Source organism: Petromyzon marinus, chromosome 40 (assembly GCF_048934315.1).
Source record: "Petromyzon marinus isolate PM22_M1 ecotype Great Lakes invasive population chromosome 40, UKy_Petmar_22M1.pri1.0, whole genome shotgun sequence".
NCBI lineage: Eukaryota > Metazoa > Chordata > Hyperoartia > Petromyzontiformes > Petromyzontidae > Petromyzon > Petromyzon marinus.
Genome location: NC_133706.1, coordinates 12,799,209 through 12,863,996, shown reverse-complemented (window position 1 = coordinate 12,863,996; position 64,788 = coordinate 12,799,209). Strand labels below are relative to the sequence as shown.

The following is a 64,788-nucleotide window of genomic DNA, read 5'->3' as shown; positions in this document are numbered from 1 at the left end:
CCAGTAATCTTCCACGCTGGCCGGCACGTCGCGGACGAGGTGGGCGAACCCAACACTTTACACCACCATAACGCGAGTGGCTGCCGATGGTGACCACCACTTCACTGGCTGTGGTCGCACCCGGACACTGCGGCTGTCACATGCCGCGCCGGGAGGTTACGCGCAGGGTGCTCACCGCGACCACCTCCGCCGTGGCAGCAGCAGCAGCAGCAGCTGCGTCTCGCCCAGAGGCGTGAAGGCAGCAGCAGCAGCAGCGAGGGTTGGTGGATCACACACAGATGAGTGTCGAGGAGGTGCCTGGCTCGCCAGCAGAAGGCGGTGCACAAGTGGACTACTCGCCATTTGTTCCAACTCACTTCCCCGTGGGGGGTGGGGGCGTGGTGCCCAGAGCCTGACATGCCAAGAGAAGGCAGTGCAGCAAGTCCAACAACCTCCATCTATTTCCATCTGTACGGGGGGAGGGGGGGATAGAGTGTTGTCCCCTCGCGCAAGGCGTGGTGGGTATTTCTCCGGGCGCTACGGTTTCCCTCCTCCCACGTGATAATAATCACGACTCGCCACTAATGGGGGCTGATGAACACAGCGTACGAAGAGACCGCCCCCCCCCCCCCCGAGTGTAGCGGCGGCAGCACCCTCCTGATCGCGAGCAGGGCCCAGCGTGGCTCTGGAAATGAACGCAACGACGACGGCGATCGACAGCCCCGCTCTGAAATGCACTGCTGAGTGAAGGCCTCTCCACGCTGCGTCGGGCGTGGGGAGGACCATACTTCACCACGGTGGTCAGTGCGGGTTTGGCGAAGGAAAGGGGGGGGGGGCGAGGTGCATGACCACTCCAGCCTCCACTCGCCACTGATGTTCGCCGTGGCCACGAGGAGGCGCAGGAGGCCATGGTGATGGCTCCGATTGGCTCGAGCGGATCTATAGAGGCAAGAGGCGTAAGGAAGAATGGGGGGGGGGGGGCTGGAGGACCCCCCCCCCTCCGAACTGGAATCGTTGTGGTTGCTCCGTCTTAATAGATTCTCATGCGTGAGGATTAAATGCAATATCGGAATGGTTAGAATCGATTTTATCCGTGGATCGAGTCATCGAATCGCAACATGCCGATCCGCGGGCTCTTCAACCGAAGGCTCAGCAGATGAGTCTCCGGCTTAGGGGACCGGGTCCCCTGGTGGCAGGGGCGGGGTCAGAAAGGTACCCCCTAGGACCCCCCGTTAGAATCCTTAGGAACCCCAATATAAACCCCGCGAGGGTCCCTTTGATCCCCGCTAGGACCAATCTAGGGACCTGCTTCGGATCCCGAGGGGACTCCTCTATAATCCCTGCTGGGAAGAGCACTAAGCGACCCCGCCAGGACCCCGCTTGGACCCCGACTCATCCCTCCTGTGGGTGTCGCCTGGCCGGGAGAGATGCGGTCCGCGCTCTGTCACTTTACCGGGCTCTCGGATATACCTCATGGGTGTGTACACGTGTGTGTGTATACACGTGTGTGTGTGTGTACACGTGTGTGTGCGTACACGTGTGTGTACACGTGTGTGTGTGTGTGCACGCGTGTGTGTGTGTATATGCGTGTGTGTACACGTGTGTGTGTACCCGTGTATGTATGCACGTGTGTGTACGGATGTATGTACACGTACGTGTGTACACGGGTTCATGTTAATACGTGTACCAATGTGTTTGTGTACACAGGTGTATATTTACACAGGTATGTGTGTGTACACCAATAAGTGTGTATACCGGTGTGTGTGTACACCTGTGTTTATGTAAACAGCTGTGTGTGTAAAGAGGTGTATGTAAAGAGGCGTGTGTACACCAATGTACGGGTCTGTGTGTGTGTGTACACAGGTTTGTGTATGTACGTACTGAATAGCGTTGTGTGTGTGAGCGTGTACACAAATGTGTGTATACAGGTGCGTGTAACGCATAGCTGTACAAGGGTCTGTGCACCGCAGTGTGCGTGTACACCCTGGCTGTGTGTACACACACATCGAAGTGTATGTGTGTGTGTAGACACACTACGCTGTGTTACACACACGTGCGAGTGTGTGTGTACATAGCTGGTCGCCGTGCTGTCCTGTAGAGCGCGTGCTGTGCGTAGCTGTGTTCGCGAATCGAGGCCCCGACCCCCGGGGTTGTGAGGACCCCCACAAAGGCGCCGCTCCTCGCACCTCGTGGTGGAGGGGGCACGAAGACCCCCAACTCCCCCTCCACCGCTCGGTGGGGAGGGGGAGGCGTCTCTGCACCTGTAACCAAAGAATCGCGGCGTCTTAAAAGAGCTTTCACTTTGAACTGATACTTGTTGAATTGATACTGGTACTTGTTGTTGTTGTGGAAGAGTTCATTATTTAAGAAGAGCGTTTTATACAAACGGGTCCACGTGTCCGTGTGCTGCTGGCAAGGCCAGCGAACCCGGCGTGACCCTGGAGCCCCGCGTGACCCTCGAGTCTCGCGCGACCCTGGATCCCCACGTGACCCTGGAGCTCCGCGTGACCCTAGAGCCCCGCGTGACCCTTGAGTCTCGCGTGACCCTTGAGTCTCGCGTGACTCTAGAGCCCCGCGTGACCCTTGAGTCTCGCGCGACCCTTGAGTCTCGCGTGACTCTAGAGCCCCGCGTGACCCTCGAGCCCCGCGTGACCCTCGAGCTCCGCGTGACCCTCGAGCCCCGCGTGACCCTCGAGCTCCGCGTGACCCTCGAGCCCTGCGTGACCCGAGAGTCCCACGTGATTCTCGAATCCCCCGCGACCCTCGAGTTTCACGTGACCCCGGAGCCCCACGTGACCCCAGAGCCCCGCATGACCCTCGAATCCCCCGTGATCCTCGAATCCCCCGTGATCCTCGAGTCCCACGTGACCCTGGAGTCCCGCGTGACCTACGCGACCCGCGCAGCACACGTTGTTGCCGTGCAGGCGAATAGGAGCGGCTGGACGGGGTCCGGAGGAATTCACTTGACACGGATCGGATTCACCAAACCAAAGAAACGGTAGAGCGTTGCATCCGTACGTAGGGACTTGCTGTGCTACCAAGGGTGAATTGTCGTCTTCCTCCACCCCTCCCCCGTTGATTTAAACTCAAAGTTGAACGCGCGGCGAGAAATCAAGACCCGAATTTGACTGTCCACGTGCAAAGTGAATCGCGAACTCGCTCCCTCCACTAGCCAATCACAGCCAAGCAATCACGTTACCCTTAACTCCAACCACCCGAGCCAACCAGACACCACCCCTACCCACCCGAGCCAACCAGACACTACCCCTACCCACCAGAGCCAACCAGACACTACCCCTACCCACCAGAGCCAACCAGACACCATCCCTACCCACCCGAGCCAACCAGACACTACCCCTACCCACCAGAGCCAACCAGACACCACCCCTATCCACCAGAGCCAACCAGACACCACCCCTACCCACCCGAGCCAACCAGACACCACCACTACCCACCCGAGCTAACCAGACACCTCCCCTACCCACCCGAGCCAACCAGACACCACCCCTACCCATCCGACCCAACCAGACACCACCCCTACCCACCCGACCCAACCAGACACCACCCCTACCCACCCGAGCCAACCAGACACCACCCCTACCCACCCGACCCAACCAGACACTACCCCTACCCACCCGAGCCAACCAGACACTTGTTCACCCCAGCGCCACAATGAGGCCGCACTGCGTAGAGACGTCGTGAACTGATGACGAAGCTGACGAACTTGACGATGACGATGTCCACACGAGGGCGGCGTTGTCTCTCTCCTTGTGGGGGGATGGGATCGCGTGCCCCCCCCCCCCCCCCCCACACTGCTCGCGGTCCCGGGGCTCGCTCCTTCCTCTCTCCACGTGCTTTGCCAAAGAAACTAAAAGCGATCAGGGGCGGTCTTCTTTATTTTCGTATTGGGGGGGGGTCGGTGTCGTTCAGCGCGGGTGGGGGCTAATGGGTGGGGGGGGGGGTTAGGGGCGGGGATGGGCGGGGAGGGCGTCGGAGGCGGGGGGGCTATGAAATGCGGTCAGCTCTGGCAGCACGTGGGTTGCAATTCGGGTGTTTTGTGGGTGCAGCACAATTTGCCTAATCAGACTATATAGCCCCTACCTCTGACCCTACCTCTGTATCTGACTCGCCACTCATCCACAAGCGCCAGCCTTAAACCCCATCAACCGTAACCGAATAGCGAGCCAGCTCTGGGTGCTCGTTCGACCCCGACCCCTAACCGCCCCTCTCCCACGCTGTCCGCATTTCCCTCGCGGGGCTCCACGCGCGATCGCGTCCCGTGGAGGCAGACAATCAGGGACGCGGTTCGTGGCGGGGCGGCGGTGGGTGCGGGAGAACGGAGCCCCCCCCCCATTCCCCCCCCCCCTCATATCCCGTCTCCCCCATCTCATCCGCCCCTCCCTCGCAGCCACCTCGCAGAGTTCATGACAATCGCAGCCTCGCGTCCACAGCTTCACTCGGGGGGAGGGGGGCGGTGGATAGGGGGGGGGCGCTGGACACGGGGGCATGAAGAACAAAAGGGAGGCAGCTACCCCCCCCCCCTAACCTTTGCATGGGTTTGGTGAGGGAAGGCAGCAAATCGTGTGCTATCCGCCCCTGGATTGACACAATGACTCGCCATCACGGCACCCCCCCCCCCTATTGCTACTACTTCCTTGTGGGGGGCGATGGGGGGGTTTTGGGGGGGGGCAGGGAAAGGCAGGGCCAGGGGTCTGGGTGTCGGCAGCTCTCAGCTCCGAGTGTCTGGGCTTCGTGTTATTTTAATGGCAACGAAAATGTTTGCAGAATGAAGTTAGCGATCATGAATGTGTCGTGGGTATTAGATGCGTTTCGTGTTTCCTATTTAAACTAAAACACGAGGAAGTGTTTATTTATTTATTTATCCTACAACCGCCCCCCGAGCGTTCCCTCCCATAGCCCCAGAGTCGTCCCCTCCTCCAACCCCAGAGTCGTCCCCTCCTCCAACCCCAGAGTCGTCCCCTCCTCCAACCCCAGAGTCGTCCCCTCCTCCAACCCCAGAGTCGTCCCCTCCTCCAACCCAGAGTCGTCCCCTGCGCCAACCCCAGAGTCGTCCCCTGCGCCAACCCCAGAGTCGTCCCCTGCCCGAACCCCAGAGTCGTCCCCTCCTCCAACCCCAGAGTCGTCCCCTGCGCCAACCCCAGAGTCGTCCCCTGCGCCAACCCCAGAGTCGCTCCCAGGCCTCGTCTTGGTAGCTTCTCGTGGCCTAGAGGCCCGCACCGCGTCGCGCTCCCTCCTCCTCCTCACTGCCTTGAGCAGGACCCAGACGACGACAGCTGCTTGGCCACCCCTCACCTCACCACACCTTCCCAGGAAAGCCGCACCGAGTCTCAGGACCCTTCTCCAGGAGGGTCCTGCCACGGTCTCGCAGTAGGGGGCGATGCCCTGCTGCTGTGTGTCCCCGAGTGAGTGATGTGCCGCTAATTCTCTATTGCAGCATTGGAATGTTTGGCCAATTCCAAGGACACTGCGCGTGCGTTTACGAGCTTGCTAGTAATCTTCGCGATTTTAGCAGCCAATATGATCCATAATAGTTTTTGTTTGGGTCCGGCCACGTAACGATGTGACAAGAAGTCTCTGTCCTAAGACAGAGAGGAGTGGCCAAGCACAGCCAAACAAATGTTCACGCGTCCACGCGTTGAGCGACGCGCAGAGATGGGAAACCAAAATCCTCTAGGGCCCGGATTCAATCACTGGCGAGGCGACGCTTGGAACTTGTGCCGGGAAACTCTCCACGCGCCGCCCGATTTCACGAGCATCGTGGCCCACGGAGGCTCGGCCCGCGATTGTGCGGCATCAGTCTCCGCGTGGCCGCTGTCGACGCTCGGAGGTTTGCCTGCCACGGCACCCCGACGCGTCGGCACGTGGAGCTCACCTCGATGTAAAAGCGCGTCCCCTGCGCCTCCTCCTCCCTCCTCCTTCTCCTTCCTCCTTCTCCCTCCTCCATGCACTCGCCGCAGGCACGAGGCACAGTCGAGGCCGTAGTCCCATCGGCGAGGGAACTGTCCTCACGACTCGCGTTCTCCGCCTCACAATCGCAGCAGCTTCACCCTGTGGTGATGTCCCGTCGCCCTCCGTCGCGCCCCCCACCCCTGCCCCCTCCCCACCTCCCCGTTCACCACGAGGTCTGGGTTCGTGCCCTGTTCACGAGTTCATTTCACCCGGCTCTCTGTGTTGACGAGCACTGCCCGAGATGCGACATTCGCGAGATTGCGACTCTGGCCCTGCCCCAGCTGTTCTGGCGCTCTGTGCGTGTGCCCTGCTGCGCCACGCCCCTCGTGCCCTGCTGCGCCACGCCCCTCGTGCCCTGCTGCCCCACGCCCCTCGTGCCCTGCTGCCCCACGCCCCTCGTGCCCTGCTGCCCCACGCCCCTCGTGCCCTGCTGCCCCACGCCCCTCGTGCCCTGCTGCCCCACGCCCCTCGTGCCCTGCCCCACGCCCCTCGTGCCCTGCTGCCCCACGCCCCTCGTGCCCTGCTGCCCCACGCCCCTCGTGCCCTGCTGCCCCACGCCCCTCGTGCCTCTGCCCCGTGTGGCCCCTGCCCTGTGCCCCCCACCCCCCCCCCCCCCCGAGTGTCGCTGAGAGGCGGCGATGCCGCGGCGCCCTGAGCGCGGAATCTTTCTGAAACGGGTCTCTTCACTATCTACTAAGAACGCGTTACCGCATGCGTATGTGACGGCGTATGTTTGCAGCAGATTACAAAAAAAATGTTTTGATGTTTATATTAAATACAAAAAGATGTCCCTTAAAATATAAAAAAGCGGCGACAAGAGGCTATTTATATTATATGTGTACCAATAAAGACGTCTCCAAAGATGACGCGGCGAGTGGCCCAGTAGGGTGGGGGCTGTGGGGGCCGTGTAGGGTGGGGGCTGTGGGGGCCGTGTAGGGTGGGGGCTGTGGGGGTTTGATGGCGGTGAGGGTCCGTGTGGTGTGAGCTGGGGGTCGTGCGAAGGTGCACGGCTGGGAGCGAGAGGGGCCCTGGTTGATGCAGGGTGAGGGATGGAGTCTGTCTTCTTGGTGCTTTCGGTAAAGTCACGTAGAATGAGAATAAAACAATAAAACAAAATAAGACAATACAATTTTCACGTTTCGGCCACAGCACAAATAGCCTTCTTCAGGTGAAGGAACAGAACTGTCGGGACGACAGCGCTTCAATGGTCTGGTTCAGAGTTATCGGAGTTCGGAGGTGGGTTATGGTTATTGCGTGGGTTACGTGTAGTTTGCGTTGGGGTTTCGGTTGTGGTCTGGGTGAGGCTTAACGTCTGGGTTACGTTTAGTCTGGATTAGGGTCTAGGTTATCGTAAAGACCACCACGGCTAACATCAGTGGCGAGTGATGTCTTAACCGGTCCTGGGCCCCCCTAGGCCATTTCAACTCAACTGTAACAAGTACGCGGTGCAATGTGTACACATCAGCGCTGGGGATACAAAGACGGTCGAGCGCAGCTCACACCACACGCTCGCGCGTCATAACGGCCTGAACAGAGGCTCGCTGAGCAGCGGCGTTGCCACCTGTCCGTGTTGGAGCGGGACAGTCCGCGAATTCGCGGCGTCTGTGTCCGGGCGGCACGGAGGTGACCTGTGAGAGGTCTGGCCCTGGCCGACTGTCCTGTTGTCCACTGCTCAGGGTTCATAACCCAGCCAGGCTGGATCTGGCCACCAGTGGTACAGGCGGCGAGCCCCTAGTGAGGGCGTTGTGTATAGGGCCCAGTCAGCAGCCAGGATTGGATTGGGTTTAACGTGAGCATCAACAGTACAGTACACCTTGTCTCGTCACAGTACAGTACACCTTGTCTCGTCCAAGATTAACCTGGGAGCGACCTCGGATCCTCTCTGGAATATTCCTCGCCACCACCACCACACAAACCACCCACTCCACCACCACCACTCTCCCCATCCTCCACACTCGTGACCTCACAGCGAGAAGCCCCTCGGCTCGATTCTCGACTCGGGCTCCTTACAAGTGTCAATGTTTGTGTATTCTCCAGTATTGAGCCAAAGCATCCCAAAGCTGATAAAAAAATAAATTACCCTGCGAACTCCTCATTTGGGGTCACAGAGCAGCAACAGCGGCAGCGACATCGCCCCCTCCCCCTACTGAGAAAACCTGGCACGACCCTGCCGAGAGAGGGAGAAAGTCTTGGGAAGTCCGTGGCCACTTCCCTGGGAGTCGTCCGTGGATTCCGTCCCCGGAGCCCCCCTCTCCTCGCGACCACGAGAGGGCGACTGTGACACGAGAATGAGCATTAAGAACCGCGGGTGCATAAAGTCACTTTATTTAGAATCTGACTTGTAAACTGCTTGAATAAATTAATAAAGGTGTCCAGTTTGGGAGGAGCGTTACCCACCCCCGTGCCCCCCAACGACTGTGGGCCACCCTCATTTCTCCCGATTCGCTTTTACTGAAATAGCTACGGATCTTTTTCACTCTCTACACAATAATAATGTCGGCAATAATTATTCTATGTATTATTTTAGTTGCACGGTGTATTGGGTTTAGAGGAAGACAATCTCACAGTGACAGTATTCATATTCTTGTTTCTTTCGGTAAAGTCACGTAGAAGGGAAACAATAAAATAATAAAAATATAAAACAATAAAATTCTCACGACGTTTCGACTGCAACACAAGCAATCATCATCAGGTGTGAAAACCACAGCAAGAAAATTTGAAAAAAGTGGCGGTTATTTTTAACGTTAGCACCACGGAGAGCGATTTGACAGTTTGTTAAGATGGACGAGTCCATCTATGTGCGGAAAAGAGGAGGGGGGAGATGAAAATAATGTATGCGGTCTGAAAGCCACCGTAAGCGTGAACAATCAATTAAGACCCGAAATGCTTTATCAAATTCTTCCAATGATTGCTAAGCCAGAATCCATCTTCTCGGTTGAAATTGTCTCTGTGTTTGTATATGTGGATAGCTTCATGAACGAATCTCTCATGGTAGCCAGATGGCTTGCAAAGAACCTTCTCCAAGACAGAGGTTCTTTGCAAGCCATCTGGCTACCATGGAAGATTCGTTCATGAGGCTATCCACATATACAAACACAGAGACAATTTCAACCGAGAAGATGGATTCTGGCTTAGTAATCATTGGAAAGATTTGATAAAGCATTTCGGGTCTTAATTGATTGTTCACGCTTATGGTGGCTTTCAGACCGCATCCATTATTTTCGTCTCCCCCCTACTCTTTTCCGAGCATAGATGGACTCTTTGATTTAAAGCTTTCGTGACTGCAGGGATTTATATTCTTGGTTCTTTCGGTAAAGTCACGTAGAATGGAAACACATAGCCAGTGAACTCAAGCACGTACACCAAGCTCTTAAAGCTAATGGTTATTCCGACCACACAATCCGCAAAGCTATCACTCCAACCATGATGAAGGACACTTTTTTCGATTTAAAGCTTTCGTGACTGCAAGGATTCATCTTCTTTGGTTCTTTCGGTAATATCACGTAGAATGAGAATAAAATAATAAATTGATAAAATAAAATAACACAATAATATTATCACGACGTTTCAGGCCACAACACAAGCGGCCTTCATCAGGTGAAGGGACTTGTCCCTTCACCTGATGTGGCCGAAACGTCGTGAGAATATTATTGTGTTATTTTATTTTATCAATTTATTATTTTATTCTCATTCTACGTGACTTTACCGAAAGAACCAAAGAAGATGAAGGACACTCTTGAGGAGCCTTTCAAAACCATCACTTTACCCTACATTGCGGGGATCACAAAAAATATCTCCATAATCTTGAATAAACACAAGATCCAGGTCCGATTCAACACATTACATAAAATCCGTGATCTGGTTCCGTCTGTAAAAGATGTGATTCCGGACATAGAGTACCCTGGCGTCTACAAACTAAGTTGCCTCTGTGGTAGTAGTTACATTGGAGAAACCAAACGACATGTCTCGGACCGCATCCGTGAACACAAAGCAGACCTGAAACACGGTAAGACCAACACCTCGGCCGTGGCAGATCACTGTTATAATTCAGTAGGTTCACATAACATTGACTTCTCCAAGACAGAGGTTCTTTGAAAGCCATCTGGCTACCATGAGAGATTCGTTCATGAGGCTATCCACATATACAAACACAGACAATTTCAACCGAGAAGATGGATTCTGGATTAGCAATCATTGGAAGGATTTGATAAACCATTTCGGGTCTTAATTGATTGATCACGCTTAAGGTGGCTTTCAGACCGCATACATTATTTTTCGTCTCGCCCCTCCTCTTTTCCGAACATTGATGGACTCGTCCATCTGAACATACTGTCATATCGCTATCCGTGGTGCTAACGTTAAAAAACCGCCACTTTTTCAAATTTTCTTGTTGTGGTTTTCACACCTGATGATGATTGATTGTGTTGCAGTCGAAATGTCGTGAGAATTTTATTGTTTTATATTTTTATTGTTTCCCTTCTACGTGACTTTACCGAAAGAACCAAAAATATAGATGGACTCATCTATCTGAACAAACTTTCAAATCGCTATCCGTGGTGCTAACGTTAAAAAAACGCCACTTTTTTCAAATTTTCTTGCTGTGGTTTTCACACCTGATGATGATTGCTTGTGTTGCGGACCGAAACGTCGTGAGATTTTTATTGTTTTATGTTTTTATTATTTTATTGTTTCCCTTCTACGTGACTTTACCGAAAGAACCAAGAATATGAATCCCTGCAGTCACGAAAGCTTTAAATCAAAAGTGACAGTATTATTACACGTATTTAAATGTAACAATACTCACAATTAGGTTACCGTGAGTCTTGCTTTCATGCGCATATCAGTTAGCAAAGAGGCCGAGTGGTGTTCAGTTACAAACACCAGCAGTAGCGCTACTAGATTTCACGCTGTGTATTTCATAAATATTATTTTTCAAATGCAACAATGTTGCTTGGCGTTTATAGTTAATTGTTTGAATTTTTTTGGGGGGGGGGATTTTCGGAAAATGCTTTTTACTTGAAAAATCATAGGTTTTACCCTCTCTGGCAATAAAGCAGGAGGTGTTCAGATTATTTAACATCAAATAGACACCAATTTGCAAGGATTCAAGTCTGCATTAAACACACATGGTACTTTTATTTTATTACTACACATGGTACTTGTGAACATGCAAACAAACATGTTCTGATATCAGATGGCGTTGTCTTTGATTGGCCCAGATCAGAGACAGCAGTCTTCTCCATGGCCTCGTCTCACCACAAGTGTCAGGCCAGAGAATGCCAAAAGACGAACAGTCCAGAGACAATTCACGTATACACATTTAAACGACAATGCATCATATTATCAGAGCATGTTTGTTTGCATGTTCAACACAAGTACGGGTGGTTAATGCAAACTTTATTCCTTGCCAATTATTTGGTCTTTCGGTAAAGTCACGTAGATAGGTTAACAAAATAATAAAATAAATCTATCTACGTGACTTACCGAAATACCCAAAGAATATGAATTCCCGCAGTCACGAAAGCTTTAAGTCAAGATTCCTTGCCAATTAGTATCTATTTGTTGTTTAAACATCTTACCACCTCGTGTTTTATTGCCAGAAAGGGTAAAACCTATTCTTATTTTTCATACTTTGACACTGGCAAAAAGGTGCCACGATGTCTCTGCACTTGTTGGCCTGTCGAGTCGAGGCCCCCCCTGTGACCAACTGGGCGCCTTGGCGTCGCGATCAACGCTGCGCCCCTGTTGGAAAGGCCCTGCAGGGCCTCACCCTTGAATGTTGGGAGTTTTAAACTTTTACCAGGTAAGGGCCCACTGAGCTATAGAGGTATTTTTCAGAAGCGAGCTGGTCATCACAAATGACAGCTGAACGGACGTGGCTCTTGTCGTGTGGGCGCCACGGTGGCGAGACGTGAACTACCTCGAGTCTCGAAAGGGAGTGCAATGAACGAGGTGGGAAGTGAAGAGACCGGGGAAGCGACGCGTTGGAGAGAGCGACCCGGATGACCACAGCGACAGCGGCAATAGCCGTAAAACCTGAGAACAGCGCTGAAGAGAACAAAGCACTGCACTAAGTCTCAAGACCCCACGATCAGGAGGGTCCTGCTTCATTGGCGATGGCGACCTGCGCCCGTATGCACGCACGAAGCAGGTATTTGTTTGTGTGAACACGCGTGTAACTGTGTACGTGTGTGTGTGTGAAGGTGCTCCCTAACAGCACTTGCCCCCACGGGGGACCTTTGTCTTTGTGTGGGTCGCGGAGGTCCTCGTACAGAAGTGGATTGATGATGGTGACGTCTGCTGGTGGAGCGGTCGGCGCGCTGCGCCACGAGCCGGGCGGCCCGAGTTGGAGTCCCGCTCAAAGCCAACATCAGTAACGATTATCTAAACCGGCACTGGGCCTCCACTAAGTAGACTCAGCCTAAAAAAACTGGTGATCTAGTCCATTGTGTAATCAACCCCAGGCGTGGTGAATAGGCCATGGATGATGAGGGTGGTGATGTATATTTTGGGGAGCAGTGGCGCAGTGGTTAGCGCACTGCGTCAGAAACCCAGCGACCCGAGTTTGATTCCTGCTGACAGCCTGCATCGGTGGGGAAGATCTAAAGCGTTCTTGGGCCGTTCCTGGGTCGACTCGACCTTAATTGAGTGCCTGGTGCGGTGTGTGACCATCAGCACCGGGGATATAAAAGCGTCCGGTCGTAATGCTGGCCACTCCAGCCTCTCATGTGCCGCCCCGCCCTTAATAGGTGCTCGCAAACAGCACTTGCCCCAACAGTCTATAAGAGGCTATACGTGCATGGATTGGGAAGCCATTCATCCAGCAGTGGATCGACCACGGTTGGTGATGATCAGGACATGAGCAAGGGTGGATAGGGGATGATTCACGCACTCTCGCGTGTTCTATAAGGGCACTCGGGGTCTCCCCAGTCACTCACCACCAGTCACTTCCCTGCAGTCTCTCCCCACCAGTCACTCACCACCAGTCTATCCCCACCAGTCACTCACCACCAGTCACTCACCACCAGTCTCTCCCCTCCCAGTCACTCACCACCAGTCTCTCCCCACCAGTCACTCACCACCAGTCTCTCCCCACCAGTCACTCACCACCAGTCACTCACCACCAGTCTCTCCCCACCAGTCACTCACCACCAGTCACTCACCACCAGTCTCTCCCCACCAGTCACTCACCACCAGTCACTCACCACCAGTCTCTCCCCACCAGTCACTCACCACCAGACTCTCCCCACCAGTCACTCACCACCAGTCTCTCCCCACCAGTCACTCACCACCAGTCACTCACGACCAGTCTCTCCCCACCAGTCACTCCCCACCAGTCTCTCCCCACCAGTCACTCACCACCAGTCTCTCCCCACCAGTCACTCACCACCAGTCACTCACGACCAGTCTCTCCCCACCAGTCACTCCCCACCAGTCTCTCCCCACCAGTCACTCACCACCAGTCTCTCCCCACCAGTCACTCACCACCAGTCTCTCCCCACCAGTCACTTCCCTGCAGTCTCTCCCCACCAGGCACTCACCACCAGTCTCTCCCCACCAGTCACTCCCCACCAGTCTCTCCCCACCAGTCACTCACCACCAGTCTCTCCCCACCAGTCACTTCCCTCAAGTCACTCCCCTCCAGTCACTTCCCTCCAGTCACTCCGCACCAGTCACTCTCCTGCAGTTACTCCCCACTAGTCACTCACCACCAGTCACTCACCACCAGTCACATCCCTCCAGTCACTCCCCTGCAGTCACTCCCCACTAGTCTCTCCCCACCAGTCACTCACCACCAGTCACTCACCACCAGTCTTTCCCCACCAGTCACCCCCTGCAGTCACTCCCCACTAGTCACTCCCCACCAGGCACTCCCCTCCAGTCAATCCCTACCAGTCATTCCCCACCAGTCACTCCCCTCCAGTCACTCCCCGCAACACGGGGACACAGAAACAGCCCCCCGCCCCCACTATCGTTGATGCTATAGGAATTGATCACGTGGGCGGCGACCTCTTGAACTTTTGTTCTCGCTGTTCTTTAAAGATCCCCCCCTTCTCACCCCCTCCCGACATCCCCTCGGGGAGGGGGTTTGCTTTAAACAGGGTTCTGTGTTGACAAGTCTGGGTAACGATTCCCTTACGTGACGATTCAGAGTTCAGATTTCCATGGTCGATTCTGTGCTGGGTGCTGCAAAGCTACTGTCGGGTTACCCCAAACCGGATAGCCTGCCACGAGCACTACCCCCACCCCTAAGCAGCTAGCCTGCCACGAGCACTACCCCCACCCCTAAGCAGCTAGTCTGCCACGAGCACTACCCCCACCCCTAAGCAGCTAGCCTGCCACGAGCACTACCCCCACCCCTAAGCAGCTAGCCTGCCACGAGCACTACCCCCACCCCTAAGCAGCTAGTCTGCCACGAGCACTACCCCTACCCCTAAACAGCTAGCCTGCCACGAGCACTACCCCTTAGCAGCTAGCCTGCCACGAGCACTACCCCCACCCCTAAGCAGCTAGTCTGCCACGAGCACTACCCCTACCCCTTAGCAGCTAGCCTGCCACGAGCACTACCCCTACCCCTTAACAGCTAGCCTGCCACGAGCACTACCCCTACCCCTTAGCAGCCAGCCTGCCACGAGCACTACCCCTACCCCTTAGCAGCTAGTCTTCCACGAGCACTACCCCTAAGCAGCTAGCCTGCCACGAGCACTACCCCTTAGCAGCCAGCCTGCCACGATCACTACCCCTACCCCTTAGCAGCTAGTCTTCCACGAGCACTACCCCTAAGCAGCTAGCCTGCCACGAGCACTACCCCTACTCCTAAGCAGCTAGCCTGCCACGAGCACTACCCCTTAGCAGCTAGCCTGCCACGAGCACTACCCCTACCCCTTAGCAGCTAGCCTGCCACGAGCACTACCCCTTAGCAGCTAGCCTGCCACGAGCACTACCCCTACCCCTTAGCAGCTAGCCTGCCACGAGCACTATCCCTACCCCTTAGCAACTAGCCTGCCATGAGCATTACCCCTACCCCTTAGCAGCTAGCCTGCCACGAGCACTACCCCTACCCCTTAGCAACTAGCCTGCCATGAGCACTACCCCTACCCCTTAGCAGCTAGCCTGCCATGAGCATTACCCCTACCCCTTAGCAGCTAGTCTGCCACGAGCACTACCCCTACCCCTTAGCAGCTAGCCTGCCACGAGCACTACCCCTACCCCTAAGCAGCTAGCCTGCCACGAGCACTACCCCTACCCCTTAGCAGCTAGCCTGCCACGAGCACTACCCCTACCCCTTAGCAGCTAGCCTGCTACGAGCACTACCCCTAAGCAGCTAGCCTGCCACGAGCACTACCCCTAAACAGCTAGCCTGCCACGAGCACTACCCCTTAGCAGCTAGCCTGCCACGAGCACTACCCCCACCCCTAAGCAGCTAGTCTGCCACGAGCACTACCCCTACCCCTTAGCAGCTAGCCTGCCACGAGCACTACCCCTACCCCTTAACAGCTAGCCTGCCACGAGCACTACCCCTACACCTAAGCAGCTAGCCTGCCACGAGCACTACCCCTACCCCTTAGCAGCTAGCCTGCCACGAGCACTACCCCTACCCCTTAGCAGCTAGCCTGCTACGAGCACTACCCCTAAGCAGCTAGCCTGCCACGAGCACTACCCCTACCCCTAAACAGCTAGCCTGCCACGAGCACTACCCCTTAGCAGCTAGCCTGCCACGAGCACTACCCCCACCCCTAAGCAGCTAGTCTGCCACGAGCACTACCCCTACCCCTTAGCAGCTAGCCTGCCACGAGCACTACCCCTACCCCTTAACAGCTAGCCTGCCACGAGCACTACCCCTACCCCTTAGCAGCCAGCCTGCCACGAGCACTACCCCTACCCCTTAGCAGCTAGTCTTCCACGAGCACTACCCCTAAGCAGCTAGCCTGCCACGAGCACTACCCCTTAGCAGCTAGCCTGCCACGAGCACTACCCCTACCCCTTAGCAGCTAGCCTGCCACGAGCACTACCCCTAAGCAGCTAGCCTGCCACGAGCACTACCCCTACCCCTTAGCAGCTAGCCTGCCACGAGCACTATCCCTACCCCTAAGCAGCTAGCCTGCCACGAGCACTACCCCTACCCCTTAGCAGCTAGCCTGCCACGAGCACTACCCCTACCCCTTAGCAGCTAGCCTGCCACGAGCACTACCCCTACCCCTTAACAGCTAGCCTGCCACGAGCACTACCCCTACCCCTTAGCAGCCAGCCTGCCACGAGCACTACCCCTACCCCTTAGCAGCTATTCTTCCACGAGCACTACCCCTAAGCAGCTAGCCTGCCACGAGCACTACCCCTTAGCAGCTAGCCTGCCACGAGCACTACCCCTACCCATTAGCAGCTAGCCTGCCACGAGCACTACCCCTAAGCAGCTAGCCTGCCACGAGCACTACCCCTACCCCTTAGCAGCTAGCCTGCCACGAGCACTATCCCTACCCCTTAGCAACTAGCCTGCCACGAGCACTACCCCTACCCCTTAGCAGCTAGCCTGCCACGAGCACCACCCCTACCCCTAAGCAGCTAGCCTGCCACGAGCACTACCCCTACCCCTTAGCAGCTAGTCTGCCACGAGCACTACCCCTACCCCTTAGCAACTAGCCTGCCACGAGCACCACCCATACCCCTTAGCAGCTAGCCTGCTACGAGCACTACCCCTAAGCAGCTAGCCTGCCACGAGCACTACCCCTACCCCTAAGCAGCTAGCCTGCCACGAGCACTACCCCAACCCCTAAGCAGCTAGTCTGCCACGAGCACTACCCCTACCCCTAAGCAGCTAGCCTGCCATGAGCACTACCCCTACCCCTAAGCAGCTAGCCTGCCACGAGCACTACCCCTACCCCTTAGCAACTAGCCTGCCACGAGCACTACCCCTAAGCAGCTAGTCTGCCACGAGCACCACCCCTACCCTAAACCAGCTAGCCTGGCACGAGCACTACCCCTGCCACAAACCATCTAGCCTGCCACGGGTACTACCCCTAACCAGGTAGCCTGCACGAACACTAACCGTACTCCGAATCAGCTTGCCAGCCACGAATACTACCCCTAATAAGATAGCCTGCCACGAGCACTACCCTTAACCAGCTAGTCTGCCACGAACACTACCCCTACCCTAACCAGCTGACGGAAGATCGGAGTGATGTGAGGGTTGGTGGGAGTGAAGTGAGGGTTGGTGGGAGTGAAGTGAGGGATGGTGGGAGTGAAGTGAGGGATGGTGGGAGTGAAGTGAGTGTTGGTGGGAGTGAAGTGAGGGATGGTGGGAGTGAAGTGAGGGATGGTGGGAGTGAAGTGAGGGATGGTGGGAGTGAAGTGAGTGTTGATGGGAGTGAAGTGAGGGATGGTGGGAGTGAAGTGAGGGAAGGTCGGAGTGAAGTGAGGGATGGTGGGAGTGAAGTGAGTGTTGATGGGAGTGAAGTGAGGGATGGTGGGAGTGAAGTGAGGGATGGGAGGAGTGAAGTGAGGGATGGTGGGAGTGAAGTGAGGGATGATGGGAGTGATGTGAGGTATGGTGGGAGTGATGTGAGGGATGGTGGGAGTGATGTGAGGGATGGTGGGAGTGAAGTGTGATGTTGGGAGTGAAGTGAGGGATGTTGGGAGTGAAGTGAGGGTTGGTGGGAGTGAAGTGAGGGTTGGTGGGAGTGAAGTGAGGGATGGGAGGAGTGAAGTGAGGGATGATGGGAGTGAAGTTAGGGATGGTGGGAGTGAAGTGAGGGATGGTGGGAGTGAAGTGAGTGTTGATGGGAGTGAAGTGAGGGATGGTGGGAGTGAAGTGAGGGATGGTGGGAGTGAAGTGAGGGATGGTGGGAGTGAAGTGAGGGATGGTGGGAGTGAAGTGAGGGTTGGTGGGAGTGAAGTGAGGGTTGGTGGGAGTGAAGTGAGGGTTGGTGGGAGTGAAGTGAGGGTTGGTGGGAGTGAAGTGAGGGATGGTGGGAGTGAAGTGAGGGATGATGGGAGTGAAGTTAGTGTTGATGGGAGTGAAGTGAGTGTTGATGGGATTGAAGTGAGGGATGGTGGGAGTGAAGTGAGGGATGATGGGAGTGAAGTGAGTGTTGATGGGAGTGAAGTGAGGGTTGGTGGGAGTGAAGTGAGGGTTGGTGGGAGTGAAGTGAGGGATGGTGGGAGTGAAGTGAGGTATGGTGGGAGTGATGTCAGGGATGGTGGGAGGGTAATGGACGTAGCCGCGCGTCACAGGGAGGAGGAGAGCGCCGCTCGGCTGACGGGCCCAGATTTTTCCCCTGCCGCTCGCCTCCATCATCGCTCCACTGCTACCGTGGAGGCGAGGAGCTCAGTGCAAGTCGCCTCTTCTCTGCAAGGCCACACAGCCAGCGCGACGCGGGCTCGACTCCCAGCGCTAGCTATTAATCAACAAGCCTGCGTAGCAAGGCAGCCGCCGTCTGGCACTCGGCCCGCTGCGACACGGCAGCAGCAGCAGCAGCACAGCGGCGGCTGTTGTCAAGACGTGAATATTAGGCAGGAGACATCGCAAGACCCAAGCCGTCGTCGTTGTTGGTAAGCGGCGGACCCCCACCCCCCACTGCCTCCTGGCGCACCGTGGGACGCACGGAACTCGCGTGAGGTTGCCCGGTTCTCGGCGTGAGACGCTGCTGCTGGTGGTGCTGCTGGTGGTGCTAGTGGTGGTGCTGCTGGTGGTGCTAGTGGTGGTGTTGGTAGTGGTGCTGCTGCTGGTGGTGCTAGTGGTGGTGGTGGTGCTAGTGGTGGTGCTGCTGGTGGTGCTAGTGGTGGTGCTAGTGGTGGTGCTGCTGGTGGTGCTAGTGGTGGTGCTGCTGGTGGTGCTGCTGGTGGTGCTAGTGGTGGTGCTGCTGCTGGTGCGAGTGGTGGTGCTGCTGGTGGTGCTAGTGGTGGTGCTGCTGGTGGTGCTGTTGGTGGTGTTGGTAGTGGTGCTGCTGCTGGTGGTGCTAGTGGTGGTGGTGTTGCTAGTGGTGGTGGTGCTGCTGGTGGTGCTGGTGGGTGCTGCTAGTGGTGGTGGTGCTGCTGGTGGTGCTGCTAGTGGTGGTGGTGCTGGTGGTGGTGCTGCTGGTGGTGCTGCTAGTGGTGGTGGTGGTGCTGCTGGTGGTGCTGGTGGTGCTGCTAGTGGTGGTGGTGGTGCTGCTAGTGGTAGTGGTGGTGCTGCTGGTGGTGCTGGTGGTGCTGCTGGTGGTGCTGCTAGTGGTGGTGGTGCTGCTGGTGGTGCTGGTGGTGGTGCTAGTGGTGGTGCTGCTGGTGGTGCTGCTGGTGGTGTTGGTAGTGGTGCTGCTGCTGGTGGTGCTAGTGGTGGTGGTGTTGCTAGTGGTGGTGGTGGTGCTGCTGGTGGTGCTGCTGGTGGTGCTGGTGGTGGTGCTAGTGGTGCTGCTGCTGGTGGTGCTGCTGGTGGTGCTGCTGGTGGTGGTGCTGCTGGTGGTGGTGCTGCTGGTGGTGTTGGTAGTGGTGCTGCTGCTGGTGGTGCTAGTGGTGGTGGTGTTGCTAGTGGTGGTGGTGTTGCTAGTGGTGGTGGCGGTGCTGCTGGTGGTGCTAGTGGCGGTGCTGCTGCTGGTGTTGGTGGTGTTGCTGATGGTGGTGCTATTGGTGGTGCCGGGTGGGCATTTTCCCCGAGCTGCGCAAACGGAGCGGCTCAGTCGAGCGGGGGCAGTGAGAAAATAAAGGGAAAAACATTCCGGTGTGGATCGGAGGATTGGACGGGGGCTTGCCAGCCTGCGCATGATGCCACGGGTAGTGCGACAAGCGAAGAGCAAAGGGGGAGGGGGGGGGTCCCTAGGGGGGCCCTAGGGTGGCCTCGCACGGCCGTGGCTGGACGGGGACCGGTGGCCTGTAAGGGCGTTCACCGTTGGAGACGGAGCGACTCGATCCGCTCTTGCGGCCCCGGCTGTTATTACGTCGCGGAATCGTGAGAGGTGGCAGCAGCTTATGGGGGAAGGGAAGGGGGGGGCGCCTTCATCCAGCAGTGGAATGAGCATGGCCGATTGATGACGATGTTGCTGCACCGAGTGTTCGGGAATGTCTCATAGGCAGGGGGGGGGGGGTGAGAGGGATGGAGGGGTGGGGGCGTCGATATGCCAACGCCACCAAGACAGTGATTCTCACGCTCCACACGCGATGAGAGTCTCACGCCGAGTAGTGCCCCCTGCGTCGACAGCCCCCGGAGAGTTGCCAGACCCCCTGTCACGTCGCTAGACGGACCCCACAACCAAGACGCATTCACCGAGTCGCAACCCCCACAGTGGAAACTGGGGATCCTCACACCACACAGCTCCAGTTCCCGCCCCCCCCCCCGTTTCCCCGACACAGCTCACCACATGCAGCTGCACCGCGTTAACCACGCACAGCGCGGCGGACACGAGCCGCAATCAATCGCTCCTGAAACTCCCGCAGAATTCCGCCCTTGTCTCAAAAAGTCGCTGCTGGAGTTTGCTAGTAACTCAGTCCCCCCCCCCCCCCGCCATGGCAAACAAATCCTATCGCCATGGAAACCGTTAAGAGAGAAAAAGTGGCTCAAATCAAGCAACGATAGCGGGGAGCGAGCGACCCTCGTGGACTGGGCTGGGCTGCTGCTGCTGCCACGGCTCCACGTGCCCGAGCTCCGGCCCCGGAAACAGCTGTTCCTCGCGCGCGCGCACGCGAGCGGGGAAGGGTGGGGTGGGGGGACCCGCACGGGGGGTGGGAGGAGGGGGGTCGCGACGTACGGCAAAGCCGCATCGACAACGAGCGAATTTTTTTCTCTGTTCGCTTCGATCGTCGTCGCATTTTGTTTGGGGGGGGGAGAGGGGGGGGGAGAGAGAGGGGGGGAGAGAGAGAGGGGGGGGAGAGAGAGAGGGGGGGAGAGAGAGGGGGGGGGGAGAGAGAGGGGGGGGGGGAGAGGGGGGGGGAGAGAGAGGGGGCGGGGGGAGGTTTTGGGAGAGAGAGGGGGGGGAGAGGGGGGGAGAGGTTTTGGGAGAGAGAGAGGGGGGGGGGGAGAGGTGTTTGGAGAGAGAGGGGTTGTCCGCCCAATATGTCATTGTTGTGCACGACGAAAATTTGAGTGGCTTTCTGGCACTCGTTGTGCAGAAAGATTTTGGGTGCGATGACCAGATATGGTTTAAGTCTCTATGCATTGGCATTTACCCGTGATACTTATCCGGCAGCGTTTTTTTAGGACATTACAAGGCATATCTGGCGAGTTACATGAGCTTCGCTTGGCGAATTGACACTCGAAGTCGTTATTAGCATGCACCGAGAAGCAGTTTTGGGAGTGCGTGTAATTGTGAATTGTCCGTCGCGTCTTTTGTGGACACGATGGAGGCGGGAGTGCCCCTAGGGGGCCCCCTTCTTGTCGGGTACGCGGTGTCCTCGCGCCCGGGTGGGAGGGGTTGGAGTTCGGTTGCGAGCAGAGAGACGCGGACCGGTTCACTGCTCGGTCTGTACTGTCGCTCCTGTGTGTACTGTACATACTGCGAGTACTGTCTGTACTGTACACGCTGCCACGACTGTGTAATGTCGCTCCGGTGTGTACTGTACATACTGACACTAATGTGTGTACTGTCGCTCCTGTGTGTACTGTACATACTGACACTACTGTGTGTACTGGACATACTGACACTAATGTGTACTGTCGCTCCGGTGTGTACTGTACATACTGACACTAATGTGTGTACTGTCGCTCCGGTGTGTACTGTACATACTGACACTAATGTGTGTACTGTCGCTCCTGTGTGTACTGTACATACTGACACTACTGTGTGTACTGGACATACTGACACTAATGTGTACTGTCGCTCCGGTGTGTACTGTACATACTGACACTAATGTGTGTACTGTCGCTCCTGTGTGTACTGTACATACTGACACTACTGTGTGTACTGGACATACTGACACTAATGTGTACTGTCGCTCCGGTGTGTACTGTACACACTTACACTAATGTGTGTACTGTCGCTCCGGTGTGTACTGTACATATTGACACTAATGTGTGTACTGTCGCTCCTGTGTGTACTGTACATACTGACACTACTGTGTGTACTGGACATACTGACACTAATGTGTACTGTCGCTCCGGTGTGTACTGTACATACTGACACTAATGTGTGTACTGTCGCTCCTGTGTGTACTGTACATACTGACACTACTGTGTGTACTGGACATACTGACACTAATGTGTACTGTCGCTCCGGTGTGTACTGTACATACTGACACTAATGTGTGTACTGTCGCTCCGGTGTGTACTGTACATATTGACACTAATGTGTGTACTGTCGCTCCTGTGTGTACTGTACATACTGACACTACTGTGTGTACTGGACATACTGACACTAATGTGTACTGTCGCTCCTGTGTGTACTGTACATACTGACACTACTGTGTGTACTGGGCATACTGACACTAATGTGTACTGTCGCTCCTGTGTGTACTGTACATACTGTCACTACTGTGTGTACTGTCGCTCCGGTGTGTACTCTACATACTGTCACTACTGTGTGTACTGTCGCTCCTGTGTGTACTGTCGCGCCTGTGTGTACTGTACATACTGACACTAATGTGTGTACTGTCGCTCCGGTGTGTACTGTACATATCGATACTAATGTGTGTACTGTCGCTTCTGTGTACTGTACATACTGATACTACTGTCTGTACTGTCGCTCCGGTATGTACTGTACATACTGCCACTACTGTGTGTACTGTCGCTCCTGTGTACTGTACATACTGTCACTACTGTGTACTGTCGCTCCGGTGTGTACTGTACATACTGCCACTACTGTGTGGTCTGTCGCTCCTGTGTACTGTACATACTGTCACTGTGTACTGTCGCTCCGGTGTGTACTGTACATACTGTCACTGTGTACTGTCGCTCCTGTGTACTTTACATACTGTCACTACTGTGTGTACTGTTGCTCCTGTGTGTACTGTACATACTGACACTACTGTGTGTACTGTCGCTCCTGTGTGTACTGTCGCGCCTGTGTGTACTGTACATACTGACACTAACGTGTGGACTGTCGCTCCGGTGTGTACTGTACATACTGACACTACTGTGTGTACTGTCGCTCCTGTGTGTACTGTGTGTACTGTCACGACTGTGTGTAGGTCACTACTGTGTGTACTGTCGATCCTGTGTGTACTGTACATACTGCCACTACTGTGTACTGTCGCTACTGTGTGTACTGTCGCACCGGTGTGTTCTGCACATACTGACACTACTGTGTGTACTGTACATACTGTCACTAATGTGTACTGTCACTACTGTGTGTACTGTCGTTCCTGTGTACACTGTATATACTGCCGCTACTGTGTGTACTCTCACTCCTGTGTGTACTGTATGTAGGTCACTACTGTGTGTACTGTCACTCTATGTAATGAATGTACTATCACCACTGTGTGTACTGTACACATTGACGCTATTGTGTGTACTGTCATTACTGTGTATACTGTGTGTGTGTCACTATGTATACTATCACTACTATATTTGGATGTACCGTCACTCCTGTGTATACTGTGTACGGTAGCTACTGTGTGTACTGTCACTACTGTACTTGGATGTACAGTCACTCCTGTGTATAGTGTGTACGGTAGCTACTGTGTGTACTATACATACTCCGCTACTGTATGTACTCGTGTGTACTGTCGGCCCAGCGCTCTACTCGGTCTGTACTGTGTGTACTGTCACTACTGCATTTGTGTATACTGTCACTACCGTGTTTAGTCATTACCGTATGTACTATGAGTACTGTGTGTACTGTCACTACCGTGTGTACTGTCACTACCGTGTGTACTGTCACTGTGTACTGTCACTACCATGTGTACTGTCTCACTGTGTACTGTCACTACCGTGTGTACTGTCACTGTGTACTGTCACTACCATGTGTACTGTCTCACTGTGTACTGTCACTACCGTGTGTACTGTCTCACTGTGTACTGTCACTACCGTGTGTACTGTCACTACCGTGTGTACTGTCTCACTGTGTACTGTCACTACCGTGTGTACTGTCACTACCGTGTGTACTGTCACTGTACTGTCACTACTGTGAGTACTGTCTCACTGTGTACTGTCTCTACCGTGTATACTGTCACTACCGTGTGTACTGTCACTGTGTACTGTCACTACCGTGTGTACTGTCACTGTATACTGTCACTACCGTGTGTACTGTCACTGTGTACTGTCTCACTGTGTACTGTCACTACCGTGTGTACTGTCACTGTGTACTGTCTCACTGCGTACTGTCACTACCGTGTATACTGTCACTACCGTGTGTACTGTCTCACTGTGTACTGTATCTACCGTTTATACTGTCACTACCGTGTGTACTGTCTCACTGTGTACTGTCACTACCGTGTGTACTGTCACTACCGTGTGTACTGTCACTGTACTGTCACTACTGTGAGTACTGTCACTACCGTGTGTACTGTCTCACTGTGTACTGTATCTACCGTGTGTACTGTCACTACCGTGTGTACTGTCTCACTGTGTACTGTCACTACCGTGTGTACTGTCACTACCGTGTGTACTGTCACTGTACTGTCACTACTGTGAGTACTGTCTCACTGTGTACTGTCTCTACCGTGTATACTGTCACTACCGTGTGTACTGTCACTGTGTACTGTCACTACCGTGTGTACTGTCACTGTATACTGTCACTACCGTGTGTACTGTCTCACTGTGTACTGTCACTACCGTGTGTACTGTCACTGTATACTGTCACTACCGTGTGTACTGTCACTACCGTGTATACTGTCTCACTGTGTACTGTCACTACCGTGTGTACTGTCACTACCGTGTGTACTGTCTCACTGTGTACTGTCACTACCGTGTGTACTGTCACTACCGTGTGTACTGTCTCACTGTGTACTGTCACTACCGTGTGTACTGTCACTGTATACTGTCACTACCGTGTGTACTGTCACTGTGTACTGTCTCACTGTGTACTGTCACTACCGTGTGTACTGTCTCACTGTGTACTGTCACTACCGTGTGTACTGTCACTACCGTGTATACTGTCTCACTGTGTACTGTCACTACCGTGTGTACTGTCACTACCGTGTGTACTGTCTCACTGTGTACTGTCACTACCGTGTGTACTGTCACTACCGTGTGTACTGTCTCACTGTGTACTGTCACTACCGTGTGTACTGTCACTACCGTGTGTACTGTCTCACTGTGTACTGTCACTACCGTGAGTACTGTCTCACTGTGTACTGTCACTACCGTGAGTACTGTCACTGTATACTGTCACTACCGTGTGTACTGTCACTGTGTACTGTCTCACTGTGTACTGTCACTACCGTGTGTACTGTCACTACCGTGTGTACTGTCTCACTGTGTACTGTCACTACCGTGAGTACTGTCACTGTGTACTGTGCGGCGAATGTAGTCTTCGTTGTGACGTGCACAGTGTGGGGTGTACTGTGAAGTGCTGTGTGCTGTGGGGGTGTGCTCTGCAGCGTGTATGCTGTGTGGGGGTGTAGTGAGTACTGTGCCGTTTGTGGTGCGTACGCCAAGGGCAGTACACACACGTGGGCAGTACACACACGTGTATGTGCACATGCGTGTTGCTGAAGTCATCGAAGCCAAGTCGAGTGAATGTTATTTTTGGTAACACACGTGGCGCATTGCTGGGACAAATCTGCCACTCAAAGCGCCATCATCTCATTAATACTCAACATAAACACAGATAATTATATACTGCAGTAGGTGGGTGAGTGGATCGGTGGTTGAGTTAAGATTAATTTTGTTGACGCACGTGGCGCATTTCTGGCACAAATCAGCCACTCAAAGCGCCATCGTCCCATTAAAACTCAGACCCAAACATAACATGAACAATTCTAAAACGATCAGAAAATAAATAGATATTTACGGACTATTTACGGTTGTTTAAAATATAAAAAAAAAGTTCTGGCTGTGAGTTAGTTGTATTCAAGTGCAAAGCGCGGTGTTGTTAAGTTGTGACTGTGAATGTGGCACTTGCCCCGGCAGTCTGCTAAGGCTATACGGGGGATCTTTGTTGTTTTTGTGGAGTCGAATGTGCGGACTCCTGCCAGGAGGTTCTTGAAAAGGCGCGCTACTGCCAATGAGAAAGATCTGTCCAACCACGTGGTTTGTGTGTTGGTGGTTGGAGGAGTGATTGGGTTGGAGAGCGAAGTGATATATTGCTTTGCTTGATTTGCAGGGCGCTGCGGTGGCGATATGTTAACTCTATTGCCTGGTATGCAGGAGGTCGTGCGTTCGACCCTGACGCCTGCTGTATTTTTTGAGTTTGCATGTTCTCCACATTTAGAGTATTTTGCTGCTATAAATGTCCACGTGATAAGCCACTTCGTTGAGCTATCATTTGTGGCCAGGTCGCTTCTAAAAAAGAGCTACATAGCTCAGTGGCCCTTACCTGGTAAAATAAGAAATAGTTTAATATATGATGTAAGGTACAGGAGCTTGGTTGTGTATTGCTGTATGTTAATCCGATGATAATGATGACTTTGTAGCGTATTATGTATTTAATTGGTATCCTGCGGTCTAAATCGTTCAAAGTTTCTGTGATAAAGGTGTTGACATGGTCAAGGCATGGTACATAGCCAGCCGTGCTAATCGGAGACGCGGAGATACCATCAATAGGCCAGGGATCTGGGTTGTTCTTCGTGCTTTCAGAGGGCCTGACTCTCTGCTCACAATCATTACGGACCTTCGTGACGGTGAGCAGGCCAGGGTAAAGCTACGTGGCCGGGAGTCAGAGCCATTCCTTGTTCACCTTGGAGTGCAACAGAGATGACCTCTGGCTCCCAAATTTTTTTACATCTTTTTTGACTAAGCAAGTTTGAGAAGTTTTCCATGGCTGTACTGGAGGAATTTCCATCTGGTATAGACATAGTGGGAGACTGATCGATTCCCGGGTGCGGTCTAGGGATGGCTCCCTATTGGTGAACCATGTTCTGTATACTTATGATCTGGTAATTACTGCTCACTCTGAGAAGGAGTTGGAGGCTCTCCTGCTGAACTTGGAGCATGCCGCTTAGAGGTGGGGCCTTACCATCAGCCCCACCAAAACGAAGCACCTGCTTGGCATCTTGTCACCAATCACTTGACGCCCTCAATGTATTAACCTTCAATAGGGTTGTTTGTTACTGGCCGACCGCACCTCCGATTAGCACAGTTGGCTACTTATGGTGCAAAATAAATTCAACATACATACGATCGTAACTGAGTGGACGAGAAGGAGGGAATGGAGCGGACGGGATAGAGCGGACGGGACAGAGCGGACGGGACAGAGCGGACGGGACAGCGAACAGGGACTGCACAGCGGACAGGATGGAGGGGATGGAGCGGACGACACTGAGGGGACCGAACGGACGAGAGAGAGCGAACGAGACAGAGCTGATGAGATGAACCAAGATCCGATTCTTAAATCAAATGACCCAGAATGCCTACGCACAGCCAATCGGGACACACATGCCCTACAGCGTCCATTGTTGCCGTAGCATTTCCCTGCGGCGTGTGCTATTGGTGTCTATGTTGCTATGGTGATCATCAATTCACGCTGTTCCATCGCTACGGCATGTGTACACGGTGTTGTGCTGTGTTGTGCTGTATTGTCACAATCCCAGTACACCGCTGACACCGCCAATCCCCCTGCACCCACCCCTCCCTGCCGTGTCTCCTCGCCGTGTCCCCGCGTTGCCTTGGCTCGAGGCCCCTGCTCATTGATTCACCCGGAGTCGTATTGGGGGGAGCCAAGGAGCACAAAGTTCCCACTGCCCCCCCTCTGCTTCTAAAGTGTCCGCACGAAGAGACAGCGCCCCACGCATCCTCCTCCCCTCGCTCTGCAATCACTGCCACTACTGTGCTGCTGTTGTGTATCTGTATTGCTGCTGTGTTACTGCTGTGTTCCTGTGTGTGTTACTGTGTGTGAAGAAGTCACCCCCTGTAAGTGGCTGGCTGAGGTGCCATCTGTTGAGGAAGTACTACAGGCGATCCAGAGTCTGAGACCAGGAAAGGCACCGGGCAGAGATGATCTCCCAAGCGAAATGCTGAGGGAGGGTGGCGTTTGTACACAGACTGCCCTATATGACATCATAACAACAGTCTGGACGACTGGACGGGTTCCGCAGGATTGGAAGGATGCCCTGGTGGTCCCCCTCTTTAAGAAGGGGGACCACACAGACTGTAACAACTACAGGGGCATCTTACTCCTCAGTGTGCCGGGAAAGGTCCTGGCAAGGATTATTCAACATCGCCTTGCCAGGCACGCTGAGGAGAGGCTTGCGGAGCCTCAATGTGGTTTAAAAAAAGGGCGGTCCTGCACAGATTCCATATTTTCTGTCCGTTTGCTACAGCAGAGGTGTTCCAACAAAACCTACATCTCTGCTTTATTGACCTGGTCAAGGCCTATGATACCATCAGTAGGCCTGGGCTCTGGGTTGTTCTTCGTGCTTTCGAAGTCCCTGACCCTCTGCTCACGATCATTAAGGACCTTCATTATGGTGAGCGGGCCCGGGTAAAACTACGTGGCTGGGAGTCGGAGCCATTCCCTGTTCACCTTGGGGTGCGACAGGGATGTCCTCTGGTTCCCACATTATTTCACATCTTTTTCGACCACGTAGTTCGTGAAGCCTTCGATGGCTGTACCAGAGGAATTTCCATCTGGTACAGATACAATGGGAGGCTGATCGATGCCCGGGTGCGGTCAAGGGATGGCTCCCTATTGGTCAACCACGTTATGCAAGCCGATCTGGTAATTGCCGCTCACTCAGAGGAGGAGTTGGAGGCGCTGCTGCTAAAACTGGAGCATGCCACTAAGAGGTGGGACCTTACCATCAGCCCCACCATTACTAAGCACCTGCCTGGGTATTTTGTACCATCGGGCACTCCACCCCCACAACTCCCAATTGGTGATGGGGCAGTTGTGAAGAGAGTGAAGAGTTTCCCATAACTGGGCAGTGTGCTCATGACCGGCCGGTTTGACAGCAGAGGTCTCACTCAGAATCAGTCGAGCGGCATTATCTTTTCATCGGTTGCGTAACACTGTTTGGAAGCTACCTGGTCTGTCGCTCCGCATGAAGCTTCAAGTCTTCTCGGCAACGGTCATTCCCTCTCTTCTCTACGCTTGCGAAACGTGGACCCCCCTAATGGAGCATCTTCGCCGATTAGAAACATTTCGGCTGGCCTGCCTACGATCCATCTTGGGTTTAACCAGGCTGGATTGTGTGAGGAGCTCACAAATCCTTGAAAGATCTGGGCAAAGTCTCATTGGTGAGCTCCGGCAGGCAAGGCTGCGTTGGCTGGGTCATGTAGCCCGCATGCCCAGCCACCGCATGCCGAAACAGCTTTTGTTCGGCCGAATAGAGGGGGCTAAACGGGCGCGGCATGGGCTAGAGAAGAGATGGAGTGATGTGGTACAGGAGGATGTGGAGCTGAGTGGACTTGCCGATGACCGGTACCAGCACTGTCAAAATCGGCCTCTGTGGAGGAGGCTCGTGAAGGACGCTGCTGGGCAGTTGGAGGCAGTCACCCGCCAACAACAACGGAGGGTGGAGGAGCGATGCTCACAACAACGAGCGGCGCAGCAAGTTGGCACAGTAGGGGGCACAGGTGGTGCATCAGCCGGTCATCTCAGTCGACCCGTGGCACCTGGGTCTGCCCCGTGACCTCCTGCCAGTGGGCGTTTGACACTTCACGTGGCCTCAAGGTGCACATAGCCTGGCACAAGCGTCGTGGTGACGTCATCGCCACTTAGTGGCGAATGTCGGTTGTTGCTGCCATGTAACTGGCGTGTTCCTGTGTGTGCTGCCATGTTACTGCTGTGTTCCTGTGTGCTGCCGTGTTCCTGTGTGTGCTGCCGTGTTACTGTGTTCCTGTGTGTGCTGCCATGTTACTGCTGTGTTCCTGTGTGCTGCCGTGTTCCTGTGTGTGCTGCCGTGTTACTGTGTTCCTGTGTGTGCTGCCATGTTACTGTGTGTGCTGCCATGTAACGGCTGTGTTCCTGTGTGTGCTGCTGTGTTCCTGTGTGCTGCCGTGTTTCTGCTGTGTTCCTGTATTGTTGCTGTTTCTGTGCTGCCGTGTTTCTGTGCTGCCGTGTTTCTGTGCTGCCGTGTTTCTGTGCTGCCGTGTTTCTGTGCTGCCGTGTTTCTGTGCTGCCGTGTTTCTGTGCTGCCGTGTTTCTGTGCTGCCGTGTTTCTGTGCTGTACTGCTGTTGCTCTGCTGCTGTTGCTCTGCTGCTGTTGCTCTGCTGCTGCTGCTCTGCTGCTGCTGCTCTGCTGCTGCTGCTCTGCTGCTGCTGCTCTGCTGCTGCTGCTTCCCAATGTGTGCCGGCACTGCTGCTGCTGCTGTCGCCGCGGGGAGCTGAGTTTCATCGGGAGGTGGAATTCCCGCGGCTCCCAGTGTCCCTCGGTTGTCGCAAGCGCACTAGTTACCACACTAGTTACTACACTAGTTACCACACTAGTTACCACACTAGTTACTACACTAGTTACCACACTAGTTACTACACTAGTTACCACACTAGTTACCACACTAGGTACTACACTAGTTACTACACTAGTTACCACACTAGTTACTACACTAGTTACCACACTAGTTACCACACTAGTTACCACACTAGTTGCTACACTAGTTACCACGTAACTGTTACTACGGACCCGGGACCAACAGCATCTGCCCGGGTCCACGTGCTGGAAGACTCGTAGAACGGAGATCGTAGACGAAGGGTTCTTTTGATTTAAAGCTTTCGTGACTGCAGTGATTCATATTCTTAGCTCTTTCGGTAACGTGACTTTACCGAAAGAGCTAAGAATATGAAGGGTTCTTTCCCAGGATGAACAACCCCGGTCCCTCTCGGGACCCGGCTTATATTCTCTGCGGCGTGACCACCTCCGCCCTTGGCCACGTCCACCTTCTAGAACCCCCGGGAAGGATCTGGGTCCCAATCACGTGACCCCCCTAGCCCCCTCTTGGGGCCCCCCTTTGTAGTCTTAACCGGTCACGTGTCCTCCCGGGTCAACCAGAGTGCCATGGCCTCACCCGACCTTCCCCTTTGGTCGGCACCCACACCCTGTCCTGTAGGGCCGGCACCTCGCTTAGAGCCTGGTGACATCCAGCGATGTCACTACACAATACACACGTCTCTCTCATTCTCCCTCTGACGCTGTCTTGCACCCCCCCTCCTTTCTCCCCGCCTCTCCCTCCCCCCTCTCCCTCCCCCCTCTCCCTCCCCCCTCTCCCTCCCCCCACCGCCCCCTCCCCCCTCCGTACGTGATCAGCTGTTCCCAGTCTCGCTGCTCCAACAGGAGCCACCGAGCCGGCATTTGACGCCGCGTGCTGAGACCGCGCGCCGCTACCAACCCAACAGCGGAGTCCTCGTCACCCCCCCACCCCCCGAGCCGGCGACGTCACGGTTGGACACCGGGTTCCGCGGCGCCGGGGTGACGGAGACCCCCACCCCCCGTGTCTGCTTGCTCCCACGCTCGCTCATTTCCTTGAGTGCGTCAAACCGGTAACCGGTCTTATTTCTCCATGCGGTTACCGGTTGGTGTGGGTTACAGTGCGCCAAGCGGTAGGGCGGTTTAAACGAATCGATTGCGTTACCGGTAATCGCGTGAATAAACCGGTAAAAACCGGTTTTCCTCACGTCCAACTGTCTCGGGTAACGAACACCGGCACGTGACGCTCTTGAGGCCCAGAGGCAGCTGCCACAGTGGGGGTGGTGTGGAGGTGGTGGTGTAGTGGCAGGGGTGGTGTGGAGGTGGTGGTGTAGTGGCAGGAGTGGTGTAGTAGCAGGTGTGGTGTGGAGGTGGTGGTGTAGTGGCAGGAGTGGTGTGGTAGCAGGTGTGGTGTGGAGGTGGTGGTGTGGTAGCAGGTGTGGTGTGGAGGTGGTGGTGTAGTAGCTGGTGTGGAGCTGGAAAGAGCGGTCCTGCACAGATGCCATATTTTCTGCCCGTTTGCTACAGCAGAGGTGTAGGGAATTCCAGCAAGACCTACATCTCTGCTTTATTGACCTGGTCAAGGCCTATGATACCATCAGTAGGCCTGGGCTCTGGGTTGTTCTTCGTGCTTTTGGAGGCCCTGACCCTCTGCTCACGATCATTAAGAACCTTCATGATGGTGAGCGGGCCCGGGTAAAACTACGTGGCTGGGAGTCAGAGCCATTCCCTGTACACCTTGGGGTGCGACAGGGATGTCCTCTGGCTCCCACATTATTTAACATCTATTTTGACCACGTAGTTCGTGAAGCCTTCAATAGCTGTACCGGGGAAATCTCCATTTGGTACAGATATAATGGGAAGGCTGATCGATGCCCGGGTGCGGTCAAGGGATGGCTCCCTATTGCTCAACCACGTTATGTATGCTGATGATTTGGTAATAGCTGCTCATTCAGAGGAGGAGTTGGAGACACTGCTGCTGCGACTGGAGCGTGCCACTAAGAGATGGGGCCTTACCATCAGCCCCACCAAAACTAAGCACCTGCCTGCGTATTTTGTACCATCGGACACTCCACCCCCACAACTCCTAATCGGTGATCGGGCAGTGTTTCCCATATCTGGGCAGTGTGCTTATGACCGGCTTCAGTTTAACAGCAGAGGTCTCACTCCGAATCAGTCGAGCGGCAATATCTTTTCATCGGTTGCGTGACGCTGTGTGGAAGCTACCTGGTCTGTCGCTCCGCACTAAGCTTCAGGTCGGCCGGATCGAGGGGGCTAAACGGGCGCGGCACGGGATAGAGAAGAGATGGAGTGATGTGGTACAGGAGGACTTGGAGCTGAGTGGACTTGCCGATGACTGGTACCAGCGGTGTCAAGATCGGCCTCTGTGGAGGAGGCTCGTGAAGGACGCTACTGGACAGTTGGAGGCAGTCGCCCTCCAACAACAACGGAGGGCGGAGGAGCGACGCTCACAACAATGAGCGGGGCGCCGGGTGGCTAAAGCACAGCAGGTTGGCACAGTAGGGGGCACAGGTGGTGCATCAGCCAGTCATCTCAGTCATCTTAGTCAGTCGACCCGTGGCACTTGGGTCTGCCCTGTGACCTCCTGCCAGCGGGCGTTCGACACTTCACGTGGCCTCAAGGTGCACATGGCCTGGCACAAGCGTCGTGGTGACGTCACCGCCACTTAGTGGCGAATGGCGGTTGTTGTTGTGGAGGTGTAGTAGCAGAAGTGGTGTGGAGGTGGTGGTGTAGTAGCAGGGGTGGTGTGGAGGTGGTGGTGGTGGTGGTGGTGGTGTAGTAGCTGGTGTGGAGGTGGTGGTGTAGTAGCTGGTGTGGAGGTGGTGGTGTAGTAGCAGGTGTGGTGTGGAGGTGGTGGTGTAGTAGCTGGTGTGGTGTGGAGGTGGTTGTTTAGTAGCTGGTGTGGAGGTGGTGTAGTAGCTGGTGTGGAGGTGGTGGTGTAGTAGCAGGTGTGGTGTGGAGGTGGTGGTGTAGTAGCTGGTGTGGAGGTGGTGGTGTAGTAGCAGGTGTGGTGTGGAGGTGGTGGTGTAGTAGCTGGTGTGGTGTGGAGGTGGTGGTGGCGTAGTAGCAGGTGTGGTGTGGAGGTGGTGGTGTAGTAGCTGGTGTGGAGGTGGTGGTGTAGTAGCAGGTGTGGTGTGGAGGTGGTGTAGTAGCAGGGGTGGTGTGGAATTGGTGGTATAGTAGCAGGGGTGGTGTGGAGGTGGTGGTGTAGTAGCAGGGGTGGTGTGGAGGTGGTGGTGTAGTAGCGGGTGTGGTTGTGGAGGTGGTGGTGTAGTAGCGGGTGTGGAGGTGGTAGTGTAGCAGGTGCGTGTGGAGGTGGTGGTGTAGCAGGTGTGGTGTGGAGGCAGGGGTGTAGTAGCAGAGTGGTGTGGAGGTGGGGGTGTAGTAGCTGTTACTGCTACTGCCACTGATGCTGCTGATGCCGCTTCAAGCAAAGCGGTGAATGGTAGCACCCCCAGTGGCTGCAGTGTCACGTGGGACCCGTTGCACGCAGCTGGGTACGCTGTAGAACCCCGACTCTAAACGACGGATCGATCATCGATCCACGCGTGCCCAATACATACGCACACCACGGGACACGTGGGTGCTCATAGTCAATACGAGTGACAGTCGGTGAACGAGTGAGTGGGTGAACGAGTGGGTGGTGGACCGGGTTCTCCGCATGGCGAGTGAGTGGATGGGCGAGTGAGTGGAGCACATCTGCTGAGCTTCAGGAATCATCACGGTGAGTTTGTCTCGCCCGGTGACGGGGACTGTGGAGTGTGGTGGTGTTACGGAAGCGACATTCGGCATCGCAAGAATGCGGTTCGATGATGCACGCTGACAAAAATCGTGACTCACGCACGGGGGAGGGGCTGGGGGGGACAATGCGGTGGATTCCGGAACGGAATGATCAACACTCGGGGCAGCGAGGGCAGCGATGCTGTGGGCCCGCACGCGCAATGCGATCAGAGTGTCACACTTGCTGCGCCTCGCATGCACTGAGCACTTGCCACAGCACCAGGGAGTCGTCTCGGCGACCAGGGTGAGTGGAGAGGGCACTGTGTGTGTGAAGCCAGGCGACCAGGGTGAGTGGAGAGGGGGCTATGTGTGTGTTCAGCCAGGCGACCAGGGTGAGTGGAGAGGGCACTGTGTGTGTGAAGCCAGGTGACCAGGGTGAGTTGAGAGGGGACTGTGTGTGTGTGAAGCCAGGCGACCAGGGTGAGTGGAGAGGGGACTGTGTGTGTGAAGCCAGGCGACCAGGGTGAGTGGAGAGGGGACTGTGTGTGTGAAGCCAGGCGACCAGGGTGAGTGGAGGGGGGACTGTGTGTGTTCAGCCAGGAGTCCAGGGTGAGTGGAGAGGGGACTGTGTGTGTGAAGCCAGGCGACCAGGGTGAGTTGAGAGGGGACTGTGTGTGTGCAGCCAGGCGACCAGGGTGAGTTGAGAGGGGACTGTGTGTGTGAAGCCAGAGGACCAGAGTGAGTTGAGAGGGAGAGGTATGGTGAAAAATATCGAATCGCGAGGTGGACATGGCAGTGACGAACTCCGCTTTTATATTGTCCTTCAGGAGGAGGGGAGGAAGAGGGGGCCGATGCGGCGAGCGCCCCCCCGGAGTGACGGTGGTGGTGATGGCGCGTGGCCCGCCGTGCAGGGCCCCAGCAGGTGAGGCCCCAACAGGTGAGGCCCAGCCACCGGTCGGCCGTGTTAGCCGAGAGGAAACTGGCGTCCCAGCCTGCGGGCCTCTAGCGAGTCTTTGAATCTCTGACGGTCTCCTGGACTGTGTGTGAGTCTGTGAGTCCCTGCGCGAGTCTGCGGGCCTCTCTGCAAGTCCACGGGTCTCTGCGATTCAACGTAACAGGAAGTGGTGTAGCTGATTGGCGGCGTGTAGTCTGCCTACCGCTTGCATTCCTCGCATTCTGCTGAGCGGCGCGAGTGATTCTTGAGTATCCCCGTGCGACGTCCCCGCGTGACCGCGCAGGCCTCGCCCGGACCGTGGCCCCGCTGGACACCTCGGCCTCTACAGCGTGAGCCCCCCCTCCTCGCCGGCGCTTCAGTCATGAGGTTCAACATTTCGGAGCTGCCCCCCACGAGCCGGGATCGCGAGGAGGGGGCGCGCCACCCGGACCGTCCCGCGGGGGGCGTGACGGCGGCACCGGAGGCGCCACCGCCGCCGCGGCCGTCCTCGTCGCCATGCGACGAGGATCTCCGGCCGCCGGCGCTCTACGGCGCGCCGCTCCCTCCGCGCTCCGAGCGTACCCCCCCGCAGGGCAAGGCCATCGTGGGCAAGCTGCTGCTCACTTACGTGTGCTCCGGCGCCGCTGCCGCCCGCGAGGGCCCGCGCGGCGCGGAGGGCCAACTGGGCCGGTGCCGGACCGACCCGGGGCCCCGCTCGCCGCCGGCGCCGAGCGCCCACGGGGGCGACGACGGGGGCCCGACTGACGGCATGGCGGGGCCCGCGCCGGGCCGGCGGGCGCCGCTGGGCCACGGGGCGTGCGAAAACGGCGCCGCGTTGGGCCCGTCCGTCCACCGGAGACAGATCGTCGCCAACATCACGGAGCATCTTGCCCTGTGCGGCCCGGACCCTCCCGCCGGCGCGAACCGCGTGCGCGGGACGCAGAGGCCCGACGACGTGCCGATGGCCACCCCCGCTCCGGCGCCACCTGCCGACGTGGCGCGGGGGCCCAGGAGGACGCTGGAGCCGGCGCCGCGGTTCCCCAAGCGCCTCCGTTCCGCGTCGCCGAGTGGCGCTGGCGCCGAAGGTGATGGGACGCCCGAGAGCTGGGCCCGGCGAGGGGGGGCAACCCCCGAGGGGGTCCCGGCCCGAACAAACCCCCAGCAGGCGCTCGCCAAAGCGGCGGCGGTGAAGCGCAAGCTGCTCATGGCGCCGGGGGACGAGGAGCCGGCAGGGGAGGGCGGCCCGGGCTGCCGGTCGCCCCCGACCAAGCGGAGCGTTCCGCCCTGGCTGCCGGGCCTAGCCTCGTGGCACCACCGGTTGCCAACGCCGCCACCGCCCAGCGCCAACGCCCCGGCACAGCACAGCGACGTACAGGTGACGCTAATAACGTCGCTATAAATTAATGAATTCATTAACTGTACTTTGCATTAGCAGCTTCTGTATTAACTAAGCATTCAAACTTCACCAACCATATATAACCAACCATGTAACACACAACACCGAGCATCACTTGGCCCTACTCAGGCTTTACCATGTGTACAGCACAAGCTCAACAATGTGCCATGGTTCACTCGGCTCGATTGCCAGTGGACACAGCACGCCTCCTTCCCTGCTCCCTAACAACGCCCTCTGTTCTACGTGCTATAAAATGTCGTTCATTGTTACCATCTTAGCAGCTTTAACAAGTCTATTTACGCCATAGAACTGGATGTGTGTGTGCGAGTGTGTGTTACGCTATGATTACCGATGGCTCTATATTATAATTCAAATATCTGAGCTCTGTGTGCACACGTCCTCACTTCTCAATGCACCACGTTACTCTGGGATGCAGTCACGTGTCCCTCTACACGTTTCCCTCTACGCGTGTCCCTCTACGTGTGTTTTTCCACATGTGTCTTTCCACATGTGTCCCTCTACGCATATCCGGAGGAAGGGGCCGAGCCTACAGTACTGCCCATCTGCCCTAAGCCAATCATGACCCAGCACTCTACACACTGCTATTATGTGCTTAGACTGTTTGATCTGTCCTGAGGTCTACGAAAAATAGGTTGCGATACATCCATAGATCGCGATAGCGTAATGGCCACGGACTGCTCTATCCCGTACAGACGGAACCGGTGGAGTCCTCGTTTTCCGTAGCTTCTTCTCCTGGCAGGCCTGGGCATGGCACCTCGTCGACGCCCACGGGAAGGGAGTTTCACAACATTCGTGCGTGATCCATCAACCCTCGCCACCGCCCGGCTAACTACCGGCGCCGGCTCCTCATTGGCCGCAAATTGGCGACTCGATGCCCAGCCCCTCGTGACTGCTCGATTGTCCGTGAGCGCCGCACAGGCAGAGAGTTCAGGGGGCGGACAGATCTCAGATGGCAGCACAGGCTGCCTGGCGTCACGTGGATCGCTGTCTCTCTAATTGCCTCTGTCGCTACGTGTATGTAAACGCGTGCGTGTTTGTGTGTCCGGCGCGCGTGTGCGTGTTTTCCGCTTGCCGCTAGGTTCCTGCGCGAAGGTGTTTTCCCGAATGCCCCGATCGCCCATCTGCGGTGCTCCGAACCATGGGGCTGTTTGGCACGTGAGTGGCGACACACTCGCACGCACAGATGCGCATAGACACATGCACGTACGCACACACAGATGCACATACGCAGGTATACACACGTATAACAACAATAAGAACCGCCTTTCACCACTACTGCTGGTGTGATCAGCACAGCATTGTGCCAGGCTATGTGCACCTTGATGCCACGTGAAGTGTCAAAGTCTCGCCGGTAGGACGTCAAGGAACAGACCCAGGTGCCAAGGGTTGACTTATTGAGACAAAGGGCAGATGCACCACCTGTGGTCACCACTGTGCTAACTCGCTGCGTTTTAGCCGCCTGGCACTCCGCTTGTGCGCATCGCCTCTGCCCTCCGCTCTTGCTGGAGGGCGACTGCCTCCACCTGACCAGTAGCGTCTTTCACGAGCCTCCTCCACAGAGGCTCATCTTGACACCGCTGGTACCAGTCATTGTCAAGTCCAATCAGCTCCACATCCTCTCATACCGTATCAGTCCATTTCTTCTCAAGCCCATACTGTGCTCGTTTAGTCTCCTCTATCCAGCCAAACAGAAGCTGCTTGGGCATGCGGTGGCTGAACATGCAGGCTACATGACCCAGCCAATGCAACCTTGGCTGCTGGAGGAGCTCACTGATAGGAATGTGTCCAGATCTTTCAAGGATCTGTAAGCTCACACAATCCAGTCTGGTTAAACCCAGAATGGATCATAGGCAGGCCAGCCTGAATGTTCCAAACCAGCGCAAATATTTATTTAAAGGGCTGCACGTTTTGCAAGCATAAAAAAGGCAGGGCATAATTGTGTCTGAGAAGAGCTTTATATGGCGTGCTAGACCAGGTAGCTTCCACACAGCGTTACACAGCCCATGAAAAGATAATGTCGCCTGACTGATTTGGAGTGAGACCTCTGCTGCCAAACTGGACCTGGTCATAAGCACAATCCCCAAGTCTGGAAACTTCTCCACTCTCCCTAGAACTGCCCCATAACTTATGGGGAGCTGAGGTGAGAGAGTGGTTGATGACAAAAAATACCCAGACAGGTGCTTTGTGTTTGTTGGGCTGACGGCATGGCACCATCTCTTAGTGGCATGTTACAAGTTCAGCAGTCGCATCTCCAACTCCGTAGAGTGAGCAGCAATTATCAGATAGTGAGCATGCATAACATGGTTGACCAATAGGGAGCCATCCCTTGACCGCAGCTGGGCATCGATCAGCCTCCCATTTTATTTGTACCAGATGGAAATTCGTCTACTACAGTGGATTTTGCACAGAGTAAATTATGAGACATCACGCTTCAGTAACATTATTTCAACAAAAACTAAATCTGGACCGGTTGCGACATTCAGCGTCTCATCGGCTGCGTCAGGCTTTGTTTGAACCAATGCTGGTTAACCGCCAGATCTTTCTGGGCACGTTTACTTCCTCTGGTAGACGCGGTGTTGACCGAGGGCACACAGGAAGCCAAGCCAAGTGTGAGTTTCACTTCCTGTGTGGCTGTACAGGTGGCGAGGAGTGGCCCGTGTCGACGGCGGCAGGGAGTCGCCCACACCACTGCCCCTGCCTAAACCCCGTGCCCCCCACCACCTCGGCCTTCTAGGCAGCTTCGAGGTGAGAAGTTGGGGGGGAGGAGGAGACGGGGGGGTGGGGGGTGGAAGCATCCGTTCCGTCGGTGCGAACACCGCACATAGCCACGATCGGATTTTTCGAGACGGCTCGAAATGCTCGCACGGGAAATCGGCCCCCATTGCCACCATCCATCTCACACATGCACGCACGCACACAAAGATCCCCCGTATGGCCTCAACAGACTGTTAGGGCAAGAGCTGTTACCGAGTACCTGTAATGGCCGGCACGGCCAACGAGCCGGTGGCTGGCCAGTACCACGCCCGACCGCCTTTGTCTCCCCAATGGCGATGTATAAAAACCGCACCAGGTACTCACTTAAGGATGAGTCGGCCTAGGGGTGGCGCAGGACCGGCTCAGGCAATCATCACCGGTGTTGGTGACCGTGAGCAGGAATCGAACTGGGGTCGCTGGGTTCGAAGTGTGGCGCGCTAACCACCGCGCCACGGCTCCCCTTACCACACGCATGCACGACGCGCAGGAGTCGGCGCTGCAGGGCCGTCTGCCCCCGGCAGGCTACGTGGACGGCTTCACGGTGGAGCTGGGCGCCAGCGGCTCGTTCTGCCCGAGGCACGCGTCGCTGCCTGTGCTCGCCTCCTTCTTCTCCGTGGCGGAGGATGCGGCGCCCTCGCCGTACCTGGGCGTCGTCGACCTGCGCCCGCTGGGCGTGCGTGGGTACCAGGTGCCGCGCGCCGGCACCATCCAGATGGTGAGCGCCGACGCCGCCGCCGCCGCCGGCGGCACGGGATTGGTGCACGACGAGCAGTGCACTCGCACGGCCGTGGCTTAGCCCGGTGCAGTAGCAGAATCGCACTGGCAGATGTGCACTGGCGGACCTGTTCTAAAGTAATGAGCACTTCCAGCGCTCATTACTTTAGAACAGTTTTTTGTGTTGCGTTTGCTGTCCTTCCCACGCACCTCCGATTAGCACGGTTGGCTCCGTATGGCGCGAAAGAAGTTCGGCGTGCATACGTACATCACTGCACTACCAGCACTGCACTGCCAGAAGCGCATTGCACTACCGATACCGCACAACCAGCACTGCACTGCATGACCGGAGTGTAGCACAAGTCTCATAACGTGCCCTGTTCTCACCCCCCTGCATCACCCCCCTCCATCTGCTCACCATCCTCACCCCTGACCCCCCCCTGCCCCCTTTCCCCCGGCAGACCCTGTTTAACCCAAGCGGCTCGGTGGTGAAGATGTTTGTGGTGATCTACGACCTGCGCGACATGCCACCCGAGCACCACACCTTCCTGCGTCAGCGCACCTTCTCTGTGCCCGTGGGCCGGCGCCCGCCGGGGGGGGCGGCCGCCACCGCCTCGGCCCCCGCGGCGCACGACCCCCTCCCCACCACCACCACAACCAGCAGCAGCAGCAGTAGCACCGCGCACAGAGCCCTGCATTACCTTATACACCTCAGGTGAGCTGGAGATGAGGGAGGGAGGGAGGGAGGTGTATAGTGGTGGTAGTGGTGTGGGGAGCTGTGGTATGGCGGTTAGAGCGCTGTACTATGAACCCGGCGACCCGGGTTCGATTGCCGCTTATGGCCAACACCGGTGACCTATATCTGAACCGGCCCTGGGCCTCCCCTTGGTCGAATCAGCCTCAAAGAAGTAGCTGGTTCGGTGTGTAAACATCGCCCCTGGGGAGACAAATGCGCCTGGGTGTGGTGTCGGCCACCCACCCCCCTCGTGTGCCATGCCAGCCTTCATAGGTGCTCGCTAACAGCACTTGCCCCAGCAGTCTCTTAAGGCTATACAGGCGATCTTTGTCCTTAAGTTTTTTTGGTAGTGGTGGGGATGCTAGCGATGGCGATAGTGGCTCTACGCATGTCTGTACCACGTTATTCCGCACGTGACCCCGTTACCAACCACCCCCACCCCATCAGGTTCCTGAGCTCGCGCTCGGGGAAGCTGTTCCTGCACTCGGACGTGCGCCTGCTGTTCTCACGCAAGTCGCTGGACGCCGACTCGGGCTCCGTGGAGCTCAAGTCGTTCACCGAGGCCCCCCACGCCCCACGATTTTCTCCACGGCACTGACGGCAGCACCCCCCCCCCCCTCCCCAACCCGTGGAGCTCGAGATCGTTGGTAGAATTCCCGGGGGTCGATGATGGTACACGACTAACGGGCCAACTCGGAGCGGCATTGCAGCCCACCAAGAGAAGAATGACCCGACCTGGCGTGGAGGGAGGGAGGGAGGGGCGGCTTGAACTAGCTCAAGGGGGCACGGGGTGGGGGGGGGGGTCTCGTATGCTCCATGCGCCGGCGCAAGGGGGTGGTTTGACCCCCCCCCCCATAGAATTTTGACCCCAGCGTCAGAATTGTACAAATACTGTTGAAGCAATAGGACTTCCCCATGGAATAATTACCTCCCACCCAACCTCCGGGGTTAGAATACTATATAGGGTTCGTTTAGGGTGTTTGTGCAAGGGTTCTTAGAACCCTACTCGATGTTACGTGCCGATATTAATGCACAAGACTGGGGGAGGTCGTCATCCAGCAGTGGATTGATCGTGGTTGACTAATGAGGTCACTCGAGACTCGAGGGCAACCTCTCGGGATGATTGCAGGCATGGGAACAGAACAATGACCCGAGCTGGCTGTGGGGTCGAGGGGTCAGTTACCCACAGCGAAGGGGGGGGAGGGGGTCAACAGATAGACGGGGGTCACAATCGAACCCCACTGCGGCACGCGTCGAGCCACGAGATCGTCCGGATCGGAGCGCCCAACGCGGACCGTTCGGAACACCCGGCACGGAGCACTCGCACGTGGAGCTTGGAACATTGGCACATGGAGCACTGGCACATGGAGCTTCGGAGTATGGCACAAGGAGCACTGGCACATGGAGTTTGGAGCATAGCACAAGGAGTTTGGAGCGTGACACGCAGAGCACTGGCACACAGAGAGTAGCACGTGGTTGCCTGGTGCTCGGCAGGCAGCGGCCAGCACGTGGATTGCAACACAACCACCTGGGAACCCGGGCAAAGATCAGACGCTGTGGGACATGTGGCACGGAGTGCCTGGTACAGCCCATTCGGCACTTAGCACAGATCACCTGGAGTCCAAGAGAGACCGCGTGGAACTGCATCTCACAAACTCGGAAGTTTTTCCACGAGTGACAATTCCATACAGAAGAGGATGACGGCCGCTTCCGTTTGTATGGGACCGGCGTGGATACTTGCGTGCATGCACATACGTATATGCATGCACATACGTATGTGCATGTACACGTATGTGCATGTACACGTATGTGCGCACGCACACACGCCGCACGCCCGGCCGGTGGTGTGCCGGTCGTGCGTGCTTTTAAAAAAATGGGTCGGGTTTCGACTTGAGCACTTAATCAGCCCTGGGGCTGTTCAAATGAGTACCATTATGTGGTACGTTAACAGCGGTCAACTGTGGAAGGGACAAATGAGCCCTTGCCATGATAATGTGGAATTTACAACACTGGCTCATAGATGTGGGGAAGGGAGGCGGTGAGCGTCGTGCAGGGTGCGTTGGCACCGGGGGCACAGTGGCACCGGGGGCAGAGTGGCAACGGGGGCAGAGTGGCACTTTTGCAGGGTTTGCCATCTGCGGCGGATTGCATCCACCCGTCATCCGGGCTGAGCGTGGCTTCGAGCCGAGCCTCTCAACACTTTATTATTGGTTCGGGATGTCGCGCAAAATGTCTCGCGTCCGGTTTCTTCCAATATACTCCGCAACGACGCGAATCTCTTGTGATGCCTTCCCCACTTGTGACTCCCGACAGTGGTGGCACATCTCCCTGTGAACTCGACAAATTGGTGTTCTATTCATGTCTACCAGAGAAAAATATATAAATACATTGAATGTGTTTACGGTTTTTGTTGATGTTAATGTAGGGGGGCACTGATTAAAAAAGCTTGACATTTCAGGGCTGCCCCCGGCTGGTGTACTGGGGAAAGCCTCAGAAGGTCTCTCAGGAGGGTCCTGCCAAGTTTTCACAGCAGGGGGCGATGTTGCTGCTGTGTGCAATCCCAATCGAGTGATTTGCAGAGGTATATTGAAGCATTGGGATGCTTGGCCCATACCCCGATATACTGTGCGTGTGTGTGCTTTGGCTATAAGTGGAAACTCGAGAAATCCGGAGAAAACCCATTCGTGCAGAACAGGGGGAGAAAATAGGTCTCCGAACGGAAAGACGCTCGTGTTGAGAATCAAACTCAGGCCGTGAGGCACGCGTGGTGGCAGTGTGCTGCCACGCGGCACGAGCAGTGTGCTGCCACGCTGGATCTGAGCCCAGGTATGACTCCAGCTTCGAAGGACCGGGCATGAGTTACAGCCTTTGGAGACGCGAGAGGCTGCGTCGCCTTGGACATTCCACGCCACCCCATTGCGTTTGTGATGTGGCAGCACGGTGGATGGAGAGGACGTTAACGATGGAGCTGTCACAACAATCTCCTGTGTGACGTGTCACCTCCGTGATGGTGAATAGGGCACGGTGATCTGCCACGTCATTCTCTTGTGACGTGTCAGGTCAGGTGAGTGGAGGGCACCGTGACCGGTCACATCAATTATCTTGTGGCATGTCAAGTGATGGGAGGGCACGGTGACCTGCCACGTCATTCTCCTGTGACGTGTCAGCTCGGTGAGGAACGCGTGGTGGGCTGCTGGACAATGCCGGCGAAGCGGAGAGCTGTCGCAGCCATTGCCCATCTGAGAGGCCCGGCAATGGCAGAGGGGGTGTAGGTCTGGCCCTGGTCCACCCTCGTGGTGGGGGAGTGGGGGGTCGGAGCGGGGGCCGGTAAACAGGGACAGCTCTATAAATCAGAACCACCGTGCAGCAGCAGCAGCACCCACAGCTACCAGCACCTCCAACGCCCACGCTCTCTCTGCGACTCGGGGACGATGGCGCGCGTCTCCGCTTCCCTGCATCTTGCTCTGCTGCTGATGGTGCTGCAGCTCCTGATGCTGTCACTGTCGGCCGGTGAGAGCGCGACCTCTGCTTGGTTAGAGAAAGTATCTCGGTGGAGGGAAGACCGAGCAGAGAGTGTGCATTACATCTTGTTAGGGCCTTCTTGCAGTAACAGAAGTGACTAAAGCGTGTGTTAATGTGTGGCTCTGCAAATAGATCCTATTTTGGGCCCCAGTAAGGTAAGGCTGCCCCATCGCTTCCATACAATAAATATGGGCAGTGTTTCTGTGCACTCTCGACTTGGTACTTGGCTCGAGAGGACCTCGGTCTCTACAGGAAACCCAAACCCGCAGCTTCCAAACTGTGAGAGTCTTAGAAACTGCTGCCCCTGTTGTCCGGAATTCCCTACCCCTGTGTCTCTTTGCTGCCGATTTCCTTCCCTTCTTGAATCCAGTCAAGAACGTACTGTGTGGGGGGCTAGTGCCCCCACACACAGTACGTTGTGGGGAGGGGGGCACTGTGTGGGGGGCTAGTGCCCCCCTCCCTACTCCCCACAACTGCTCTCCTCGTCACTCCACCCATGTTTTCTTTTTTCCTGTTTGCTTAAAATTATAGATGTCCCTGCCTTCAATCATTACCTAATTGCAGAACAATTCAACAACTTGGAGGGTGGCGGTGGTGGTTGAGACTGGATGAACATGGTGTGTCATGCCACTGTTCGCTCGGCCAAATTTGTGTTTTCATTTTGTATATTATTTAGTCCAAGTGAGCTGCTTTTGTGTTTTAATGGGTAACCCTGAACAGCTTTTTGAATCAGAATCAGAATCAGAAAAGGTTTTATTCGCCATGTAAGTTCACACCGACACGGAATTTACTTTGGCAGGATGGTGCATACATTCAACATATAGGAATCTAAAATCTTAAATAAGTTTTAAACAAGTCTTACTATAATAAGGGTTAAAAGTCTAACACCAAGGGGCTGAAGTATATAAAATTGAATAAATATCGAATATAAAATAGCTTTAAGATATAATTTAAAAATAAAAAATACAAATAGGTTAACATAGTTAATATCGGCAAGGTGTCATTATATAGATAAAATGTTAAAAACAGTGTAAGCCCTTGGCCTTGTTTAACAGGCCAGCAGCAGATGGGAAGAAACTGTTTTTATGGCGTGAGGTTTTGGTCCTGATGGACCGAAGCCTTCTGCCGGAGGGGAGTAGCTGAAACAGAGTGTCCAGAGTGGGAGAAATCGGCCATAATCTTCCTCGCTCGCCTCATGGACCTTGTCGTGTGCAGGTCCTCGAGGGTTGGTAGATTGCAGGCAATTACCTTCTCAGCAGTGTGGATGATACGCTGCAGTCTGCTCTTGTCCTTGGCAGTGGCAGCAGCGTACCAGACGGTTATGGAGGAGGTGAGGATGGATTCAATGATCGCTGTATAGAATTGCACCATCATTGTCTTTGGCAGGTTGAATTTCTTCAGCTGCCGTAGAAAGTACATCCTCTGTTGAGCTTTCTTGGTGAGGGAGCTGATGTTCAGTTCCGACTTGAGGTCCCGGGAGAGAATAGTGCCCAGGAAGCGGAAGGACTCTACAATTTTGACTGGGGAGTCTAACAGGGTGATGGGGGTGAGTGGGGCTGTATTCTTCCTGAAGTCCACAACCATCTCAACTGTCTTTAGAGCATTTAGCTCTAAGTTGTTCTGGCTACACCAGGTCACCAGATTGTCAGCTTCCCACCTATAGTCAGACTCATCCCCACCAGAGATCAGCCCAATGAGGGTGGTGTCATCCGCAAACTTCAATAGTTTGACGGACAGAAGATCGTTAAGTTGATCGTTAAGTTGTTCTACATGATCCTGATTTGGTTTTACATGCGATGTGAATTCAACTTTTTTACATGAGTATTGGTAATTTAACTGAATATATATTTTAAAAGGGGACTGCTTCGGGTCAGGCAAAAAAGGCAGAGCCCCGATAGAGACAGAGAGCAATCTGGGAGGGCAAGCAGCATTAGCAAGTCGGCAACGTCTTCGATGAGCTCAGTATTAACCCGAACTCTGGCAACTGATGGAAGAAAAAACCTTTTATGGATCATATTGGTGGCGAAAGCCTACGTGTTAAACTAACTGATGTAAAGTCTTACAGACAGTAAAAAAAGCTTGACCAGCAAAGTTCCAGCCCAGCCTGTACATGAAATGATGCGCAGCCAGAAAAAAATAGTCGAATCCAACAAAATTGCCAGAATACTGTGACCAGCTGTAACCTGGACCGGACAGCCCCGTCAAACAGTCATTTGGAAGGGACAGCCTCCAAACTCTGAAATGAGAGATCGCCAAGGGCGACACCACGTGGGTACACACTATCACTGTTGCTAGCCTATACACAACACCACGTGGGTACACACTATTACTGTTGCTAGCCTATACACAACACTACGTGGGTACACATTACTGTTGCTAGCCTATACACAACACCAGGTGGGTACACACTATCACTGTTGCTAACCTATACACAACACCACGTGGGTACACACTATTACTGTTGCTAGCCTATACACAACACCACGTGGGTACACACTATCACTGTTGCTAGCCTATACACAACACCACGTGGGTACTCACTATTACTGTTGCTAGCCTATACACAACACTACGTGGGTACACATTATTACTGTTGCTAGCCTATACACAACACCACGTGGGTACACACTATCACTGTTGCTAGCCTATACACAACACCACGTGGGTACACACTATTACTGTTGCTAGCCTATACACAACACTACGTGGGTACACATTATTACTGTTGCTAGCCTATACACAACACCAGGTGGGTACACACTATCACTGTTGCTAGCCTATACACAACACCACGTGGGTACACACTATTACTGTTGCTAGCCTATACACAACACCACGTGGGTACACACTATCACTGTTGCTAGCCTATACACAACACCACGTGGGTACACACTATCACTGTTGCTAGCCTATACACAACACCACGTGGGTACACACTATTACTGTTGCTAGCCTATACACAACACCACGTGGGTACACATTATTACTGTTGCTAGCCTATACACAACACTACGTGGTTACACATTATTACTGTTGCTAGCCTATACACAACACCACGTGGGTACACACTATCACTGTTGCTAGCCTATACACAACACCACGTGGGTACTCACTATTACTGTTGCTAGCCTATACACAACACCACGTGGGTACTCATTGGTTTTTTCGGTAAAATCACGTATGTAGAAATACCATAAAATTATATTGAAATAAATCAATCACGACGTTTTGACCGCAACACAAGCGATCTTCATCAGGTGTAAAAAACAAATAGCACATAGGGTGACATCAACGCAACACATAGAGAGCGTTAAACTGCACGGAGGTAAATACAACAAGAAGAGAGACGAGAATTCAACAAACCTAAGAAAAATTTACGTGATGCAAAACCAGTCGGCCAACGACACAGACACTTGCCTGGCAGACCACGAATTTCAGAAGAGTGCTAAATTTCGTGTTCATCCTCTGGGTTGAACATACCAGCATAGACAGTGTGAACAAATACGAGGTACAAGATAGCAGAAATACATATACAGGGACACAAGAGGTAAGAAGAGGAAAGACGGACAGAGAAGCAAGAGAAAGGGGCCGGAGGGATGAACAGACAGAGGCTTAAAATAAGCAGTAGAGGTGGGGGGAGGGGCCGAAGAAAACAAGGGGCACGGCAGCAGCAGAAGAGGGGGGAAGGGGCAGGAAAATGTAAGCGGGTGCAATAAGTTTAGGACAGAATTGTAAAGGTAACTTCCCCGTAGAAGTGTGTTATACGTATTTCAACATACGTGACTTTACTGAAAAAAACAATGAGTAATTTATGCAGTCACGAAAGCTTTAATTCTTTATTACTACGTGGGTACACACTATTACTGTTGCTAGCCTATACACAACACTACACACTATTACTGGTGCTAGCCTATACACAACACCACGTGGGTACACACTATTACTGTTGCTAGCCTATACACAACACCACGTGGGTACACACTATTACTGTTGCTAGCCTATACACAACACCACGTGGGTACACACTATTACTGTTGCGAGCCTATACACAACACTACGTGGGTACACACTATTACTGTTGCTAGCCTATACACAACACTACACACTATTACTCTTCCTAGCCTATACACACCACGTGGGTATACACTATCACTGTTGCTAGCCTATACACAACACCACGTGGGTACACACTCTGCAGTCGCTAGCCTATACACAACACCACGTGGGTACACAATATTACTATTGCTAGCCTATACACAACACGCTTGTGCCAGGCTATGTGCACGTTAAGGCCACGTGAAGTGTCGAACGCCCGCTGGCAGGTCACGGGATAGACCCTGCAGGTGCCATGGGTTGATAGTCACTTGCACACCCACAGCTCACCACCAACAATATTAAGGACAAGACGACACAGACTGTGTAACATTTTAATCTTTCACCTCGGGTTTGGCTGGGCAGAGGCGGACTTTCTGGGGCGACTCGATGCCGTGTGCGAAGGCGCGGTGGCACGAGAACCAGGGAGAGTTCCCGTGGAACACTTCGCTGGCACAAGAACCCGGGAGAGTTCCCGTGGAACACTTCGGTGGCACGAGAACCAGGGAGAGTTCCCGTGGAACACTTCGGTGGCACGAGAACCAGGGAGAGTTCCCGTGGAACACTTCGCTGGCACGAGAACCCGGGAGAGTTCCCGTGGAACACTTCGGTGGCACGAGAACCAGGGAGAGTTCCCGTGGAACACTTCGACTTCACGTTCGTCCACACGCGACGACTCTCCAGCTCGCCCTCCCTGTGGCCTCTCCTTCCTCGTTTTCGCCCACTCTGGGCCCATTAGCTCCCTGGTTTGCTACCGGCAAGGGAGCGCTCGTACGGAATTCGCCAGCGCCAATTGCGTGACCCCCACTCCCGTTTCACCCCTCCCAACCTCCCTCAAATCCCCGTTAACTGTCAATCTCCTCACCAAAACACAACGCACCAGTCCCTTTATTCTTCCTCCGTCCCCCTATCCCCACGGTCATCTCTCTCATTACCTCCCCACCCCCTTCCAGCTCATCCCTGTCAACTCACAGACACCACCCAACATATCGTTACATCTCAGACCATCATGTATCCACGTCTCCCGCCACCAATCGAATATTGCCACATCGCAGGGGCCACTCCCGGTCAAATGGGTGCAGGGATTGGGGGTCAGCGTGTAAAGGGGTAGGGGAACGCTGATGTTACCCGTTATGGAGAACCGGTCACATCCACGAGCAGAACACACGACACGTGGCGAGCGGTGCCGACGATGTCCATTCAATGAATTGCATCGATTTGTGTTCATTCGTATTGCTTTTTCTGACAGCGGCTGATAAACCTGGCTCCTGCCCAAAGCAGCGGCCTGGCACCATCGGCATCTGCGTCAACCTCTGCGAAGACGACGACAGCTGCACAGGAGAGCAGAAATGCTGCAGCAACGGCTGTGGCCGTACCTGCATGGAGCCCGTGCGGCCAGGTGCGGCACGCTCCCCCCCACCCCCCACGCGCCTCGACAAAGGCGAAGTTCCCCCGCTATCGCCTGCAACAGCCTGTAAGGGGGCAAGTGCTGTTCGCGAGCAGCACGTGTTGAAGGCCGGGCACGGCACACCAGGGGGTGGGTGGTCAGCACCAGGCCCGGCCGCCTTTGTCCCCGAGTAGTGATGTTGACACATCGAACCAGATAATCCACGTGAATCTTTGGGTCTCTTTGTTCGTCTATGGTTCGTTATCTGAGTCTTAGGGTCTCTGTGTGAGTCTATGGGTCTCTGTGTGAGACTGGGTCTCTATGTGAGACTGGGTCTCTGTTTGAGTCTATGGGTCTCTGTTTGAGTCTATTGGTCTCTGTGTTAGTCTATTGTTATTTATCTGAGTCCGAGGGTCTCTGTCTGAGTCTGTGGGTCTCTGTGTGAGTCTACACCCCTCGGTGTGAGTCTACGAGTCTCTATGTGAGTCTACGTTTTTTTTACATGAGTCTGAGGGTGCTCGTGTGCCAGTCTATCGAAGAGCAAATGGTGTGAAACCGTCAGGGCAGATCTTGGAGGTCCCGTGTCTCCTGTGCAGCAGCAGTAGCAACTGCAGCAGCATCGAGTGAGTGGAGGGCAGGACAGGAGTGGCGAGACGCTTGGGCCGTGTCGATGTGAAAGCAGCGTGAGTGAAACGATTCCCAATTTTCTGTTTGAATGCGTCTCAAAGACAAGCCCGGCGCCTGTGCCTTCGTCAACATGAGCAACATCCGCTGCGAATCCCACGACAACAAATGCGCGGACGACCAGGACTGCCAGGGCGACAGGAAATGTTGTAACACAGGCTGCAGGAAGGAATGCACGAAACCAGGCACGCCACGCCGACGGCTGTTCCATCATCACCACCCTCTGTAAATTAACATCGGCAGCCGTGATACATCCACTGCTGGATGAAGGCCCCCCAGTCCTCCGCCACCTCTCGCGGCATTTGACACTGGAGCTGATGAACGCGCTTGGTAAAGGGGGCGGGGTGGGGTGCTCGTTTTGTGTGATCAAGTCAGACATTCGTATTGATATTGAACAACAAACATAACTCGTCCACTGTTTCGAAACCCTCCCTGGGTTTCGAAACCCTCCCTGGGTTTCGAAACAGTTCAACGAAAATGTAGTGAGAAATCGTGCTCGTGGGAAACGCCAAATTTTTGGGTTGTACAAAAGAAACTCCCTCAGAGGGGGTCAATCTTTGACCGTTGCAAGGAGCGGGGCGCTTTTCACGTTGTCCATCCTCCAAATCATCGTGCACTGTAGCGGGGGCAGTGTTTGGGGTAATTCAATCGATGCAAAAGACCGTGTTAGCATCCAGCGTGCAAGTTGGACGTTAGATGGAAATTCATCGCGAGCTTAGCAACTGACGTCGACTGAGAACGCGACTCGCCGTCACTCTCCCGCTCTGGGGGCTTACTGCGGGGTGTGTGTCTTGTTAGATTGTTATTGATGTTGTGCAGGTGTGATGAAGGACTCCAAAGGTGGCACTTTGTTCGATACATCTGATCGTCCTGAACGATGACGTCCAATCAACGCCACTCCCTCGCTTCCTTCTCCCGAGCGCGCTCCCTCGTGGCGGTGGTGGTGTCCGTGATATCCACGTCACCGTCCCCATGGCCTACAGAGGCGCTATCCAAGGATGCCTAACATCCTCACGCATCTATGTTGAACTTGTTCCAACTGTGCTAATCGGAGGTGCGGGGGAAGGACAACAACCTAAACACACACAACAAAAAAGCAGTTCTTAAGAAATTCGTTTGTCAATCTAGATGGTTTCAAAGTGCATCGCTCCCAGAGCGTTCCAGACGGCCGCAGACGCGCACCTGAAAACGCGCGATGCGGCAACCGTCTTTGTTCGACGGCTCGCCAAATGCTGCGGCGGGGGAGCAGCTGCTCACGTGGCCCTGTTGCTGTGCGATCATTTCACCAGTGAAACGCAAGCCCGGATTTTGTCCGTATGTCAACGCCCAGCTCATCAAATGCGCGTACCGACCCGACCTCAACCGATGCCAGCAGGACTGGCAGTGCCCCGGTAAAGAGAAGTGCTGCAGCTCCGGCTGCCTGATGATCTGCAGAAAGCCAGGTACGCCAGCCTCGATCACTCCCCAGCCAGGGGAAGGAAGATCGCGCCATCGTCACTGTTGCCATGCTCATCACTTGCATCGGCAGCCGTGATCTATCCACTGCTGGATGAAGGCCTCTCCCCAAGGCCTTTCCAGCTCTCGCGGTCACATGAAGCAACTGCCATCCCATCCTTAGTCGTCTCTCTTCCTCTCAGCGCTGTTCCAAGCATACACCTCTCAGTGCTTCTTCGCACGCTTCTGTTCCATCCTCTTTGTGACCGTCCACGCTTCTGATCAGTGCGTCACAGCAGGCGATATGCGCCGATTGAATCTTCATTGGGCACGTGGTCTGTTGCTTTCAATCTGCAGGTTCGCTCTCGTCCACCTCACTGTGCCGTCACCTCGATCCCGGTCGCCTGCATTAACTGCCCTCGGTACACGCACTCTGCTGTGCTTCCCATTGAGGGCTGTCCTGCTAAAAAATATATCATTGATGAGCCACAAAATCGTCATAGTCCACAGCGTTGAGAGGAGGTGGATTCAGTGCATAACATTTTTTAAGTTAATTGTGCATCTTTCTGTGGTGATGATGATGATTCGTCCAGTCGACGTAAATATTCTGATTCTGACGCAATTAAAACCTATCGCTCGTGGGTCGTACAGCCTTCTAACGACACTGGCACGCGTGTGTAACGCACACATGTGTTACCGCACGCATGTGTAACGCACACTTGTACCGCACACATGTGTAACACACACACGTGTACCGCACACACGTGTAACGCACACGTGTTACCGCACGCATGTGTAACGCACACGTGTATACCGCACGTATGTGTAATGCACACGTGTTACGAGTCAAAAGCGCGGGAAAACCGCAGGCGAGCAGGAATGGTAAAGGTGTGCTGGTACCAACCATTTCCCAAGCTCTGCCGCCTTCTACACGTAAAAATGTTTGCAGGCAATTAACGAGTCTTTGATACATGGGGGGAGGAAACGGGAGTCCCCAGAGAAACCCCACACAAACGACAACAGATGGAGATGAATCCGCCTGTCTCGGCCTCGCTGTGCGCTGCATTGCACCACTATCCGAGTAGTTAACCTCGCATTCAATAAACCTTCAGAGCCAGGGTGAACATCCGGGTCCAACGTATTTAATTAATAGAACGAAGTAAAACTGATTAACAAACACAGCACAAAATACAGCATCCATTAATACTTGCAATATCAATACAATAAATGAACACTACAACATCATAACATTGTCTTCGATAACACGATTTTCAACAATAGGTCCTGGATGGACCAGGCACCTACATTAGGACTGAATAGCTATACAAGAGAATAAGCTACTGTGTTAGATAAGGTCACTTCGTGTAATCACCATACTGCAGCCTAAATGTACAATGCTGCATATAACACTGAACAGTGGATGAGATACTTCTTCATCCTTGCTCTCAAGAACACATTAAAGTTACATGGGCACAAGTCTGGCTCGACTTATACAACTACAAATAACATTCACAATAATGCAAATGGCAGGCTTCGTTGTTAAATAGGCCCCATATTCATCATATGGGGCCTAGCATTTTAAAGGCATTTACAGCATTATAACGGTAATCCTAACATTATAGCAGCATTCCCAGTATTATAAGAACATAAACAAACTTACAGACAATGCTTCTTAAAGTCCCGCAAAAAATCTGTCTTCACTGAGGTGCTAATTGTGCCTCCATTTTGTACTCTGTGTAATGGCTTACACCCCCACCTGGCCTCGTGACTTAGAGACTCTCAACTCGTAACTTCCTGGTCACGTGACCAAACTCAACACCATCATATCAAGAAGTTCCTGTGTAAACGCACCCTCATATCTGCTGTGGGGCAGAACAGTGCCACATTATTCGCACCTCCGATTAGCGAGGTTGGATTGCGCACGGCGCGACGGAAGTTCAACGTTATGTGAGCGGCATAGCTAGACCCTGGCAATTCTACGGGGCTCCTAAGTCACCGACCTGCACGGCCTCCACGCGTGATCGACCACGTCGGTTGCTCATGGCTCTCCCATGCCTCGCCCTCGTGTGCGGGCCGCAGTGAAGGTCGGATCGTGCCCGGTGGAGGACACCTACTGCATCGCCAGACAAGGGGATGACGAGGAGGAGGATTGCGCTGACGACACCGACTGCCCCGGCGACAAGAAGTGCTGCAGCCTCGCGTGCGGGATTCGCTGCTTGGATCCAGAGCCATGTGAGAGTCGATCGATACCGTTGCACACCCGGTTCTGTCCCGTGACATCCTGCCCGCGGGCCTTCGACAACTTTTCTTGGCCTCACGGTGCACCGAGCGTGGCACAAGCATTTTGGTGACGTTAAAAACAGATTCATTGGATGAAAAAGTTAATTATTGTGCTGCCATTTGCGGGGAGATGATGCGAAGAAGAATGGAATACCCAGTGCACCACTCGCACTCTCCCTCTCCGAGTTGCCTCGCGAATGGCTGATCGCGTGATCCCGCTTATCCGTGTCCAAACTGTCATCCCTCGCCCTCGTCCGCCAGGTTCAGTGGTAAAGCCCGGTTCGTGCCCCATCCGGGACTACTCTCAGATCAAGTGCTTGCACTACCAACACGACTGCAGTGGCGACGTTGACTGCCCCGACAATGACAAGTGCTGTCGTGTCGAGTGTGGAACTGGCTGCGTGGATCCAGATATTGGTGAGATCGGAACCAGCTCCTGCCCACCCCCTCTCCCCTCACCACCCTCCCACGGACACAGGGGCACGGAGACATGGGGACAACCTGTATGAAATTCCCCGCATCTCCTGGGAACCCTTCATTCTTTCATTCGCATGACATTTGAACATCAACGGACGAGCTTATAACCGCATGCTGTGATTGGAGAGCCACGTGATGGCGTTTGGGTGCACCGGTTGGATTCCCTTTTATACCGCGTGCAAGAGCGTCACTTGCACAATGATCGGAGATGTATGTATGTTAAGCTTCTTTCGGGCCGTACGTAGGCAACCGTGCTAATCAGAGGTGCGTAATTGACGTGATGTGAGTCATCAACTGCTCCTCACGGGCAGTCACAAGCTCAGGTGGGTTCCGTCTGAAGCTACATGTGTGCGTTGTGTGGGAACTGGCTCCGTGAGAGACCGTGTCTCACCATGGATCCATTCACTAAGACCGAGTCTTGCACTCACAATGTGTGCCCTCAATGGTTTTATTTTTTTCAGCGAGAATACCCGAAGGGCCGCTGTGAGGAGGAGTCCGCTATGGCCGGCTACACGTGTCGTCTCGCTGCTCTGCACAGCAGCAAGGGGCTTCACAAGGAGCGATCCGCGCACCCCACCCCTTCCACTGACCCCCCTCCCCCCACTGACCCCCCCTCACTAACCCCCCCACACACTAAACCTCCCCCTACTGACCCCCCCCCCACTGACCCCCCCTTCACCCCCGCTGGCCGTCTGCGGTCCGCAGCTCTCGCTCGCTATCTTAATTCGACAGCTCCCTATGGCTGTGTCCAATAAAGTGCTGTGCGCCGAATCCTGTGTTCGAGTGTCCGTGTGCTTGCGTCTTCTGCTCTGTGATGGAACGTTGCGCTGGCACGCGTCACGCCAGCTCAGCTCGAACACACGTGGCAACGCGTGGACACGCGTGGAACTACACGTGAGAACACACACGTGGCAACGCGTGGACACGCGTGGAACTACACGTGTGGCCATGCGTGAGAAGACACGTGGCCGCGTTCCCACGGCCACTGGGGAGCAAGAGGAGCCCGGTTCGTGAACCAGGCGGACGGGATCGGCTCGGGTTCCTTGTGTCGTCTTACAGGACAGTGATTGGAATCGTTGGGTTTAGGCCTCGTATTGATGAAGCCTAAACACATGCGGGTGAACAGAACATTATATTGTTCCGCAGGCGATTTGTTAGTTTACCACACACGTTGGTGATTACATTGCTTTGCTACATTTAAAAGCTATGTTTGTTTAAGCATTATCCTGTTCTATAATTACTTGTAAGTTAATGTAAACAATTCCTCATCCCACTCACCCGCCTTGCATTTACGAGTGAATTGATCCGTTGTGATCCATATGATGTTTGATATGCCTTGACATTTCTGTTCAGCCAGGGAATGTGACCTTAATATGGCTTTGTGTAGCCCCACCGCGCCCACGTCCTGGACCGTGGCGGTGTCTGTGCGCTGCTGCCTCGTGTAACGAACGCGTGGCAGTCCGATACACTTCAAACTGCTGCCTCGTGTAACGAACGCTGTGAGCGCCGGGTGCCGAATGGAACAAATCCCACCGAGGAGATGCAGAGATGAAATCAGCTCGTGTGGGAGTGCTCAGGTGGATTATTGTGAGAGATAGCGGCAGCTTATGGAAGTCTCCATCCAGCAGTGGACAAACCATTACTCGGCTCTACATCTCTCCATGGCCTTACCCCACCTCATCTCACCTCGCCTCTCTCGTCTCCTTCCATGTCCCCTCCTCTCGTCCTCTTCGTTCCCCATCCTCTCTCCGTGTCTCTCTGTCCCTCAGTCTCCCTGTGCCCAATCCCCTGTTCGGTCCTTCTCCCTCCTTGCATCCTTCCCACTAGTATCAACTCCCCCTGGTACATTGAGCAGCACCCCCATAGACTCACACTGCCCATCGACTCAGCACTGCCCATAGACTCAACACTGCCCATAGACTCAACACTGCCCATATACTCAACACTGTCCATGGACTCAGCACTGCCCATTGACTCAGCACTGCCCATGGACTCAACACTGCCCATTGACTCAACACTGCCCATGGACTCAGCACTGCCCATAGACTCAACACTGCCCATAGACTCAACACTGCCCATAGACTCAGCACTGCCCACAGACTCAACACTGCCCATAGACTCAACACTGCCCATTAACTCAGTACTGCCCATAGACTTAACACTGCTCATAGACTCAGCACTGCCCATAGACTCAACACTGCCCATGGACTCAGCACTGCCCACAGACTCAACACTGCCCATAGACTCAACACTGCCCATTAACTCAGCACTGCCCATAGACTCAACACTGCCCATAGACTCAACACTGACCATAGACTCAGCACTGCCCACAGACTCAACACTGCCCATAGACTCAACACTGCCCATTAACTCAGCACTGCCCATAGACTCAATACTGCCCATAGACTCAGCACTGCCCATAGACTCAACACTGCCCATGGACTCAGCACTGCCCATAGACTCAACACTGCCCATAGACTCAACACTGGCCATAGACTCAGCACTGCCCATAGACTCAACACTGCCCATAGACTCAACACTGCCCATGGACTCAGCACTGTCCATAGACGCAACACTGCCCATAGACTCAACACTGCCCATAGACTCAGCACTGCCCATAGACTCAACACTGCCCATGGACTCAGCACTGCCCATAGACTCAACACTGCCCATAGACTCAACACTGCCCATGCACTCAGCACTGCTCATAGACTCAACACTGCCCATAGACTCAACACTGCCCATGGACTCAGCACTGTCCATAGACGCAACACTGCCCATAGACTCAACACTGCTCATAGACTCAGCACTGCCCATAGACTCAGCACTGCCCACAGACTCAACACTGCCCATAGACTCAACACTGCCCATGGACTCAACACTGCCCATGGACTCAGCACTGCCCATAGACTCAACACTGCCCATAGACTCAACACTGACCATAGACTCAGCACTGCCCACAGACTCAACACTGCCCATAGACTCAACACTGCCCATTAACTCAGCACTGCCCATAGACTCAACACTGCCCATAGACTCAGCACTGCCCATAGACTCAACACTGCCCATGGACTCAGCACTGCCCATAGACTCAACACTGCCCATAGACTCAACACTGGCCATAGACTCAGCACTGCCCATAGACTCAACACTGCCCATAGACTCAACACTGCCCATAGACTCAACACTGCCCATGGACTCTGCACTGTCCATAGACGCAACACTGCCCATAGACTCAACACTGCCCATAGACTCAGCACTGCCCATAGACTCAACACTGCCCATGGACTCAGCACTGCCCATAGACTCAACACTGCCCATAGACTCAACACTGGCCATAGACTCAGCACTGCCCATAGACTCAGCACTGCCCATAGACTCAACACTGCCCATAGACTCAACACTGCCCATGGACTCAGCACTGTCCATAGACGCAACACTGCCCATAGACTCAACACTGCCCATAGACTCAGCACTGCCCATAGACTCAACACTGCCCATGGACTCAGCACTGCCCATAGACTCAACACTGCCCATAGACTCAACACTGCCCATAGACTCTACACTGCCCATAGACTCAACACTGCCCATAGACTCAACACTGCCCATGGACTCAGCACTGCCCATAGACTCAGCACTGCCCATAGACTCAACACTGCCCATGGACTCAGCACTGCCCATAGACTCAACACTGCCCATGGACTCAGCACTGCCCATAGACTCAACACTGCCCATAGACTCAACACTGCCTATAGACTCAGCACTGCCCATAGACTCAACACTGCCCATGGACTCAGCACTGCCCATAGACTCAACACTGCCCATGGACTCAGCACTGCCCATAGACTCAACACTGCCCATAGACTCAACACTGCCTATAGACTCAGCACTGCCCATAGACTCAACACTGCCCATAGACTCAACACTGCCCATAGACTCAACACTGCCCATAGACTCAGCACTGCCCATAGACTCAACACTGCCCATAGACTCAACACTGCACCATAGACTCAACACTGCCCATAGACTCAACACTGCCCATAGACTCAACACTGCCCATGGACTCAGCACTGTCCATAGACGCAACACTGCCCATAGACTCAACACTGCCCATAGACTCAGCACTGCCCATAGACTCAGCACTGCCCACAGACTCAACACTGCCCATAGACTCAACACTGCCCATTAACTCAGCACTGCCCATAGACTCAACACTGCCCATAGACTCAGCACTGCCCATAGACTCAACACTGCCCATGGACTCAGCACTGCCCATGGACTCTGCACTGTCCATAGACGCAACACTGCCCATAGACTCAACACTGCCCATAGACTCAGCACTGCCCATAGACTCAACACTGCCCATGGACTCAGCACTGCCCATAGACTCAACACTGCCCATAGACTCAACACTGGCCATAGACTCAGCACTGCCCATAGACTCAGCACTGCCCATAGACTCAACACTGCCCATAGACTCAACACTGCCCATGGACTCAGCACTGTCCATAGACGCAACACTGCCCATAGACTCAACACTGCCCATAGACTCAGCACTGCCCATAGACTCAACACTGCCCATGGACTCAGCACTGCCCATAGACTCAACACTGCCCATAGACTCAACACTGCCCATGGACTCAGCACTGCTCATAGACTCAACACTGCCCATAGACTCTACACTGCCCATAGACTCAACACTGCCCATAGACTCTACACTGCCCATTGACTCAACACTGCCAACACTGCCCATGGACTCAGCACTGCCCATAGACTCAGCACTGCCCATAGACTCAACACTGCCCATGGACTCAGCACTGTCCATAGACTCAACACTGCCCATGGACTCAGCACTGCCCATAGACTCAACACTGCCCATAGACTCAACACTGCCTATAGACTCAGCACTGCCCATAGACTCAACACTGCCCATAGACTCAACACTGCCCATAGACTCAACACTGCCCATAGACTCAGCACTGCCCATAGACTCAACACTGCCCATAGACTCAACACTGCACCATAGACTCAACACTGCCCATAGACTCAACAATGCCCATAGACTCAACACTGCCCATGGACTCAGCACTGTCCATAGACGCAACACTGCCCATAGACTCAACACTGCCCATAGACTCAGCACTGCCCATAGACTCAGCACTGCCCACAGACTCAACACTGCCCATAGACTCAACACTGGCCATTGGCTCAGCACTGCCAATAGACTCAACACTGCCCATAGAGTCAACACTGCCCATAGACTCAACACTGCCCATAGAGTCAACACTGCCCATAGACTCAACACTGCCCATGGACTCAGCACTGCCCATAGACTCAACACTGCCCATAGACTCAACACTGGCCATAGACTCAGCACTGCCCATAGACTCAGCACTGCCCATAGACTCAACACTGCCCATAGACTCAACACTGCCCATGGACTCAGCACTGTCCATAGACGCAACACTGCCCATAGACTCAACACTGCCCATAGACTCAGCACTGCCCATAGACTCAACACTGCCCATGGACTCAGCACTGCCCATAGACTCAACACTGCCCATAGACTCAACACTGCCCATGGACTCAGCACTGCTCATAGACTCAACACTGCCCATAGACTCTACACTGCCCATAGACTCAACACTGCCCATAGACTCTACACTGCCCATAGACTCAACACTGCCCATAGACTCAACACTGCCCATGGAATCAGCACTGCCCATAGACTCAGCACTGCCCATAGACTCAACACTTCCCATGGACTCAGCACTGCCCATAGACTCAACACTGCCCATGGACTCAGCACTGCCCATAGACTCAACACTGCCCATAGACTCAACACTGCCTATAGACTCAGCACTGCCCATAGACTCAACACTGCCCATAGACTCAACACTGCCCATAGACTCAACACTGCCCATTGACTCCGCACTGCCCATTGACTCAGCACTGCCCATAGACTCAGCACTGCCCATAGACTCAACACTGCCCATAGACTCAACACTGCACCATAGACTCAACACTGCCCATAGACTCAACACTGCCCATAGACTCAACACTGCCCATGGACTCAGCACTGTCCATAGACGCAACACTGCCCATAGACTCAACACTGCCCATAGACTCAGCACTGCCCATAGACTCAGCACTGCCCACAGACTCAACACTGCCCATGGACTCAGCACTGCCCATAGACTCAACACTGCCCATGGACTGAGCACTGTCCATAGACGCAACACTGCCCATAGACTCAGCACTGCCCATAGACTCAACACTGCCCATAGACTCAGCACTGCCCACAGACTCAACACTGCCCATAGACTCAACACTGCCCATGGACTGAGCACTGTCCATAGACTCAGCACTGCCCATAGACTCAGCACTGCCCACAGACTCAACACTGCCCATAGACTCAACACTGCCCATAGACTCAGCACTGCCCATAGACTCAACACTGCCCATGGACTCAGCACTGCCCATAGACTCAACACTGCCCATAGACTCAACACTGGCCATAGACTCAGCACTGCCCATAGACTCAGCACTGCCCATAGACTCAACACTGCCCATAGACTCAACACTGCCCATGGACTCAGCACTGTCCATGGACGCAACACTGCCCATAGACTCAACACTGCCCATAGACTCAGCACTGCCCATAGACTCAACACTGCCCATGGACTCAGCACTGCCCATAGACTCAACACTGCCCATAGACTCAACACTGCCCATGGACTCAGCACTGCTCATAGACTCAACACTGTCCATAGACTCAACACTGCCCATAGACTCAACACTGCCCATAGACTCAACACTGCCCATGGACTCAGCACTGTCCATAGACGCAACACTGCCCATAGACTCAACACTGCCCATAGACTCAGCACTGCCCATAGACTCAGCACTGCCCACAGACTCAACACTGCCCATGGACTCAGCACTGCTCATAGACTCAACACTGCCCATAGACTCTACACTGCCCATAGACTCAACACTGCCCATAGACTCTACACTGCCCATAGACTCAACACTGCCCATAGACTCAACACTGCCCATGGACTCAGCACTGCCCATAGACTCAGCACTGCCCATAGACTCAACACTGCCCATGGACTCAGCACTGCCCATAGACTCAACACTGCCCATGGACTCAGCACTGCCCATAGACTCAACACTGCCCATAGACTCAACACTGCCTATAGACTGAGCACTGCCCATAGACTCAACACTGCCCATAGACTCAACACTGCCCATAGACTCAACACTGCCCATTGACTCAGCACTGCCTATAGACTCAGCACTGCCCATAGACTCAACACTGCCCATAGACTCAACACTGCCCATAGACTCAACACTGCCCATTGACTCAGCACTGCCCATTGACTCAGCACTGCCCATAGACTCAGCACTGCCCATAGACTCAACACTGCCCATAGACTCAACACTGCACCATAGACTCAACACTGCCCATAGACTCAACACTGCCCATAGACTCAACACTGTCCATAGACGCAACACTGCCCATAGACTCAACACTGCCCATAGACTCAGCACTGCCCATAGACTCAGCACTGCCCACAGACTCAACACTGCCCATAGACTCAACACTGCCCATGGACTCAGCACTGCCCATAGACTCAACACTGCCCATAGACTCAACACTGCCCATAGACTCAACACTGCCCATGGACTCAGCACTGTCCATAGACGCAACACTGCCCATAGACTCAACACTGCCCATAGACTCAGCACTGCCCATAGACTCAACACTGCCCATGGACTCAGCACTGCCCATAGACTCAACACTGCCCATAGACTCAACACTGGCCATAGACTCAGCACTGCCCATAGACTCAGCACTGCCCATAGACTCAACACTGCCCATAGACTCAACACTGCCCATGGACTCAGCACTGTCCATAGACGCAACACTGCCCATAGACTCAACACTGCCCATAGACTCAGGACTGCCCATAGACTCAACACTGCCCATGGACTCAGCACTGCCCATAGACTCAACACTGCCCATAGACTCAACACTGCCCATGGACTCCGCACTGCTCATAGACTCAACACTGCCCATAGACTCAACACTGCCCATAGACTCAGCACTGCCCATAGACTCAACACTGCCCATGGACTCAGCACTGCCCATAGACTCAACACTGCCCATAGACTCAACACTGCCCATAGACTCAACACTACCCATAGACTCAACACTGCCCCTGTACATGAAGCAGTTCCCTTTCTTAACCTCCCTCCGTTCTCTCTTAAAGCCTCGCCTCTCTTCTCTACTGCCCATTCTCTTTCCTCTCCCCGCCCCTCCACTCCTTCCCGTCCCTCCCCGATCATTTCATGATCCCTAAGCGCCCCTCTATCACTGTCACTCATTCCTCAATCCTTGCACCGCTTCATAATTCCATTCTCTGCCACCGTTTTGTAAGCTATGCCAAACGCCTTGAGTGAAGACGCTCGCGATATAAATATATAATTCGATTATGACGCACATTGGTTGAGAGATAGGACCTAAGACAGAGACAAAGATCCCCCCTATAGCCTTAACAGACTGTTGGGGCAAGTGCTGTTTGCGAGCACCACAGCACATGAAGGGGTGGGTGGCCAGCAACCCCTAGTGGCGATGTTTACACACCGCACCAGGTACTCATTTTAGGCTGAGTCGAGCTAGGGGAGGCCCAGGACCAGCTCAGAATATCGTCACCGGTGTTGGCCGTGAGCGGGAATCGAACTTGGGTGGCAGCTACACCGCCGCTCCCCACACTGCAAGGAACAGTAACGAGCATCACGATCTCGGACCTTGTTACGAGTTTTCAGTTCGCAGGTTTGCGAATCCGATCGAGGGGGTCCCGCTGCTGCTGCTGCTGCCGTGTGCATGGCACGCGCTAGGGATTAGGGTTGCGGATCTCTTGGCAGGACCACGCCGCTTCGCGTACTGTTTACGTCTCGACAAATGATTGTTTGCTCAGCACTAAATCCACACCACTCTAACTTAAGCTTGGTCTGATGACAATATGATGATAATAATAATAAAGCGATTCTTGAATCGCTTTATTATAATCATCCCCCCCCCCTCGCGAGGAATCGCTCGCGGGGGGGGGGGGGTGAATGTTGCACAGTACTGCACAGCTGCCTCTCTATGGTTATTGCGGTCGTGACCGCGTGTTGTTCGGGCGCGATGTTCGACGTTTCGCTCCACGTGCTGGGAGCTTCTTCAGTCGCTCAATTCCCTTGCTGGGAACCCCAGCGCGTGGACACGTGGTACGAGCCGAGTGAACGCCGCATACAGAACAACAACATTCACGTCGGCATAGCTTTGCCCAAAGGCCATATGAACCCACCTAAGTGCGACACCTGGCCACGGCTGACGTCAGTGGCGAGTGTGTCACGTGGTGATAGATGAGCAAACGAGACGAAATGAATTTCAGAGCTGGGCTGTAGCTTCTGAGAGTTCGGGGTTTGCGCCTCAGAGCCCGATGAACGGTTGAAACCCAGCCTGCCCTGTGGCTAAGTTTGGATGATTTTTTTTACTGATTTGAAGCGTGCGCATTGAGTACTTTCCAGCATATACACCGTGGCATGCTTTGCCAGTTCTCTCATCGCACAGGGAGATTGAAGGTGATTGCTGATTTGGCTGTGTGAGCCCCCCCCCCCCCTCCAATGGGCGTTGTGTGAGCGTGATTATTGAATGGGGTTGGGTGAGCGCGCGTCAATCCTGTTTGGAAGACACGGGAAGCAACGAAGTGACATCAATACAGGTACACCTTTCTTAATAGTTCGGTCCGCCTCCCCCAACACCACCTCTGTTCACCACGCGGCACTAATTTGGGGGTGGTGAAGTATGGTCACGCAACCTCTACGACCGACAAATGCACTGAATGAGCGCAGGTATATTTATTATTTTCGTTTTATACTCGCGTTGTTTTTTTCGCGTATAACTTGTGGAAAAACAAATATTATTGTCTCCAAAAAGGATGAGGAACCAACCGAGCCGGTGGAACTGGTTATCTGGTCAATCTCGAGCTCTCTCCACAACCGTCCAATGAGATGCCTTGGAACCGTGCCGACACACGTCCCCTGCGCCACGTCCTCATTACGGGTCAGGCCCCAAGGGGCATGGGCGAGTGTCGGTGTGGCATCGGTCCGCCCGTGTGGGAGGGAGTGGGTGACGGTGGGGGCCAGGTGGGCGAGGGCAGCGCTATAAAGCAGAGCCACGGCACAGCAGCGGTAAAGCCACTGCCTCCAAG

The 64,788-nt window shown here is 54.5% G+C and overlaps 3 protein-coding genes across 10 annotated transcripts in view; all 3 read left to right on the top strand.

Annotated features, from left to right (window-relative positions):
* The first annotated feature begins 18,020 nt into the window (after window positions 1-18,020).
* On the top strand, window positions 18,021-43,102 carry ATOSB (atos homolog B). 7 transcript variants are annotated; one of them, XM_076073163.1, is made up of 9 exons: window positions 18,021-18,495; window positions 31,192-31,353; window positions 34,920-35,014; window positions 35,331-36,401; window positions 37,522-37,598; window positions 39,083-39,188; window positions 39,685-39,912; window positions 40,373-40,626; window positions 41,095-43,102. In XM_076073163.1, the coding sequence occupies exons 4-9, from the start codon at window positions 35,409-35,411 to the stop codon at window positions 41,243-41,245; spliced, it is 1,809 nt and encodes a 602-aa protein (XP_075929278.1). In that variant the 5' UTR covers window positions 18,021-18,495; window positions 31,192-31,353; window positions 34,920-35,014; window positions 35,331-35,408; the 3' UTR covers window positions 41,246-43,102. The 7 variants fall into 7 exon arrangements, with proteins under 7 accessions (XP_075929278.1, XP_075929277.1, XP_032824466.1 ...); XM_076073162.1 differs by having other exon boundaries at window positions 34,920-35,029; XM_032968575.2 differs by having other exon boundaries at window positions 31,192-31,411; window positions 34,920-35,029.
* Window positions 43,103-44,013: 911 nt separating this feature from the next.
* Window positions 44,014-55,294, top strand: LOC142930534 (whey acidic protein-like). 2 transcript variants are annotated; one of them, XM_076073165.1, is made up of 7 exons: window positions 44,014-44,157; window positions 49,511-49,660; window positions 50,377-50,517; window positions 51,622-51,774; window positions 53,846-53,998; window positions 54,308-54,463; window positions 54,985-55,294. In XM_076073165.1, exons 1-7 carry the CDS (start codon window positions 44,079-44,081, stop codon window positions 55,008-55,010), a joined length of 858 nt encoding a protein of 285 aa, XP_075929280.1. In that variant the 5' UTR covers window positions 44,014-44,078; the 3' UTR covers window positions 55,011-55,294. The 2 variants fall into 2 exon arrangements, with proteins under 2 accessions (XP_075929280.1, XP_075929281.1); XM_076073166.1 differs by lacking the exon at window positions 50,377-50,517.
* Window positions 55,295-64,650: 9,356 nt separating this feature from the next.
* Window positions 64,651-64,788, top strand: part of LOC116950663 (WAP four-disulfide core domain protein 8-like) — a 5,923-nt gene continuing 5,785 nt past the window's right edge. Inside the window, exon 1 of the mRNA XM_032968614.2 lies at window positions 64,651-64,788. This exon is cut by the window's right edge and continues 103 nt beyond it. The gene's annotated coding sequence lies outside the window, so the exon portion shown is untranslated.

What these genes read in the sequence shown, in the direction of transcription:
- ATOSB (XM_076073164.1), top strand. Translation starts at nt 35,409, where the DNA reads ATGAGGTTCAACATTTCGGAGCTGCCCCCCACGAGCCGGGATCGCGAG. An exon ending in CACAGCACAGCGACGTACAG is followed by an intron (nt 36,402 to 37,521) that starts GTGACGCTAATA and finishes GCTTGCCGCTAG; the next exon opens with GTTCCTGCGCGAAGGTGTTT. An exon ending in GCCTTCTAGGCAGCTTCGAG is followed by an intron (nt 39,189 to 39,684) that starts GTGAGAAGTTGG and finishes CACGACGCGCAG; the next exon opens with GAGTCGGCGCTGCAGGGCCG.
- LOC142930534 (XM_076073165.1), top strand. Translation starts at nt 44,079, where the DNA reads ATGGCGCGCGTCTCCGCTTCCCTGCATCTTGCTCTGCTGCTGATGGTG. An exon ending in GATGCTGTCACTGTCGGCCG is followed by an intron (nt 44,158 to 49,510) that starts GTGAGAGCGCGA and finishes TTTTTCTGACAG; the next exon opens with CGGCTGATAAACCTGGCTCC. An exon ending in CTGCTTGGATCCAGAGCCAT is followed by an intron (nt 53,999 to 54,307) that starts GTGAGAGTCGAT and finishes CTCGTCCGCCAG; the next exon opens with GTTCAGTGGTAAAGCCCGGT.